Source organism: Sinohyriopsis cumingii, chromosome 9 (genome assembly GCF_028554795.1).
Source record: "Sinohyriopsis cumingii isolate HCF-2022 chromosome 9, ASM2855479v2, whole genome shotgun sequence".
In the NCBI taxonomy this organism is placed as follows: Eukaryota; Metazoa; Mollusca; class Bivalvia; order Unionida; family Unionidae; genus Sinohyriopsis; species Sinohyriopsis cumingii.
Window position 1 is genome coordinate 49,074,625 of NC_142969.1, and position 72,089 is coordinate 49,146,713.

General features: G+C 34.3%; 2 protein-coding genes and 1 non-coding gene across 8 annotated transcripts; 2 read left to right on the forward strand and 1 right to left on the reverse strand.

Moving 5' to 3' along the window:
- The first annotated feature begins 724 nt into the window (after positions 1–724).
- Positions 725–42,174, forward strand: LOC149791777 (uncharacterized). 6 transcript variants are annotated; one of them, XR_016423395.1, is made up of 10 exons: positions 725–857; positions 2,976–3,158; positions 4,452–4,538; positions 5,191–5,367; positions 5,896–6,009; positions 6,655–6,747; positions 7,351–7,495; positions 40,099–40,155; positions 40,820–41,001; positions 41,506–41,623. XR_016423395.1 is itself a non-coding variant. In XM_089970285.1 (9 exons), exons 1-9 carry the CDS (start codon positions 788–790, stop codon positions 42,086–42,088), a joined length of 1,509 nt encoding a protein of 502 aa, XP_089826411.1. In that variant the 5' UTR covers positions 725–787; the 3' UTR covers positions 42,089–42,174. The 6 variants fall into 6 exon arrangements, 4 of the variants coding, with proteins under 4 accessions (XP_089826411.1, XP_089826414.1, XP_089826413.1 ...); XR_016423396.1 differs by having other exon boundaries at positions 40,820–40,986; positions 41,506–41,613; XM_089970285.1 differs by lacking the exon at positions 40,820–41,001 and having other exon boundaries at positions 41,506–42,174.
- On the reverse strand, positions 13,560–13,632 carry Trnap-cgg (transfer RNA proline (anticodon CGG)). The gene has a single exon. It is a non-coding gene; the product is annotated as a tRNA-Pro (tRNA).
- On the forward strand, positions 28,948–34,909 carry LOC149791779 (uncharacterized). The gene is made up of 5 exons (XM_089969260.1): positions 28,948–29,267; positions 31,038–31,124; positions 31,785–31,961; positions 32,777–32,890; positions 33,853–34,909. The coding sequence occupies exons 1-5, from the start codon at positions 29,066–29,068 to the stop codon at positions 33,975–33,977; spliced, it is 705 nt and encodes a 234-aa protein (XP_089825386.1). The 5' UTR covers positions 28,948–29,065; the 3' UTR covers positions 33,978–34,909.
- Positions 42,175–72,089: the final 29,915 nt, after the last annotated feature.

Genomic DNA, 72,089 nt, shown 5'->3' on the forward strand with positions numbered 1-72,089 from the left:
CATTCTGCGTCTCAAAATTACTGTATAACTATTGTTTTAGAGAAATAATCACAGTGTGGGTTTGAAAACGCTTGATGTTAAGTAGTTTCCTTCTGTTTGAAGCCAGTTTTCGAGTTATATGTTAATTTTTCGTCAGATTAGTTGGATTCTAAAGGAATAATTCTTTTTTCCTGGAAACATATGTGTGCTCATGCTAAATTCTTTAACAAAGACATTTCTTCACAAAAATTATTCGGATTGCCAAAACCGGATGATTATTTCTTGAGTTTCTACAAGGAACTGTAGACAACCACACTATAAAAGATATAGCATACGTCATCGCCTTCCATCTTGGATTCTTCGTCGGGAATCGAACTTGAATTCATTAGAACATTTTATTATTAGGACTTCTAAAAAAATTCGTGGATTATTCTTGGATTATTTTTGGATTTGATTCTTAAAACCGTAAGTTCTTATTTTTTTCTCAATTTTACCATATTTTTCCAGGGAAATAAATAATTTTTTAATTTTTTCAAAGTTTGTTGTTTTCGCTCTTTCTTGTGTAACTGTTTATTCGAGGCTAAACACGTAACATAATAATATGTACCGGTATATTTTCATAACTGTATACTAGAAAGTCTGCGCGACTATCTCAAATTAAATTAATGACAAACGCATGAAGTTTTCCGGTTGCAAGGATATCCTTACTTTCACTTTTCCCATTGTTGCATTCTGTATTCGAAGATTTGCTATCAATACATCATTTAAGTCTGCCAAAGTTTACGTTTTAGACATTGTCGATACCACAATGTTGCTTGCAATGTTCACAGTCTTTTTTCAGTTTCAACGGGCAAGCATGATTTTCGAAACAATAACTGGTAAGCGAGATTCACTGGCTGTCTTTCTGTCTGTCCGTCATTTCTTTTGCATGCATGAGTTTCCATCGGATTGTACATATGTATATATGACCACATGTTTGTCTCTTCCTCTGCATGGGTGGATGGATGGATGGATGTATGCACAGATTAATTGATAGATACATGTGAATTTATATTAGCAAAATTAAATCATCGGTTTATTCACCAAACATCACTCATAAAATAACGTATGTGTCAAAGTTTCTTCCTACATACACCATTTGTTATCTAATCACATGGTAATTCTTTACCACTGTGATCGATGAATGGGATGTGAGTGTGTGTATGTTGCTTTCAGCGTTTGGTTTCGAAACGGAAAAATAATAATTTCAGTAGGAATTCATCTACCCGAATAATGCAGTTTTATGTATAATATCATTTTTAAATGGCATTGCTGTAAATTGAACCTTAAATGTTTGAATGAAGGAGAATACGTGCAGTGCTAAGGCTCAGCGTACTGCATACATTAGTTTAGTTTATTATTTGTTATACAAGTACAGGGGCTGTTGATATGGATGCATATCACCTGCACGGTCTTTCGTATACTCTAAGCCGCGGGGAATTCTCGGTATGTGTAAAAACTCATATCACCCGCCTGTTGATTTATATGTCGAATTTGTCACTCTGCAGAACCTTTCTTCTTTTTCAAATCTGAATAAATTTGAAACTCATTATATAAAGCATACAATCCTGACTACTGAAAGAAAACAAGGATAATTTGGTTTTGTGCTCTTCTTAAATGTCTAAGAAAACCCTTTTTCAAGCAAATATTTATTCTGAAAAAAAGAATATACATATATTCTAAAAGTTATAAAGTGAAGAAATGACTTGCAGGAAATTGTTCATGGTATAAATAGTCACAAGGTTACATGCAATGTACTTGCAATTGATCATTACAATACGAGTTACCTTTCTATGTGGTCACCTCACAGATACATCGGTATAGGTTCCGCTCAACAGTTGTAAGGGTAAGTTGTTTACAGTGGCAACATGCATTATAGAGATTATGCTGGCAAACCTGCATGCTAATTGCAGGTACTGTGATTTAATTGGCTGCATGTGGTAATTATGGTAACCATGCACGTAAACAGACAACTGTCAAAATAGCTCCAACTTGTTGTTATTGTTGTGGGGTTGAACGCCATTTTTCAGCACACGATAGGCTATGGATGGCGGCCAGTATTAAAAGGTGGAGGAAGAACCCGGGAAAACCCCTGGAAGAACCACCGACCCACGAGAAGCTATTGGCAAGCTTTCTCACATACCAACATTGACCGAATCATAGACTCGAGCCCACGCAGACAGAGGTGAGATGGCAGTGATCCGTAACGGAGAGCGCTTTACTCCACTCAGCCACTAGGGGCCCTAAATAGCTCCTACAATATGCACGAAAGATCAACCTGGGATAATCCAAAAGAACACTAAATGTAGCAGTTATTAAAATAAGGAAAATGAACAGCCTAGACAATACCAGCCTCGGAAAGTGCAACAGATGAATGATTAACTATTTAAAATGACAAACGTTATTTGCTCGTTTCTTAGAAATTACATTTAAAGTCCATATACAGCGAAAGAGCAAGTGGAGTATTTCATGAGATTACATCGGAAGTAAGGGACACACTACATGAAAATTATATAATACACACACGCACGCGCGCACACACACAATATATATATATATATATATATATATATATATATATATATATATATATATATATATATATATATATATATATATATATATATATATATATATATATATATATATATTACACACTATAACCCAAATTACGCCGTTTGCTCACCAAAAGTAAAGTAAAATATGTTCAACAATAGCTCGAATGATAATGAATGAGCAAATCCTTGGAAATTATTTTCTTGATAAATCAAACAGTACGCAAAGTATAAAACTGTAGAGCAGAACCATACATGAACTCTCGTAGTTACCTTCTCACTGTGGGTGTACATGAGCATGCAAGTTTGCGACTGACTAATCAGACTCATAGGATTTCATTCTGCAGTGTGACATAAAGTTGTAACCTTCTGTTTTGATCACATATTATATCTTTTACGAAGGAAACGAGACATTCTTTACTCGAGGATCTGACCAGTTGTCCTGGATAAGGGCACGAGAAGCTTGTGATAATATGTCATACGCCATGCTTTCTGGAATGCGAGTCAAAAGTGCTTTTGGATTGCTTCATGTTGGAGAATTCGCCTGGATCGATGGAAAGGAATACACTTTCTGCCATACACGGGGTAAACTAACGAGTGTTTCTTTGTTTTTGTCATACCCTGCTTAGAGACATACATATATAGGATTCGTTTGTTTCCCAACTGTCCGTCACATTTTTGCTTCTGGATTATAACCCACAAATATCATTCAACACACGTTGATAAAATTTGCTACAAATGTCCGACTGATGGTTCCTTAAAGCAACCTATGAATGGATGTATGTTAAGTTCGACCCGACATATTGTTGCTTTCTCTGAAAACAAATATTTATATTTGTTGTAAATTAATGGTTGGGTAGGCATATAAATGTGGCCCAAAGTTTACTCAGATACGTGTTATAGCTCATGCTGACAATATTAATGAAAACTGTGCAAACAACCTTATCCAAAAAACGTGTAATACAAGAGGATCTGTCTGATACAAAAACAGTGTTTTCAAATGATGGATGACATACAAAAACCATACTATTTGTATTATAATCAAGATAGTATGTACCTTTTTGTTTAATTTTTTTTTAAATTTCAAGGGACTAAAATTATTTTTTCCACTTTAAATTTAATGGTAGCTAAGAAAGTGAATAAAACTGTGTTCAAGAGATTCCAGGAAATTATGTCAATGTGTAAATCAGAGTATTGTTCTTACTAAAATGAAGCATATATTCAAATTCTGCCAATATAATGCTTATGTGGCACACACACACACATTTTTATAAGCCCCAAACAGTACTTGCTAACCGTATTTAATCTGATTCAGCGCCAAAGTATGAAGTGAGTTTCAGTTTAGTAAGGGAGAATGGTGTTCAGCATAAAATTGAAAGTTGGGATTGAATTGGTTTCAATATATATATATATATATATATATATATATATATATATATATATATATATATATATATATATATATGCAAGTTAAATATTCATATCCATCGTGTGAAATCATTAAAAATAAGTATGAATATCGTGCCAGGATTCCAAAAATTTGTGTATTCCCTGTCGTCACGACTTTGATACTTTTCGAATAAAATGAAATTTAACATTGTAATGTCTGAAAATCTTACTCGAATATAGTAAATCCAACATATTCACCGCATGAATTGTGTCAGAACTAATTTGTATATGCTGTATCTCATCTTATATTTTAAAACCATTATTAATCTCAAGACATAACTTTACTAACCTAATTTCCTAAAAGCAGAGGAAACTGTATGTGCGCTAATACTTTTTGATTTATAGCAGAGTTTATACAATTTCTCTATGCATAATTACTTTCTGCAATATATGTATAGACTGTTCATCACTCTTTTTAATACAAAACAGATGTCAATGAGACAAACAGACAATGCAGATATGTGACAGTAAGGAAAGAGGACACAAGAAATAATCTTACTTATATTTACAACAAAGGTAAAAACTGTGCATACAGCGATATGTTAAACACTCTTTATTTTACTATCGATATGCAACTTCATGGATTGTTAAGCTAAAGTTAAAGAAGGAAAGCTACACTACTCTTATTATTAACTTTTCTGTTTTTGTTAAATTATTAATCTTGTACCTGTATGTATCAATTTAATTACTAGTGACAAGAAACATATATGACTTATACTAGCAACAAAGTAGGCTTTAGCACTGTTAAAGATATTTGTATATTCATGTCAGTTGATCAGAACCTTTATAACTCTGGTCAAAAGATGTTTCATGTAGGTCAGAAAGTTCGGTTTGTTAGACCTTATCCTCGTTTCAATTCCAGAACCGTTAATATTAGTAATTTGCATTTTGTTTTCAAATAAATTTTTCGACAACTTTAGCGCTTCTAGTTATAAAATAAAATGATTAACATGTCTTAACAAATAATAATATTTTAACTCAGTGATAGTATATACGTTCAAATTAATGGTTTATACAACAAGAAATATTGCGCCAGTCACCTAGTCGAAGGAACGAGTATTAGCTTTTGATTGGTTAATATTCGTTATAACGTGAACGATACAAATATGGAGTCTGCATTCCGGTTTGGTCTTCGCAAATGTATCAAACTTGTACTAATTTCAAACAGACGGAAAATTTGAGATGAGTGAGGACATTCTTTCGTACACTGATGTCGTCACAAAATGCCTGAAATCAAGTACATCCCTGCAAGTGGTGGAAAACTTTGCCTTACCAATGATTGTTCCAGTGAACAGTACATACTGGATAAAGGATTACAATGCTACTAGTATCATCAACGGATTGAGTAGGCATTTAGTCAGAATCACTTTGTATAACCTCTTGAATATGTATTAGATGTCTTCTGTAGAATTGGATATAACTGGTATTTTGATTCCTCAATTGTTTATATGGTCATCATCCAGTCTGCATATGGTAATGTCATTTTCAATCGTTTGGACAGTAAAATTAAATTATTTTATACGTTATATATCTAATGTTCACTTTTGTCCTCTAATCAGTCAGACAATAATAAGTAACGTTTGTTGAATAATGTATATAACATTAATATATTTCTTAGAATAAGTAATTTCTAAATTAACGTATGCAAAGTTCCGAGCTAAATAGGAAGAACATCATTTGCTTTTCGCATAGATATGACACAGACAAACTCATATTATAAATTATTGATGATGTCAGCACCCAAAAGTAAAACATGGAAAATAAAACATCATATAATAATATTTTAGGGTCGCAAATAGGTTATTAATTTATTTCACATGTAAAAGTCTTACTATGTCCTCTATGAAATAATTCCTTGTCCAATATTGTACAGGTGCAGCACAAACGGTGACAGAGAAATGCATCGGTATAGTGAGGCTGGACTACGACACATTTGAGTTTGGTACAACCTCATGTGATGAGACTCATCCCGTTATATGTGATGCGAGTAAGACTGTCTTTTAATTAAGGCATATCGTCTTCATTTGATACAAGCAATGGGGAGTATAAGGTAGCAAAAAGTACCGCATAGAACCTCGTCTGAATAAACGTCACAAATTCCCAAACACTAGCGAAGAAAATGTTACAAAGCGCTCATTTGAAATCAAAATAAATAAGAGAATTTATGACTCAAAATGGGGCACGTTCAAGGTTTCTCTTCAAAATTAAATTGCTACCATATGTTTAACAATGCATATATAGTGCTTTCTTGCTTGATTTGTAAGTGCTCAAGTGCTTTTTGTCTGTAATTTGATTTATATTCATTAAAGTTTAATCAACGTCACAACAGAGTGCCAAAAATGCTAATAAGAGCATCTAAGCAGTAGGAACTAATACATATAAGTTTTGGGCCTGTTTAATACTGTCTCAAGAGACGCTGATTTTCTTGACGTTTTAAGGAGAAACAAAACACAGACACAATAAAATATCTTAGATGGATGATGTAATATTGCAAACACTTATCGTCATTTTTCATTTTTCAATGGTACAGACATAAATACTACTAAATACGAGCTTGATTCTTGCAGGAAAAGCGAAAGGAAAATAGGTACACTCACTTTAGCCTAAAATGGTTATATTTTCTTTCTTGCAGGTGGCGTCCATACTGCATTAACATTAACAACCAGAGATGAAAGGATGCCTCAGCTCGCTGATTTAAAGGCTTCTAACCAGCCGCAATCTAATGGTACGTCTAATGACAATTCAATGGGCATGTGTCTTTTGCTAGCAACATTTCGCGTCATTCAGCCACTGGAAAATAAACTCAAATCGAATATAATTCATGTATCGTCATATTGAAGCTATTTGAATCATATCACTTATACATGGATGCGATGCATCTACAGACGGCATATATATCAAGTTGTTGGGGAGAAACGCTAGAGACGTTTCAGCAATTATTGACGAAGGAAACTTCGGCAAATGGACAAATTGAGTTTCGGCAAATGGACAAATTGATAATGTATTAATCCATAGTAATACTTTGAAGGAGGTTCTCCGTTGTCGGAAAGGCTGAGATATTGAGATTTACAGGTTTCCAAATTCTGAAACGAGCTAAACTGGATGTGTGCTGCAAAAATACTGAATAACAACAGCTAACACGTTTGCAAATGATTATATGATTGTTATATAAATGTATGTTACATGTACATGATCGAAGTTATATGAACATAACCGCATGATTGGAGTCAATTACATCTGCAAGTAAAGTAAGGTCTGTGAGATCTGATATTTTGTATTATATGTTGCATGTACTAAATGTTTGTAAACTTCTATTTCTGCATTTCAGATTTGATATTCATCGTATTATACTCGACCTTATGGGTGTTACCCTTTGCCCTATCGATTGTCGCCATCGTGCAGTACCGGAAAAAACGTTTGACTAAAAGCATTGCGAAGAATAGTATATACAAGTCGCGTCGTTCTGATGCAAAGTATGTCTTTCTGTCTCTGTCTCTCTGTCCGCCTGTCTGTCTTATTTCTCTCTCTCTCTCTCTCTCTCTCTCTCTCTCTCTCTCTCTCTCTCTCTCTCTTGAGTGCTGCGGAGCCACAGCTGTTAATGGATTGAACTTGTGACTATATTTGTTTTACATGCCTCGTCATAATATAACCTTCAAAATCAGTACGGTAAAATAGTAAACCACAACCCCACATATCTCTCTCGTGCATTTGGTATCTACCTGACGTTATTGTGGTTACGAATGGAAATGATTAAGCGGTAAAAATACGCAATATATGTCAATAACATGTCGGTTCGTTTATTACAGTGACAATGAAAGAATACATATGCTTATGACAAGCACAACTCACGTTCGGACATATATGGTAAAGACCTAAACACGCTGAACAAGCAATTACTTCGAATGGTTACATAATAGATATACATATTTTAACAAAATTTGTAATAGTACTCCTTCTCATAATAAGAGATGCATAAACATAACAAATAAAACAGATATTCTAAATTATAATTATCATTGCAAATTAGCATAAGAAGCGGCTAATGAAGAAACAAATTACGTAACTTGGTGCTTAAGGACCTATTTTAGTAAAATTACGGAAAATTAAAAAAATTTAGAAATATATTGTAGCGAATTAACATTCGAACAATAAATTGGGGTTTCTTTCTTCTGTAATTCGCATTGGAATACAATGTTAAATTTAACCACCCAATTATATTTTTATATGAAGTCATCAAACACAAAAAAACACCAGTAACACAGTCTCTCGTAATTATTCCAAATTGTTCAAAATATTATTCGATAATTATAGTTTAGATGAGCAATGTATTGATTCAGATGAAAACATCACGAGAAGACTTTAGCAACATATTCCTAATTACAAATTTAGAACATCAATAAAACAGTCTCTTGTAACTATTAAAAGTTGATCCAAATGTTACTTCAAAACTTTAGTTAGGTAAGCAACGTTATGATTTAGATTAAAATATCACGAAAAGATTTCAGCAAAATATTTCTGATAACAAAGTTAGACTAAAAGATGATGATACATTTTCATTGCTGCCTTGTGAAATAGTTATAAAAATAAGTAGTATTGTTCGGTAAAAATTAATTTTATAGATCAAGGCATTGTTTCAAACTATGATTTAACACTGCTATAAACAAATGACGTTGGAAACAAAATATAATTCCAACAAATTATACACTGCCTGTAAGAAGTCGTCAAAGATATGCACAAGACGACGACTTGGATAAAACTGTGTGGACAACAACACCATGGCAACTGCAACTGAACATCATTTTAAAGACACAGATCTCGAACGGAAAATGTTTTATTCATGCTAATACCCACAAAAGCAGATTTTTAAAAAAAATTCTCAAATTTTAGAATATTTTATAAATTACAATTTTATGCATTATGTTTACTTTTCAAATTTCCACATTTTTAATAAATACTGCAGACAACAACTCAACTAATCATTCGAGTAAAATGGCATGACCAACTGTGAAGTTAAAACCTGTCGATTTATAAACAAATCAAGCTGTCCATCGGCTTGCATAGATGAGGATGTAACGCTGCCATGAATTCCAGATAATGCTGATTTTTTGTTTGACTGCTTGAAGCACAAATGATTAGTAATATTATAAATCGTTTTTAATGTTAAAAAAAGATTAGCCTGAAGCAAATGTAGCAGGAATAGAAACACGTGAAGTAAGTGTATGAGCAAAAGACAGCGGAACGGGATTAGATTTAGGAAAAACTACTTTATACTAAATTTGTCACAGACAGAGCAATAGTTCTTGAGTTTTCGGAATCATGCAGATAACTGTAATAATTGCTGCACCTTTCTATTTAAACAACCATTTAAAACTCTTACAAAATCGTAAGTTATCTCTTCCTCATTACGTCACTTGCATCACGTGATTGATTGTAAAGCTACGGTCTGGATCTGCTAAATGTTCAACTATGTAATCTCCTAAACTTTCCACACTTTCCAACAGTTTATGCGATCTAAATTACAGGTGCAAGTTACGACTGTAAACATCTCCATATACAGTTGTTTCCACTACCTTCTGCTGTCATAGGTTTCGGCGTTTCATATGTTTGACTAAACAACCGTTAAATCTTACACAAAGCCTCTTTATTCTCTTTAGTTTCCCCCATAACTCAAGAGATGAAATAGTTTCACCTTGATTCTGTTCGTTGAAATCATATACTAATGTCCCTGTTTCTTGTAGTTCTTGGACACATGATTGCTTTCTACTAATTGTTTGCATCACTATGTCTGAAGGAGTTACTATTGGCTATCTTTGTGCAACGGTAGGTTGAAAAGGGTGGTATGAATATATGTCCAGATTTTTATTATTTGGATGTATGAATTTACTCCTATAGTATGTACAACGTAATACATTAATTAAGATACTTCCACCTTTATTTGGAATGCTCCTTTAATATTCGCATTTGCCTTTTGCTTTGCAATGCAATGTTTCTCTCAATATTTACATGAACAAGAATAATTTCATAACGTCTAAAAGGAAACGAATGACAACAGAAGCCTCATCTCCCAATTGCATTTTCGAATATGACTAGAAATAAAAATTCTACTATAACCAATTGAGCATAAAAATAACTGTTCAAACGTTAACTAACAAGTAGTTGGAAATATACGGATGCTACCAAATCAAGAAAACCTATGACAATGCCCCAGTGCCTATCAACAACAATCTTTTGTCCCATGTCATTATCTTAGAATTAAAAAGAAATTAAAAAGTAAATTTCTATCAGTTGATTATCTGGATAAATTTTAGATAGTGATACAAGAATATCACCTAAGATTTTTCACACCTTATTGGTAGCTTTTCTAATGCAAGTTAACATTGCTTATATCGCACTAAGTGCCCGGTTGATGAGACTTAAACAGAAACATATAATTTAATTACCTGCTAAAAAGAACACATGCAATCGTCATATATGTTTTGTAATCGATCTTTTCTTACTTATAACAATTAATTACAACAAATGCAGTTTAACTGGAGTGTTTGATTATTAATATTTAGGTCATTAAGAGAAAGAAAAGAAGTGGACTATATGATAATGAAAGTTACACAAAAGAACAATAATTATGTCAGTTTCGAATGACCCCAGCTCTTTCCTGTGTTATTTTACACAATCTCCATGGTAATAACATTGACAACTTCAAACAACGCCACCTCTTTCCTGTTTTATTTTACTTGGGTTTTCGCTGGCAGTTTTGCATTTTTTAAACAATATGCTTTCACTATCGCTCAAGCATAGTGTATTATTGCAGGGAAAATATTTCTATCCTGTTCTGTCTCATATATGTCAATCGAAACACAAGGAATAATGCGATCTCCATTTAAATCATTATGGTTCATACCTTCATGTTTTGTAATGCAGTCACAGACAGTACAAATGACGTGGTATTACACAAATCAATATAAATCTTGTTAAATTATTTTATTTTTTTAAAGAATTTAAATTTCTAAATTATTATGTTTCTGGAATTTGTATTCTTGATGTATTATATTGGTGTGAAGATTACCTGAAAGAGAGTGTAGATTATTTCGCGACAACTATTCAAGTCATTTTTACGTTTACCTTATATGCTTGTTGCAAATTAAGGTAGAGAGAACAAATATTGAAGACAAAAATTCAACAATTGAAGACCTTAAAATGTTTGTTAGAACTAATGGTTTTATTACTTGACCGCTGGATTCATTGCTGCATTGGGTCTGGTATTGAATCACAAATATTGGTGTATTTTTAAGCATGCTATACCTAATAAAAACTCATAAGGACAATCAATTAAATTGGCCAATGTGCGAAACCAATTCCAAAACTGTTGTAAATTTGTAATTGGCTGAGTTTTTTTGCAACTGGTGTAATTCCAACTACAACAATATAAATGTACAAAGTCCTTCATGCAGCCTGATTATCCATTTGATCATATTGCTAAAGAACGTGAGAAATGAAGGTAGGGTTATTTTCAAAGTTATAATGGCTAAATGTTTGCATTATTCACAGTAGCTCATGTTGCCCCACAAAGACAAAGAAGCAGAGCTATGGTATATACGTCATGGTGGTGGGATCTAAATAGATTTATTTTCTGGCAAAGTTATATTTTGATAATACAAGCAATCGTTGTATTATCAATTTTAAATAATTGCAGTTGCACCAGTTGATAAATGAAAGGAAGATTTCCATTGGTCGAACATAATCATGTGATCAGACCCAATTGCGGTTATTTATGTATAAGCTGTACGGAGAACTACTTTATACTAACTTCTATAAATGGAGTCACGTGGAAAGTAACTAACGTAAACACTAACCTGGAAGGCATACACACTGCATGCCTTTAAAACGAAATAAAAACGGTGGGGGCGTTATGTGCTGTGTGACTTGGCATCTGCCAGTTTATACCACGATAAACTCAGAAGAACAACGTCACACTCTTAAATATATTCTTGATGACACATTTCCTGGAAACATTTATTATAAGAAAACAAAATTGTTGGATATCATTTCATCTTTCAGTCATTCAACAACTTCCTAGGTTGCACATGTAATGTTGTAAATGTAATATTTCTAATGACATGGAGTGGACTGCTCCATTTTATGTCTATATAAAGTCTTCTCGTTTCAAAATAAATGCATGACAATAATATCTTATTCTAGTATAATTCGTGAACTCTAACATTATAATTCCTTCCTAATTATCTTTGGTAATTTGATTTGTTTCACATTTTCCATACTTGCTATGGTCAAATCGTCATCATTTATTGTCCTCATTTTTCTCATATTTGAATATTTGTAGTACATCTCAATGATTACGGTGTACATCTGTTTTCCAAATGCAGAGAAAATAATACTCATAAAATCATTTTGATAAAATTATTGGTTTTTTTTTGTTCGTTAAAACTCTTTTCAATTGGTTGTCTGGTTTCTATTTTACTTGCCATAGCGCACCAAATGGAAACGAAGAGCAAAGAACGTTGGAATTAAGTGACTTTTAGTATTGGTAAATATACCTGTCTGAGAATTATGGTGAACTGAAAGTTTCACAATTTCCATTCGATGTTATACTCAGAATTTACAACTCAATCCACAGTTTAATTGCATGATCGTGCTTACCTCGATTGACAGAGTGAACAGGTTATGCGTTTAGTAAAGATTAAAATTCCTTATAGTCTGTCATTGTCACAAGCATACATCAGCAGATATCAAGTGTGCTTCACATGTCGCTTTATATAATTATTACATCAGCAGATATCAAGTGTGCTTCACATATCGCTTTATATAATTATTACATCAGCAGATATCAAGTGTGCTTCACATATCGCTTTATATAATAATTTAGAGCGTCATTTTTTCTTATTGATTGGTGTTGGATTTATTGTCTGATTTAAAGAAACAAAATGCTATCAATAATATTAAGACCTCTTCAAATACCCCTAGTGGTACCATGTGCATATAATAATAGCGCTAGCATTTAATTTGACTGCATACGCAATTCGTAAAATATTAACTCAAAGCAATAACAAACATCCATCAACAAATTAGGGATTTACATTTTTATAGATTTCCAATGTGACAAATGTACCCAATAAAGAATGAAGAGGTAAATAGTTATTGTCCTGTTTTATATATATATATATATATATATATATATATATATATATATATATATATATATATATATATATATATATATATATATATATATATATATATATATATATATATATGTGTGTGTGTGTGTGTGTGTGTGTGTGTGTGTGTGTATGATTTGGATTTTTAACTTAGCTTTAACAATTTTTCAGTCATATCGGTACGATGTCTGCAGTGTAGCAGTTTATAATGATGTCTAGCACTGGGGCATCATGCCGAAGACATGTAGCATGATGTCCCACACAGTCACATCATCTTGACACGAGGCCTACCAGTCCTAACACTAACCTCTTAATGCTGAGTGCCTAGCGAGGCAGCTGTTAGTTCCATTTTTGTAAGTCTTTGGGATGATTCGGCCGGGGATCGAACCCACGACCTCCCGCATCCGAGGCGGACGCCCTAACCACTAGGCCACCGGAGCGGTTGTCGTGTCCTGTTATCTATAGTTTGGACTACCTTGCCGCGTTTATATTTCGCGTGTTTAACTATATGTTCCTGGTACTATAACAACCAAAATGATTTAAAAGTTGTATATTTTTGCAAATGACTTTTGACAGCAAAGATTACGCTGGCGGTAATATAGAAAAGAAATACTAAGTAATTAGGTAATTTATGATTTCCCAGAAATCCCATTCTAAAGGTTGGTTTTAGAAATTTAGAAAGGATCGAAAAGTTATAAAGCCTAGATCCTAGGCTGGGCTTAATGCATATTCATAGAATTACGTGATATATGGAGAATAAACCACTGAAAAGTTTTGCCGTAAGTTATCTTTTAAGATCTTTTCAAAAATTGCAATATTTCGGAGCAGAAAATTCATTTTTCTGTTCACTCTTTCAGGCGAAAACAAGATCGAGAAACGCTACCCCGAGACCATTTTATGCGGTGGCATAATGAATCAGAGAGCAAATCGACGCCTTGTAACGACTACAAGATTAAGGACAGCACAGAAGGTCAAGGAAATAATCCAAGAGACGTCATTGATGACGAAGGATACGATAATTTCGATCCGCAACTTGGGTTGTACGAGAATCCCATTACCGCAAACAATCCTACATCTCGCTATCATATTCAAGGACACGCATTTTTGAGAAATCATGCCCCACTTTGTAACGAACGTTACGATCATACCGATCCACAACTTGGGTTGTACGAAAATCCCATTAACACTAACAATTCCACAACACGCTTTCATATCCAAGGAAAGGAGCTATTGGCAAAGCATGCCGCTCTTTGCAAAGAAGCAAAGTCCAGCAAAAATGAGAAAGGATTGTTTCCCGCTAGAGAAACTCTTGACCCTCAGAAATACATGTCGATGCATGCGAATGAAAGAGACAGCACGATTGTTTTGGATACAGAGAACACGAATCTTTACGAGAACTTCAATCGGGTCGATATGCCATTGGAATGTCATTACGATAATATCTGATTTTGAATAGATCCGCCACTTTAAAAATCCTAAGAAACATTATCTGCCCTACTAATTATGTGTACAAAATATTCAGATCTTTTCAATAAAACTATCTGAGAAAGACTGGCATTATGTTATTTCATTATGGAGTGCGTCTGTGTGTGTGTGTCTATATTATATCCCCGACTTCGTTCATTCCTCTGTTGGGTATGTGCGTGTTTTCAAGATGGTTTGTAGATTATTTTCAGTCGGGGACAAATTAAAATCATCTAACATACATAATAATTAAAGATTCTTTCTCTTCCCATACATTTTCTCACTTTATATATATGTTAAAATAAGTAATGGAGAAGAGTGAGAGGGAACAAACTTTGTAAAATTAACAAATAATTTAGTTCCTTAGAATACAATTGAAAAATGTAGAATGATCCTACGGTTTTGCGAATCAAACCACCAAATAGTTTTATATATATATATATATATATATATATATATATATATATATATATATATATATATATATATATATATATATATATATATATATATATATATATATATATATATATATATACGGTGTCGTTAATGTAATGGTTATATATTTAAATTAGCGGAGTCGGATACAGATAAATTCACACACTGTTCTTTCTCAACAGAAAATTTGATAATACCTCTTGTCATTGGCAAGTGAAAAGCAAAAGGAGTGAGGATACAGTATCCTTTTGTTGAACATATTTTATTACATATTTATTTTTTATTTTTGCTAAATAGCTGGACTAAATCATGTAACTTAGTTGTCAAGTACTACTAATACTGCTACTACTACTACTACTAATACATGTGAAATAATCATGATGATAATATTACCAATGATAATGCTAATGATAATGCTGTTCGATTCATAATCCCTAATTTTGTCATAATGAAAATTTGAGAGCAATGACTTCCTTCAGAGGTCACCTGTATACAAAGGCCATTTATGCCTTTTGCATTGCAGCCGAACTTCGTCCTAAAAGGCAAACATTCTGTAACACCACGTATACACACACACACTGTACACACACACACACACACACACACACACACACACACACACACACAGAGTAGGTATGGGTGCAACGTTGTATGTAATGACGCGTGTTTTTTAGGTCAAGATTGCACACAAGTGCATTCACATTGGAGAACATCTGCAATATTCGCCGTTTTCAAACGACAGAATATGTTTGCGGACGTCGTTTTGGAATTACTTACCCCGGGAACTGAACGTTTATCAACAGAAGTGTTCCACTGAGCATTTTCAATTTAATGGTGTGGAAAATTTGTGTTAAAACATTTTTACAATGACGTTTCCTTAGTTCAAATTGCAATGAAGGCATAAAACAGAATTAAAAAAGCAAGTCATCACAGCAGATATAGTAAATGACTCTTCTCTATGGAACTATTTGGTTAGACTTTTAACCTGCAGAGGCTCTCACATAGCGGGTGATGGTGCTGTGTAAGATACACTTAAAATAAAACATTCACTAAAAGTCATCCCACTTGCCACACTTATTGTGGACAAAAATGGATTACTTAACGTATTATGGATTATGACGCTATTCAGATCATCGTTATCATCTCGTGTAAATGTATTTGTATGTAGAAATCTTAACCTTAACCACATATCAGTGCAACAGCTTGACATACTGAATAAATAGCAATTCACAAATGGATATTGCATGACTGTGTTTAATACCCTTGCAGCAGTAAAGGATGTATTTTGTTTATGCCAGATGTTCATAATCCTTTAACCGATTTTGGTGTCAATAATATTGTTTACAATTGTTGCTTTCAGGAACGGGGATGAAAAACATGTACTTGTTTTGATTGTGGAAACTATACAAAGAGGTTTTGCACACACACACACAGACAATTGAACCACTAAACAAGTAATACAGGTGAATGATCTGTGCGATATAGTGATTACTATGCTCCATGCAGGACTACCAAGAGCGTAGTCATAGATGTGTTGTTCCATGGTGGACCATGCAGATCGACTTTAGTTGTGGAAGTTCAGAGTGATGACCCATAACGACATACAATTGTACAATAATGGAAAGCAAAGGGTATGTGTTGCGTTTTATCTCAATATTCCGTTATCATGTCCTCCAATTAATTCTTTGGACTTTGTCTCAAAAAGAAATCGTATGGGCTGATTTCACATACCGCACGAAACTTTCCAATCCTACTTTCGTATACCAATCGATAATTTGTCTGCGAAAAGGTGAAGAACATAGCTTTGAAGTTTCTTGGTGACACGTATTATTTGCACGTTTCTATAGTATCGGACACTGCATGCCCGAGCGATCTGTGTACTCTGGAAGCTTTTGTAAAGTAATGAGCTATATGGCCACAGCCAAACCTCCATATTAAGAGAAAGTATTTGCATTAAGAAATAAGGTGTCTCCAGCCAAATTCGACTGCAGATATGGCCGAAGCTATTCGATATTGACCAGTTTTTATCCATAGATAGGGACTGTACTCGAATCAGAGAGAAATTATAACTGATATGAACTTCAACTCCCGAAAAATGTTGATTCTGTAAAGGTAAAAAACAAACTGCTGAAAATGAATTTGTGAAATATGAATCACATCTAAACCTTATTCAATATCAACTTCTAATCTGAATCATAACAGATGTTGATATCATCACAAATTTCATTAGAATCACTTGAGTACGAATCTGGGTTTATGTGTTTCATATGTCATTGCATTTGGATATGTCTGCCTGTGAAAACATGAGAAATATTTTTCTATGAAAATCTCAGCACATTAAAAATTTCACATCTATGCCCATCGCTTGCGCTAGCGTTCAAACAAGATGAATTAAACACGTACAACAATTACATGTTATTTGATTGACTGGGCTGATTACGTGTAAATTTAACAAATATTATCATTTATTGTTGTCTCAATACGGTGAGCTGTATTAAAGGTCGGGTACATAGAACTTCAATTTGAATATTACTAAGTGCACTGAGAAAGTACATACATACATACACAGATACATACATACATACATACATACATACATACATACATACATACATACATTGATGCATACATACATACATACATACATACATACATACATACATACATACATACATACATACATACATACATACATACATAGACATTTTGCTGTTACATCGTGTATATGACTAATACAGAACTGTATTAAACTTCAATAAAGAATGTGACAGTATGGGCCTAATTTCACAGTTTCGTACATATTGGAGTCCTTAATAGAAAAAGAGGCTAATCAATGACTCAGTTCCTCATCCCCCTCTCTCTTTCACCCTCTTGTGTCCTAGTTTACAAGCATTTTTCGTGTTAAAATTAGGAACAAACTGTTCAATAACCTCTTAGAGTGCTTAAATTTGAGTCACGCTTCAACAACTTTTAGAATGGCAGCAACTGTAGTTGTGACCTAAATGCGTATTTTCGTCTTTTGAAAATGCTTTTAAACATTACGATCAAAATTATAAGTTTGCAATCTCGACCTAATTCAATAAATATTATCAAACTTGCGCTGAGAGCAGAATCTACTTGAATATTGCTTGAGAAACATGCTGTATCATGGAGGCGGTTTTAAATATAGAAATGGAAGGTTTTGTTCTTGTCAATACAGGCATATAAAATGAAACTATCGCATGTAGGATTTGCAAAGAGCAACTGGCAGCATTAATCGTTGTATGGTTTCAAAAGGAAAGATACATAAACAAACACGTTTTCTTTTAACTTTGTCAATATTACACCACTTGTGAACTAGACGATTGCAAGGATGATTATATTTTTATTCTCTAAAATCGATTTGCGTAATTTCTAGGATGATGAGAGGGTATTCATTCATAAGAGGGTTTTGAAGACGAGAGTAGAAATACACTGAAATGTGTAATTACGCTGGAATCAAAGACAACACTATAGAAAGACGGCAAGTGAAAGAGATTTCCTCTTTTTCTTCTCCGTTTAACGTGGCATAAACCGTTTGTTGCCAAATCACACAGCTTGCATAACCATATATGGCATAATTTTTTGACCTAATTTGAATCAACTGTTTTAGCTGTCTTTCGGCAGCTAACAGTTTAACCACGACAAGCACAGAACACGATTCGCCAAGGCTAATCTTTACTTCCTTTTTTTTACTTCTCTTTTCCCAATTTAAAGCGTTATTTACCACGTTTGTTTCAGCGCAAAATAAAATGGATTGTTGTATAATGTCTACAAGACCAATCCAGATTACCTTCTGCAGATATTTGACTATGAGACGGACACACAATAAATGCAACACATTTTCTTGGAAGTTTTCTGAAAAGCACGGTATAGTGAGGTACAAATAAAACTGATTAAACTGAATAAGAAACTTTGCATGTTTTAAGAGAAACACCGCAGAAAAACAAGGAAATCGACCGTCATTTGCGGCGCAAACAATTATGTACATTTTCAAACTATTTCTTTGATTTGTTTTCTTTTTAAGTTTGTTCATTTTTAAATACGCGAATCACCAACTCACGGATTTCAGTACATCACGAATCTTTTGTTTTGATTTATTCATTTGAACATGTATTGTCGGGAATATTGGACAATTCAATATCTGTATTGTTTTCAAGACAGACCAGAAACCCTCGGAAATGAGTAATATTTGTTTCTATTCCATAACGCTTCCATTGAATCATGTCATTGATAATTTATTTTAGCCTATAATACAACATAGAAGTTTTATTTTAATTTGACTCCATAATTCACTTGCATTAGTAGTCGTAGTAGCGGTAATAGTAGTAATGTCCTTTCATGTGAACCGTACAAGATATTGTTACGTTACTCACAGAGATTGTGTGTTGAAAGAAATGTTTTCAGTAATATAACAACCAGTATACGCTCCAAATGTTATGCATTTACGTTGATCATCTTCCAGTCTCAAATTTGTACATTTTTCCGTCTACATGTCCGTCAGTACATATCTCTCTCTCTCTCCTAGCAACTTATAATATTTACTTTATTCAAGCAGATCCTTCATTTAATGCAATTAGGATTTTTAAAAATATTGACAAATAGGTAGTTATACTAACACTGAAAAAAAATCAAGGCTATCTCAAAAATTAAAAAAACTGCCATGAAACCAGTATGTTAGGATGCGCAGATACAATGTGATTTGTCTTCAAACTCTTCAGCAATGTCATACATCATCCGTCAAGACGTGACGTACATGATGACAATGACGTCAGTAATGTCCGGTTTTCGTATCTTTGTATTTTGTTGAGTAATAAAGAGAGCAGTAAAGAAATTAAACAAATATAGAGACGAAACTAAACTAAAATTGAAAATGTTCCAATAGCAAAATGTGACTTAAAAACCCTGTTGTTGTAATTTGTGCCATGCTGAGAAGAAAATGATGAATTATATAGAAAAACTCATAAATCGATATGTGAATCAGACAATGAGTAAGGAAGCTGAATGTATGTGATCGAATAGTCCAATATCTTGGGTATAATAGGCACTTTATGTTACAGAAAATAGAAGTTCAGACGAGAGTCAGATCCACAATGTTTTCGGGGGTTGGGGTGGGGGGTTGGGGTGTAAGAGGTGGATCAGGAGTCTGAGGAGTAGGAACCCTTGGCCCTTGATTGCAAAGCCCCACGCTGCACTTGTATATTGAGCGTTTCAAAGGTATCATTTTAACTATTTCAATAAAAGAAAATACTCTATTAAGTGAGTAGGTTTTTCTTGCAGAATTTTAATGGAGCTTGATGGTTTGAGTTAATGGGGTGGGAACAGACAGAGAGGTATAAGCGTAGATACACACTGGTGAAATTTGAAGACAATCAGCCTTAAGATATTCCAAGACAGAGCATAAAGTACCATTGGTAACACGAAGAACAATTAGTTCAGTTGTTTCTAGTATGTTTATTGACTTGAGGTTAGTTTACACAAATAAGCAATGTCGTAACTATTATCATAATATTTAAACGTTTTAGAAAAGACAAGTTAAATGTGTGAAATTCAATATAAAAAATTAGGTTGTGTCACTGTCAGTTGAAAGAAAATAAGCTAAGGAGAGGCAGAGCTGTATGACAGTATTAATTGCGTGCATATATATATATATATATATATATATATATATATATATATATATATATATATATATATATATATATATATATATATATATATATGTGTGTGTGTGTGTGTGTGTGTGTGCGCGCGCGTGCCAACATTTTAAGCTAATGAAGCTATTCGTAAGGGGAAGAAACAGTTTACCTCCACAAAACAAACATAAAACACAAAAGTAAAGCGATATTTTTCTCTCACATGTTTGAATGTCAAGGAGGAAATCTTCCAACATGATATAAAGAGATGGAAAGAAGAAAAGCGGTCTTTAGACGGGTAATCTAAATGTCTCTTTTAGGCTCCAGTCAGCCCAACAAAGTTGCATAACAGAAATCAAAGAAAGGATTATTGTGCTTATCTCATAGTTAATCTAGGTGTTAGGAGCTAATTCCAGCTTGGGGATAAAGGACAGAAACTATGCGTGCCGAATAATCATCGCCATGTATAAAATTTACAACAGAAAATATATTCTGGTAAAATTATGCAAGGAGGTACTAAAGTAAATGATTTAAGAGAATGGTGCTGCGAGATATACTACTACTACTACTACTACTACTACTACTACTGCTACTACTACTACTACTAATAATAATAATAATAAATCTAAACAGTTATTTGAGTAAATAGTTATGAAAAAATTGTGTACCATTTGATAAAACTGATGCCAGTTAGACTTTATATTTAAGCCGAGCTACCTGTGAGTTTCACTTGTAGCGTCCAATATTGCCTCTTTCGTATGCGTTCTATATCCGTCCACCTGAGTTAGATTCAGTTAGTAGTTTCTTGATGGACTCGCATGAATCCATAGTCGAGTTGTCGCGGTGGACAAGGTTCGCATAAATTTTGTTGCGATTGACGTTCTAGTGGTTATTCATTTTCTTTTTTTAAATCAACAGTTTCCCAAACATCATCATCATCATCAGTCTCATGACCTAGTGTGGTCGTTGAGGCACTGTGCTGCTGAACATCTGACCAGTTCCATCCACTTGTCTCGATCATGTGCCAATACCTGTGTCTCCTCAAAACTTTTCCTGGTCCATTCTGTGATGTTGTCAGTCCACTTTTTTCTCTGTCTACCTCTCCTTCTGACACCCTGGACGCTGCCCTGCAGGACTGTTGTGGAGAGACTGTTGGCTGTAGTGACATGGCCATACCATTTCAGCTTTCTCTTTTTGACGGTGGTGAGGAGGTCCTCATATTGGCCCACTTCGCGCCTGATGGTGTTACGCACTTCTTCATTTGTGATGTGGTCCAAGCAAGAGATGCCAAGGACGGTTCTGTAACATCTCATTTCAAGTGACTGGATTCTTCGTTGTAATTCTGCTTTCAGGGTCCATGCCTCACATGAGTACAAAACGACTGAGATGACTACAGCTCGTAATAGTCTGATTTTAGTTTTCAGACAGATATCCTTGTCTCTCCAGATGGGTCTTAGCTTTGACATAGCTGCCATTGTTTGTGCTGCTCTTGACAAAATTTCTGCTCTTGATCCCTCTTCAGTGATTATGGAACCAAGATATTTGAACTGGCTCACTGTTTCCAATTCATGTCCTCTGACTTCAATCTTGGCTGAGATTTGTTTGCCACTATTTGTCATCCGTTTTGTCTTCTCAGCGCTTATCTCCATGTCAAATCTGGAAGATGTTTCATCCAGGTTCCTCACTAAGGTGGCTAGCTCGTCTTCACTGCCTGCCAGTCCATCAATGTCGTCTGCAAAGCGGAGGTTGGTGATGTTACGCCCTCCAGTGCTGACTGTCCCACAGTGGTTTTCCAGGGCTTCGCCCATGATGCGCTCTAAGTAGATGTTGAAAAGCGTGGGTGACAGGAGAAAGCCTTGACGCACTCCCACTGTTGTCTGGAACCAGTCCCCCACAGCACCTTGGGAAATAAATGCACTGGTAGCCTTGGCGTACAGCTGCTTCATGGTATTGATTCACTTTTGACCCATGTTATACTTCTTTATTGTGGCCCACAATGCCTCATGCCACACTCTGTCAAAGGCCTTTTTGAAATCGACGAACACATGATAGATGTCTTGTTGGTGTTGCGAGTACTTTTCGCACAGAACCCTGAGATTGAATATTTGTTCTGTTGTGCTTCTTCCACTCCGGAACCCGGCCTGTTCTTCAGCGATTATTTTTTCTGCTTGTGGTTTCAGTCTGTTCAAGATGATCTTCAGCATTACCTTACTAGCATGGCTGATCAAACTGATAGTTCTGTAATTTTGGCATAGCTGGAGATTGCCTTTTTTGGGAAGTGTTATAATCAGTGAATGGGTCCATTGTGTTGGCCATTCACCTGTCTGCCAGATCTTGTTGCAGATTTTTGTTAGTAGCTCTTTCACTGATTCTCCCCCATTCTTGATAAGTTTAGCTGGTATGTTGTCTACTCCAGCTGCCTTCCCATTCTTCACTGCTCTTATTGCTGACTCCACCTCTTCTTTGAGAATGGGGAAGTCATCATCATTTGTGGAGTTTGGAACTTCAAGCACCTCTGGGTCTCCTGTGGACTGATGGTTGTAGAGTTCTTTGCAATACTCACTCCATCTTTCTGCAATGTCACTCGCTTCTGTGAGGCATTTTCCATTTTTGTCTTGAATGGTACTGACTCTTGGTTTTTTCTGTCTGGTGAGGTCTTTCACAATTTGGAATGCCTTTTTGCTGTTATTCTTTATCAGACTGTTCTCCATTTCTGTGCACTTTTGTCCAATCCAATTTTCTTTTGCTTTGCTCAAGTTTTTTTTCTGATATTCTTGTTTATTTCTTGGTACTTCAATGCCCCTGTTGTGTGTCTGGTGGTTTTTAGTTCACTTCGGGCATCACACAACTTCAGAATTTCTTCTGTAACCCAGGGTTTTTTTGTCGGTCGATGAAGGCCAAAGATGTCCTTGGCAGTTGCTGTCATGACTGTGTTGAAGGTGTCTGTCATCTCATTGACATCACCATCCATCACAAGGAGTGGAGCAAATTTTCCTCCAATTGTGGTTTTAAATGACTTGCAGATGTTAGGGTCCTTCAGTTGTTCAAGGTTGAATTTGAGCCTGATGTTCTTTGGCTTGTTAATTTTCTTCAGCTTCACTCGGAAGTTCATAATCACGAGGTCGTGATCACTCCCAACATCAGCACCTGGGAATGTCCTTGTTTTTGCTCTATTGATGCCAGATCGGTAACGGTTTTGAACCAGTATGTAGTGGATCTGGTTGTGATGGGTTCCATTTGGTGAGTGCCATGTCCAGCATCGTGAAGCTTTATGTTGTCCCAGGGTGCTGGCTAGTACCAAGTTGTTGTAACTTGCGAACTCGAGCAGCCGTCTCCCTCTTTCATTGATAAGCTCATTGCAAGAAGGTCTACAATATACTCCCCAGTCTTTTAGAGCATCTTAGCCAACTTTGGCATTTAATTCTCCTTGGACAATGAGGATATCTTTCTTACTGACCATGTTTGAAATACCCTGTAGTTTGTTGTAAAACTCCTCTATTTCTTCATCATCATGATCGGTAGTTGGAGCATAGACTTGGATAATTGTGATGTTAAAGGGAGATGCTTTCAATCGAATGGAAATGATTCTGCTAGATATGGGGCAGCATTCAAGCACAGATCCCTTGATGTCTTTGTTTACAAGGAAGCCTACTCCATTTATGGATTTGTCACACTCTCCACTATAGTATAATATATGCCTATCTTCGGTTTGGTGTTCTCCTAGGGATTTCCATCTAACTTCACAGAGTCCCAGAATGTGCCATGTGTAGTGTTCCAGCTCATGTGTCAACTCTTGGAGTCTTCCTATTTGCGCCAGAGTTCTAATGTTCCAGGTGGCGATGGCAATGTTGTCTCTCGCTCTGATTGTATGTATAGTACCAGTAGCACACTTGTCACCTCCGTCCTGGTGAACAACGGGCGCGGTCCTTGTTGACCCGGGCGACGACCGATCCGGTATTGTAAACTCAGATTTGTCCAGCATTATCAGTGTGTCTTGGGCAAAAGTCGTCTGGTGGAGCCGATCCCTCTCCAGACCAAGAAGTTGCCAGAAGAGGATGTAGTACATCGTCCAGCTGCCTTAGGGTCTCCACTCCGGATTTTCTTTTAGGGTTTACTCCCTTAGCCTTTGGCTAACCAAAGCCGACCTTCAAGGCAGCATGAAGAGTTGCAAAGGTTTTACATGTTAGAAGACTGATTACCTTTCTAGTTTGACACGCTAACTTCTGATTGTTCATGAAGCTAACCCTTGTCGTCGAATTTCTGAACGATTTAGTTTCTGGGTTTTTGTGCACATTAGAAAGACTTGATTTTACAGCGGTATATGCCTGAGTCTGTGCTCTTGTTGGATGCTACTATGGCACGCACTAGATGGTCCTTCAGAGCTTTAAGTCCACCGTACGCAACCATAGGAACTTATTGATATATCTCTTCTGACGTTCGGAGGATTCGATATATTGCCAGTGCGTTGGAGTGATTTGTTGTAAATTTGGGTTTAGGTGGGGGCAGTAACACTTTTTTGGTTTTCTTGGTTTTATATTTCTTAAGGAATCTTCTTTCGAAGGGTTGTAGTTTTGTTAAAACTCTCCTCACTGTAACCCCGTATTTATGTTCTCCTTCAGCGGAACCCCTTGATCTCTTGGTGACGCTTTCCAAAGGCAGCTGATTTACAGAATATGCGTTTAGTTCCAGTTCACATACCATAAAGAAAATTTTATATACACACGTATACATACAAACATATATATACATATGCAAACACGCACACATATTGTTTCACCTTTCACGCCGAAGCATCCAAGAAACATTGTCGGAATTCGCCCTTTTGATATGCAAGTATGAATTTCTCTACGATACTATGTCACAGGTAGACACTTGCCAAACGATATGTATTATATTACATATTCTTTTATACTAGTTTATGGAATGACCGACGTTCTGAATGGAGAGTAAATAAATCATTATATGAAGCTTTTAAATGCTTGAACAACAACTATCTACTGTTCCAAATGAATAGATTATAGAGTAGAAAGTTGCCTTTAATTCATGAAGAAGTGTTTCTCTCAGATATATATTTCTTGATAAAACTACATGTGGAGCAAATGTTTAAATGAGTAGAAAGGAATAAGTGTTCGTCGTTGTGGCTTTTTTCCCCGTTTGTGCTGTAGAAGGTATTTATTTGAAAGCTAACAACATCCATTTCTTACAAGACCTACGATGCCGTAATTCTGGTTCATTGGGCATCGGGACGTATTTATGACAAATAAAGGCTTTTTTACTCTGCATTTGCTAAGTTGCTAATATATACTGACACCTGGCCGACCGGTCTTAACACTATCCTCTTAATGCTGCGCACCAATCGAGGCAGCTACTAATGCCATTTTTTAAAAAAAGTCTTTGGTATGACTCAGCCGGGATTCGAACCCGCGACCTCTTGCGTTCGAGGCGGACGTTTTAACCACTTAGGCCACCGGAGAGGTCTGTGTGCGTTTGGCATTGTATCTTTATGGTATCCTTATCAGCAAGACAAACAGAAAGACGTTTGGAGCAGTTAGTTCGATTTTTGAGGTGAAATGAATGTGGTCCAACATGAGCTGTAGCACTAAACAGACGAAGGGCTGTGAGGATTATAATGTCTAACTTCAAGAAATGGCTATGAGGATTACAGTTTCTAACCTCAAAAAATGGCCGTGAGGATTACAGTGTCTAACCTCAAGATATGGAGGAAGAGAAAGATGTTACATTTTTTTCATAGTATAGGTATAACGATTAATAATGACTTTGGTGTCTTTGCCACAGTAAGTCTGTTTTAATATTTAGCATCAAAAGCCTATGCATATTTTCTATTACAACAACAACAACAACAGCACCAGCAACTACTACTACTACACTTCTACTACTACTACTACTACTAATAATAATAATAATTGCATAAACAGGTATTAAATATATAATACGTTTTTTCTTCAATTGGACGAGCATAAAAACAAAAGAAATAATGCAATAATGCGATGACTGAAATGGGAGAGGGTCATCCTTACAGCAACAATAACGAAATTGATAAACATATGTAGGCTTTGAAGAAATATATCTCGGCGATACTTAATAACTTAGATTTCCTTCTTGCATGCATAATAAATATGATTCGGTTTCTTGTTTGCATGGTGAACAAGTAAACGACAACACTGATGAACATTACGCCGCTATATGAATTATATTTCATGAATTCAAAATATTAGAATAGCAGAAAAGTAAATTGCAGCTTAGTCTAAGACTCTGCTGACTAAATCACTCTTGGCGAAAGATAATTCCAAAGAATGAAAGTAACAGCAAAAATTGTCTATTTCGAAAATTTAAGAATATATATATTGGGGGTCGTCTGTGTGAATTCCTTTTTTATTGGAATGAGAAATTTGTGCTAAAGCCAATGAAGGCCCCTTGTTGTACCTATGCGCAACTTCCGGTCACCCCGACAGGCCTAATGTTTAATGGGTCATAAATTTAAATCAGATTTGTTCTGTAGTGGTGTATTACAATCCCCATTTCCTAAGTGACTTCGTGATAAATGTTAGAGATCTTTTATGTACGTTTGCAGAGGAACCCTATGAGGAAATCACAGCTTACAAATAACCAATTGTAATCTCACTCATAAAGGTTGTTGTCTAAACGAATCCTTGCTCTAAAGGTGATACAAAGCTTACAGATTTTTTACTGAGTTTGTTGCCAAGTACAAGAGGTTTAGAAGTGATAAAGAAAAACAAATTAAGTTATCGACAGAGCAGCGAGCATTTTTACTATTACATTCCACTTTTAGAAGTACATAATTTCAAGATTTCATCATTTACAATATAATTTCCTGTCAAACTGCAGTTGTCCGTATTTGATCCCTAATGAGTTATGCTGAATATGTATCAAACATTCACAATGATAGAGAACATTAATACAATCTACCGACCACAGCACAATTAACTAATCGGCAAATGTAGAAAGGTTTCGGGTTGAAAGGATATCATGACATTTGTTTCTTGCATTGTCATATCTGTCATGTCATCTTATCATGTTTTTTGTTTTAAACATATGCTAAAAAGTATTGTCAGGTTTCTTATGTACCATATCCACTTTATATGTCAGGGAGTTTGATAAGTTGTTGAAGCTGCAATGTTGATTGCAGTATTCACAGTTTTCCTTCAGTTTCAACTGGCTAGATCTCTATGTATGTATGTATGTATGTATGTATGTATATATGTATGTATGTATATATGTTATTTCCGTACTTATGTATTATAAAATAAAAGTTAAATCTTCGATTTATTCATAAAATATCACCATTAAAAGAAGCTTGTGTTTCATTGGCATTTCTTACATAGTCCAATTTTTAACAATATAATACCAGCGTGATGTGAGTGGAGTGGGGATGGATAGTGTTTTAGAAAGGAAGAATATAAATAATCGCAGTAAAAATTCATATACCATAATATTATTTGTATTTCATAATGTCTTTAAATAAGAGTTGCAAACTCTGTTTTAAATATTTCAATTAAGTGTAAGCTGTGCAGTACTAAAATAACCTTAATACATTGCATATATTAGTATACCATTAGTTATAGACCACTTTGGCGGCATATGTGGTTACAGCGTCCGCCTCGGGTACCGGAGGAATCGAGTTCGAACCCCGGCTGAGACATACTAAAGACATAAAAATGATTTTCACAGCTGCTTCGCTTGGCGCTCAGCATTAAGAGGTTAGTGTTAGGATTGGTCAGGCTGGTGTGAAGATTATGTGACTGGGTGGGACATCATGCTACATGTCTGCGGCATGATACCCCAGTGCTAGAGATCACTATAAACTGTCACACTGCAGACGTCGTAGCGACATGACTTAAAACATGTTAAAGCTACGATAAAAATCCAAATCCACACATAATTAGTTATACAAATTAACAGACCATTGATATAGGTGCATATATTATGCATTTTTTAAAATACTCAGAGCTGCAGGGAATGACGGGTATGTGCACCCAATCTTATCACCCACCAATTAATTTATAATTGGAATTTGTCACCCTGAAGTACCTATCTCCTTTGTCAAATCTCAGCAAACTATTTACCTTTTTTAGTGCATTCAATAAGCCATATTAGAAAAGCTTGTTGCATTAATACGGATTATCTTTCTTTTGTGTTCACTTCACGTACATCAGACGGTACATACGAACTCTCGCATGAGTGCACAGCGTAATATGAACTTTCGAATGCCTAATCAAATCTAACGGATTTTATTCTATATTATGACATACGTTTTTTAACTTCTGATTGGATCTTAATGTACCTCTTTTACGAAGGAAACGAAACAGTGTTCACCCGATTATCTAACCAACTATCATGGATAACAGCACGAGAAACTTGTAACAACATGTCATACGCCATTCTTCCCGGCATGCGAGCTGCACGCGCTCTTGGAAAGATGCATGTTGGAGAATTCGCCTGGATTGATGGAAAGGAATACACTTTCTGCTATGGAAAAGGTAAGCTAAACATTGTTGTTGTTTGTTTGTTTTGTTTTTTTTTTGTTTGTTTGATTTCTTTTTTTTTTTTTTTTTTGTGCATACCCTACCTAGGAAAAGTTGGTGGGATTTGTATACACTTGTACCGTTTGTTTCCTCGTCTGTCCGTCACACTGTATTCCCAAGGTATAGATCCAAGATCATTCAACATCTATTCATGGAACAAGCTGAAAATCTCCAAATTGTAGTTACTGAAGCTAACTGAAAATAATGTGGCAGAATACATACAGTGCTCTCTTTGTACTCGATAAGGTTGTATGTTAAATCAACATGTTTGTAATCTGTATGTACCTTCACATTTACATTTGTTCAAAATTAATGGTTGTAAGGCATACAAATTAAGCGAAACACAATCCACATATTTGCTATAACATACGCCGATGGCATTTCTCAAAACCGCTGACAGTAGAATAACCTCTGAACAAAATAATTAAATTTCATGAAAACTAAAATTGCGGAATAAAAGGAGATCTGAATCAAGCATAAATAATGGTTTAAGACAAAGGAGCACATAAGAAACGATGAAATGTTATGCTACAATAAAGACATTACTGAATTTATTTTAATATGTAGATATATTTTTCAACCACATTAAAAAAGTCAGAAATTAATTTTATCTAAACTAGCAAAGGAAATAAAACTGCACTGCTGAAACATGTGCGGGCAATATGTAAATGTTTTGATTTTGAAATATTGCTTTTTGTTTTTGACCGTATGTTCATAAATCAACATTACTTAAATGCATTTGAAATAATGGATGTGAGTATATTCATTACATTAAATACTTTAAATGTATACAAATATTTTATTGTATAAATATATTTTTAAACAAACATGTTTCAAACTTCCTCTCTTTGGTCAGTGATTTATACGATCATGTGGACCATGTTTCATACGATCATTTATACCAAGTTTTGTTTGTAAACTTGGATGTTCCTTTAAAGCCAAATGTATGATATCAACTGCTGAGATCATCTGGTGAATATGGGTAGGATGGCTTTGCGGTGTTTACAGGGTGTAATAGCCATGTAATCACCTACACCTTGATGTAACTAGACATCATAACATCCCAGTCTGACATCACCTACTCGCTGATGTACAAGACCTTACCAATTCCTAGTCTGAGTAGAAGATCCTTCATATGAGTAGGCAAAGCTATCCTACCACAGTTCATTCTCAAGGTATATAAAGCGGGATGATGAAAAAAAAGGCTTTCGGTGAAAGACGAGGACAAAGATAAGAAAAATTTTTAAAAGAGAAATTGTCAGTTAAATTGTGTTAGACATTGTGTAGAATGCTAAGAATATTTTGGGAGTAGAGACAGGGGAGGTACAAAAATCAATAAATAAATGAAACAGAACAAGAAAAACCCTGTAGAATTAAAGTGAATTGTACTTCTTTCTAGAATGATTCGTTGTTCTAGGTCGAGCAATTATTAATTTGAAATTTTCGTTTACACCCTCCCCCCATAAACGTGCATGGGGTCATAAGTGTCACGAGTACTTAGTATGCTTCTGAAGTTGTTAATGGAGTCGGTTTGATGAGTCTCAATAGGTAATGTATGCCATTATGGAACGGACGAAGGAAAAAAAACGAGATTAATACAGACTTGTTCTAAACTGTACTAACCGAAAATTGTTTATATGTCATTGTAAATATACTACCATACTTTTTTTGTTGCACCAGTCACAGTTCTGGCTGCCTCATTTCGTATTTTTTAATACAAAACAGACGCTAATGAGACGAAAAAAATATGCAGATATGTCACAGTGAGGAGAGAGGACACAAACGAAAACCTTACTTACATTTGCAACAAAGGTAACAACCTTGAATTCAGCGATAATAATACTTGAAACAATGCTTTCTTTATTGTATTGTCGTTTAAACCTAATGGATTAAGAACTACAGTAAAAGGAGACATCAATAACTCGTCATTATGTAAGTTTTCGTGAATCATCAGTAAATTTGTCACACAGAAGTTAACAAATGGAGCAAGGATTTGAAGAAGAAAAAAAATCTTTTTGATTCTTTGAATTGTTAACCTTGTAACTTTATGTAACAATATAACTACACATGAGAAGAAAAATACTTCATCCGGAACCTTTAATATGGATCACATCCGGTTTGTGTCGGTGAAAACATTAGGTATGTTAAATCTTTTCAGGGGTTCGTCGCCACGATCCTAAATTTTAGTAATTTACATTTGATTTGAAATAAATATACGAAACATTTAGGAACGATCCTTTTGCACTATGAAATGATTAATTTTCGAAACCAGTGACAGCGTAATTTAATGGTTGCATATACTCTCAAAGTAATATGATGTGCAAGAGCAAATACCGAGTCATTCACGAAGTGGAATGAACGAATAGAAGTAACTGATTGGCTAATACTCGAGATGACATAAATGATAAAATTATGATCTGGATCCTGTTTTTATCGTTGGAAATGTATCAACATTTTATCAATTTCCATCAGCTAGACAGTTCGAGAACAATAGGGAAATGCTACCGTACGCTGATGCCGAAAATAAATGTCTCAAGTCCAGTGCGGCCATTCAGGGAGTGGAAACCTTTATAATACCAATGACTATTCCAGTAAACAGGACACACTGGGTCAAGGATTTCAATGATACCAGTATCATCAGGAGTTTGAGTAGGCTTTTAGTCCAAATGATGTATAAATTTGAACCGCGTATATATATATATATATATATATATATATATATATATATATATATATATATATATATATATATTTATATATATATATTCAGTCTTCATATGGTAGTATTATTCTCATAACACTGTATCTGTCTTAGATCAATATTAATTTTATGCGTAATTTTTTATGTTTTAAATATTCACTCGTGGGTGATTTTTGTAGACGATAAGGTGCATGATCAATACAATTATAGCCAGTGTCATATGAATAACGTGCTTCATACAGTTATTTCCAGTATCAAATGAATAACGTGATTCATGCAGTTATATCAAGTGTCCAATGAATACCATGCTTCATACAGTTATATCAAGTGTCCAGTGAAAAACCATGCTTCATACAGTTATATCAAGTGTTCAATGAATAACGTGATTCATTGAGCTGTATCCAGTATCCACTGATTTATGTGATTCATTCAGTTGTAGCCAGTATCCACTGCATAACGTGCCTCATACAACTATTACCATTGTCAGCTGAGTCATGTATAATAAGTCATGTATAATAAGTCATGTATAATAGGATGAACATGTTTTTAGAAGTTATCTGATTGTGTCCAGGGTTACGATGCGTTTACTAAGTACACAATTCAGTCCTCGCATTTATTTCAATGGACGAATTCATATTATACACTACTGAGCATGCCAGTATACAGTATATAAAAAACAGATCGCATAGATAATATTAAGTGTCTTAGGATCTAGAAAGTCATGTCAGATATTATACAAACATTTTTGCCGTATCATGTGCAGGTCATGGACAGACGGTGACACAGATTTGTATCGGTATAGTGAAGATGGACCATGACAGTTTTGATTTCGGTACCACGTCATGTGATGAAAGTCATACAGTTATATGTTATAAGAGTGAGTTTAATATTTTAAATAAGATTTAATGTTTTCAAAATAATGTTTGATTTAGGAATTATAAGGGAGTACCGTGGAAATACTGAATACTGGTGGCATAATGCTATAACTAGCGAGAATGAGTATTACACATGTTTCCTCATCCAAGGTTCCAAAGTAGTATGTGTACTTACTGGAAACCAAAATGAATAAGTGAAAACATAAATCACAAAGGCGCACGTTCAGGAGATGATAATATAGTATTCTCTTCAAAGATGAATTGCTAGATAGAGTTTGCCACTACATATGTAATACTTTCTTGACAAGTGACAATTTACATTCATTACCTTCTTGTGAGCATGCCAGCAAAACGCCGAAATTACCAACAAAGGTATGTATGCAGCAGTAACCAATAACATCTATTGCGTTTTTTCTAATACTCCCTTCAGAGACTGGTTAATATTCTTGCGGCTTCAATCTGAAGATAAACACGCACACACACACATATACACATACACACAGACACATATACACATACAACTTTGGAACCTTGGATGAGGAAACATGGCACAGACATCCATACCACCTAATATGAGTTGGATTCTTACATCAAATTTAAAATAAAAAAATACATTAACTCATTTGTGTCAAACACAGGTTATATTTTCCACCTTTGCATCCGATATCAATACCTCATTAACATTGGCAACCAGAGATGAAATGGTGCCTAGACTAGGTGACTCGAAGTCTGGAATAGCTTCTAACCACGTTTTTTCATGACGTTTTAAGGAGAAACAAAACACAAGCACACACATATCTAGGATGGATGATGTCATATTGTAAACACCTAACGTCGTTTTTCATTTTTCATAGGTACAGATATAAATACTACTAAATACGAGTTGGATTCTTGCAGGAAAAGCGAAAAGGAAAATAGGTTAACTCAATTTAGCCTAAAACGGTTATATTTTCTTCCCTTGCAGGTGGCGTCCATACCGCATTAACATTAACAACCAGAGATGAAATGATGCAACGGCTCGCTGATTTAAAGGCTTCTAACCAGCCACAACGTGATGGTACATATAATGACACTTCAATGGGCAGTTAAAATGCATACAACATAAAATATTCCGTTTACATCATGTCCGTGAATTTATTTCACCTTAGAATTTTCAAGTTCTGGTGAACGAAAACAACAACTATTACAAATCCATTTAGTTCATGTACATTCTCGACTCACTTGGCTCACGTTTACTGTTCTGAAGAAAAGCATATGTGTAAGATAAAACACTGCTATTTTGCATTATTTCATAAATATACATCATTTAACTGTCGAAATATAAATGAGAGTTCTAAAATACATTTGCCATGCTATAACAATGTACTAAATGTACGTGTGGCTTTTTTTTGTTGTCAAAGGACAATAGCCTGAATCGTCACATGCAGATATGCGTACATAAAGAGATTATGCGATATGCATAAAATGTACTACATTGTTAAGATTATTGAATATGATTACAGTCATACCTCTGTGCTACGTGGAGATTCAGCAGGCATACGTCACGGGACACGCTCTTTTGAACTTCAGTTGGCCACACATGTGTCTTTCGCTAGCAACATTTCACGTCATTCAGCCACTGGAAAATAAACTCAAATCGAATATAATTCATGTATCGTCATATTGAAGCTATTTGAATCATATAACTTACACATGGATGCGATGCATCTACAGACGGCATATATATCAAGTTGTTGGGGAGAAATGCTAGAAATGTTTCAGTTATTATTGGCGAAGGAAACTTCGGCAAATGGACAAATTGGGTTTTGGCAAATGGACAAATTGATAATATATTAATCCATAGTAATACTTTGAAGGAGGTTCTCCGTTGTCGGAAAGGCTGAGATATTGAGATTTGCAGGTGTTCAAATTCTGAAACGAGCTAAACTGGATGTGTACAACAAAAATACTGAATAACAACAGCTAACACGTTTGCAAATGATTATATGATTGTTATATAAATGTATGTTACATGTACATGATCGAAGTTATATGAACATAACCGCATGATTGGAGTCAATTACATCTGCAATTAAAGTAAGGTCTGTGAGATCTGATATTTTGTGTTATATGTTACATGTACTAAATGTTTGTAAACTTCTATTTCTGCATTTCAGATTTGATATTCATCGTATTATACTCGACCTTATGGGTCTTACCCTTTTCTCTATCGATTGTCGCCATCGTGCAGTACCGGAAAAAACGTATGACTAAAAGCATTGAGAAGAATAGTATATACAAGTTCTGATGCAAAGTATGTCTTTCTGTCTCTGCCTCTCTGTCCGTCTCTCTCTCTCTCCCTCTCTTTCTTAAGTACTGAGGAGGCACAGTTGTTAATGGATTGAACTTGTGACTATATTTGTTTTACATGCCTCGTCATAATATAACCTTCAAAATCAGTAAGGTAAAATAGTAAACCACAACCCCACATATCTCTCTCGTGCATTTGGTATCTAACTGACGTCATTGTGGTTACGAATGGAAATGATTAAGAGTTAAAAATACGCATATATGTCAATAACATGTCGGTTCATTTATTACAGTGACAATGAAAGAATACATATGCTTATAATAAGCACCACTCACTCTCGGACATATATGGTAAAGACCTAATCACGCTGAACAAGCAATTACTTCGAATGGTTAGATAATAGATATAGATATTTTAACATAATTTGTAATAGTATTTCTCCTCCTCATAACTGGAGATGCATAAATGTAACAAATAAAACAGATATTTTTAATAATAATCATTGCAAATTAGCATCAGATGCGGCTTATGAGGAAACAAATTACGTAAATTGACGATTAAGGACCTGTTTTAGTAAAATGACGGAAAATTACAAATTTTTAGAAATATATTGTAGCGAATTAACATTCGAAGCAATAAACTGGGGTTTCTTTCTTCTGCAATTCGCACTGTAACACAATGTTAAATTTAACCACCCAATCATATTTTTATATGAAGTCATCAAACACAAAAAACACCCGTAACACAGTCTCTCGTAATTATTCAAAAATATTCATAATTGTTCAAAATGTTATAGTTTAGGTAAGCAACGTATTGATTCGTATGAAAACATCACGAGAAGACTTTAGCAACATATTCCTAATTACAAATTTAGAACATCAATAAAACAGTCTCTTGTAACTATTAAAAGTTGATCCAAATGTTACTCCAAAACTTTAGTTAGGTAAGCAACGTTATGATTTAGATTAAAATATCACGAAACGATTTCAGCGAAATATTTCTGATTCCAAAGTTAGACTAAACGATGATGATACATTTTCATTGCTGCATTGTGAAATAGTTATAAAAATGAGCAGTATTGTTCGGTAAAAAATAATTTTATAAATCAACGGACTGTTTCAAACTGTGATTTAACACTGCTATAAACGAAGGACGTTGGAAACAAAATATAATTCCAACAAATTATACACTGCCTGTAAGAAGTCGTCAAAGACATACACAAGACGAGGACTTCGGTAAAACTGTGTGGACAATAACACCATGGCAACTGCAACTGAACATCATTTTAAAGACAAAGATCTTGAACGGAAAATGTTTTATTCATGCTAATACCCACAAAAGCAGATTTAAAAATAAACATTTCAAATTTTATCATATTTTATAAATTACAATTTTATGCATTATGTTTTTTTCTTCAAATTTCCACATTTTTAATGACAACTGCAAACAATAACTCAACTAATCATTTAAGTAAATTGGCATGACCAACTGAAAAGAAAAGACGTGTCGATTTATAAGCAAATCAAGCTGTCCATCGGCTTTCAAAGATGAGGATGTAACGCTGCCATGAATTCCAGATAATGCCGACTTTTTGTTTGACTGCTTGAAGCACAAATGATTAGCAATATTTTAAATCGTTTTTAATGTTAAAAAAGATTAGCCTGAAGCAAATGTAGCAGGAATAGAAACACGTGAAGCAAGTGTATGAGCAAAAGACAGAGGAACGGGATTAGGTTTAGGAAAAACTACTTTATACTAAATTTGTCACAGACAGAGCAATAGTTCTTGAGTTTTCGGAATCATGCAGATAACTGTAATAACTGTCATAATTTTTGCACCTTTCTATTTAACCACTATTTAAAACTCTTACATAATCGTAGGGTATCGCTTCCTCATTACGTCACTTGCATCACGTGATTGATTGTAAAGCTACGGTCTGGATCTGCTAAATGTTCATCTATGTAATCTCCTGAACTTTCTACACTTTCCAACAGTTTATGCGATCTAACTTACAGTTGCAAGTTACGACTGTAAATATACTCCATATACAGTTGTTTCCACTACCTTCTGCTGTCATAGGTTTCGGTGTTTCATATGTTTGACTAAACAACCGTTAAATCCTACCCAAAGCCTTTTAATTCTCTTTAGTTTCCCCTTAACTCAACAGATGAAATAGTTTCACCTTGAATATGTTCGTTGAAATCATATACTAATGTCTCTGTTTCTTGTAGTTCTTGGACACATGATTGCTTTGTATTAATTGTTTGCATCACTATGTCTGAAGGAGTTACTATTGGCTATCTTTGTGCAACGGTAGGTTGAAAAGGATGCTATGAATATATGCCCAAATTTTTATTTTATTTTTATGTATGAATTTATTCCCATAGTATGTACAGCGTAATGCATTAACTAAGCCACTTCCACCTTTATTTGGAATACTCCTTTAATATTCGCATTTGCCTTTTGCTTGGCAACACAATGTTTCTCTCAATATTTACATAAACCAGAATAATTTCACAACGTCTAAAAGGACAAGAATGATATGAGAAGCCTCATCTCCCAATGGAATTTTAGAATATGACTAGAAATAAAAATTCTACTACAACCAATTGAGCATAAAAATGACTGTTCAAACGTTAACTAACAAGTTGTTGGAAACAACGGATGCTACCAAATCAAGAAAACCTATTACAATACCCCAGTCCAGTATGAACAACAATCTTTTGTCCCATGCCATGATCTTAGAATTAAAAAGAAATTAAAAAGTAAATTTCTATCAGTTTATGATATGGATAAATACTAGGTAGTGAAACAAGAATAGCACCTAAATGTTAAAGGTTATTCACACCTTATTGGTAGCTTTTCTAATGCAAGTTAACATTGCTTATATCGCACTAAGTGCCCTGTTGATGAGACTTAAACAGAAACATCTCATTTAATCACCTGCTAAAAAGAACACATACAATCGTCATGTATGTTTTGTAATCGATCTTTTCTTACTTATAACAATTAATTACAACAAATGCAGTTTAACTGGAGTGTTTGATTATTAATATTTAGGTCATTAAGAGAAAGAAAAGAAGTGGACTATATGATAATGAAAGTTACACAAAAGAACAATAATTATGTCAGTTTTGAATGTCCCCAGCTCTTTCCTGTGTTATTTTACACAATCTCCTTGGTAATAACATTGACAATTTCAAACAAAGCCACATCTTTCCTGTTTTATTTTACTTGGGTTTTCGCTGGCAGTTTTGCATTTTTTAAACAATATGCTTTCACTTTCGCTCAAGCATAGTTTATTCTTGGAGGGAAAATATTTATATCCTTTTCTGTCTCATATATGTCAATCGAAACACAAGGAATAATGCGATCTCCATTTAAATCATTATGGATCATACCTTCATGTTTTGTAATTCAGTCACATACAGTACAAATGACGTGGCATTACACAAATCATTATAAATCTTGTTAAATGATTTTAATTTTTTTAAAGATTTCAATTTTCTAAATTATTATGTTTCGGGGATTTGTTTTCTTGATGTATTTTATTGGTGTAAAGATTACCTGAAAGAGAGTGTAGATTATTTCGCGACCACTATGCAAGTCATTTTTACCTTTACCTTTATGCTTGTTGCAAATTAAGGTAGAGAGAAGAAATAAAGAAGACGAAAATTCAACAATTGAAGACCTAAAAATGTTTGTTGAAACTAATAGTTTTATTATTTGACCGCTGGTATATTTTTAAGCATGCTATACCAAATAAAACCTCCTAAGGACAATCAATTAAATCGGCTAATGTGCGAAACCAATTCCAAAACTGTTGTAAATTTGTAATTGGCTGAGTTTTTGCAACTGGTGTGATTGCAACTAAACAATATAAATGTACAAAGTCCTTCATGCAGCCTGATTACCCATTTGATCATATTGCTAAAGAAAGTAAGAAATGAAGGTAGGGTTATTTTCAAAGTTATAATGCATTATTCACAGTATCTCATGTTGCCCCACAAAGACAAAGAAGTAGAGCTAATGTATATACATCATGGTGGTGTGATCTAAATAGATTTATTTTCTGGCAAAGTTATATTTTGATTATACAGGCAATCGTTGTATTATCAATTTTAAATAATTGCAGTTGCACCAGTTGATAAATGCAAGAAAGATTTCCATTGGTCGAACATGATCATGTGATCAGACCCAATTGCGTTTATTTATGTATAAACTGTACGGAGAACTACTTTATATTAACTTCTATAAGTGGAGTCACGTGGAAAGTAACTAGCGTAAACACTAACCTCGAAGGCATACACACTGCACGAAATAAAAACGGTGGGGGCGTTATGTGGTGTGTGACTTCGCATCTGCCAGTTTATACCACGATAAACTCAGAAGAACAACGTCACACTCTTAAATATATTCTTGATCACACATTTCCTGGAAACATTTATTATAATAAAAAACAGCATTGTTGGATATCATTTCATCTTTCAGTCATTCAACAACTTCCTAGGTTACACATGTTATTTTGTAAATGTAATAGTTCGAATGTCATGGAGTGGACTGCTCCATTTTATGTCTATATAAAGTCTTCTCGTTTCAAATTAAATGCATAACAATAACATAACAATAATATCTTATTCTAGCAGAATTCGTGAACTCTAACATTATAATTATCTTTGCCAATTTGATTTGTTTCACATTTTCCATACTTGCTATGGTCAAATCATCATCATGTATTATCCTCATTTTTCTCATATTTGAATATTTGTAGTACATCTCAATGATTACGGTGTACATCTGTTTTCCAAATACAGAGACAATTAATACTCATAAAATCATTTTAATAAAATTATTGGGGTTTTTTCTGTTCGTTAAAACTGTTTTCAATTGGTTGTCTGGTTTCTATTTTACTTGCCATAGCGCACGAAATGGAGCCGAAGAGCAAAGAACGTTGGAATTAAGTGACTTTCAGTATTGGTAAATATACCTGTCTGAGAATTATGGTGAGCTGAAAGTTTCACAATTTCCATTCGATGTTATACTCAGAATATACAACTCAATCCACAGTTTAATTGCATGATAGTGCTTACATCGATTGACAGAGTGAACAGTCACATCAGCAGATATCAAGTGTGCTTCACATATCGCTTTATGTAATTATTACATCATCAGATATCAAGTGTGCTTTACATATCGCTTTATATAATTATTATATCAGCAGATATCAAGTGTGCTTTACATATCGCTTTATATAATTATTTAGAGCGTCATTTTTCCTTATTGATTGGTGTTGCATTTATTTACTGACCTAAAGAAACAAAATGCTTTCAATAATATTAAGACCTTTTCAAATACCCCTTGTGGAACCATATCCATATAATAATAGCGCTAACATCTAATTCGACTGCATACGCAATTCGTAAAATATTAACTCAAGGCAATAACAAATATCCATCAACAAAAATAACAAACATCCATCAACAAAGTAGGGATTTACATTTTTATAGATTTCCAATGTGATAAATGTACCCAATAAAGAATGAAGAAGTAAATAGTTATTGTCCTGTTAGATATATGTATGTATGTGTGTGTGTGCGTGTGCGTGATTTGGATTTTTAACGTAGCTTTAACAATTTTTCAGTCATATCGCTACGATGTCTGCGGTGTAGCAGTTTATAATGATGTCTAGCACTGGGGCATCATGCCGCATACATGTAGCATGATGTCCCACCCAGTCACATCATCCTGACATGAGGCCTACCAGTCCTAACACTAACCTCTTAATGCTGAGTGCCTAGCGAGGCAGCTGTTAGTACCATTTTTGTAAGTCTTTGGTATGATTCAGCCGGTTATCGAACCCACGACCTCCCGCATCCGATTCGGAAGCTCTAACCACTAGGCCACCGGAGCGGTTGTCGTGTCATGTTATATATAGTTTGGACTACCTTGCCGTGTTTATATTTCGCGTGTTCAACTATATGTTCCTGGTACTATAACAACCAAAATGCTTTAAAAGTTGTATATTTTTGCAAATGACTTTTGACAGCAAAGATTACGCTGGCGGTAATATAGAAAAGAAATACTAAGTAATTAGGTAATTTATGATTTCCCAGAAATCACTTTTTGAAGTTTGGTTTTAGAAATTTAGAAAGGATCGAAAAGTTATAAAGCCTAGATCCTAGGCTGGGCTTAATGCACAATCATAGAATTAAATGATATATGGAAAATAAACCACTGAAACGTTTTGCCGTAGTTATCTTTTAAGATCTTTTCAAAAATTGCAATATTTCGGAGCAGCAAAATTCATTTCTCTGTTCACTCTTTCAGGCGAAAACAAGATCGAGAAACTCTGCCCCGAGACCATTTTATGCATAATGAATCAGAGAGCAAATCGACGCCTTGTAACGACTACAAGATCGAGGAGTGTACAGAAGGCCAAGGAAATGATCCAAGAGACGTCCGTGACGACGAAGGTTACGATAATTTCGTTCCGCAACTTGGGTTGTACGAGAATCCCACTACCGCAAAAAATCCTACATCTCGCTATCATATTCAAGGACACGCATTTCTGAGAAAGCATGCCCTTCTTTGTAACGAGCGTTACGATCATATCGATCCGCAACTTGGGTTGTACGAAAATCCCATTAACACTAACAATTCCACAACACGCTTTCATATCCAAGGAAAGGAGCTATTGACAAAGCATGCCGCTCTTTGCAAAGAAGCAAAGTCCAGCAAAAATGAGAAAGGATTGTTTCCCGCTAGAGAAACTCTTGACCCTCAAAAATACATGTCGATTCATGCGAATGAAAGAGACAGCACGATTGTTTTGGACACAGAGAACACGAATCTTTACGAGAACTTCAATCGGGTCGATATGCCATTGGAATGTCATTACGATAATATCTGATTTTGAATAGATCCGACACTTTAAAAATCCTAAGAAACATTATCTGCCCTACTTATTATGTGTACAAAATATTCTGATCTTTTCAATAAAACTATCCGAGAAAGACCGGCATTATGTTATTTTATTATGGAGTGCGTCTGTGTGTGTGTCTATATTATATCCCCGACTTCGTTCATTCCTCTGTTGGGTATGTGCGTGTTTTCAAGATGGTTTGTAGATTATTTTCAGTCGGGGACAAATTAAAATCATCTAACATACATAATAATTAAAAATTCTCTCTCTTCCCATACATTTTCTCACTTTATATATATCTTAAAATAAGTAATGGAAAAGAGTGAGAGGCAACAAACTTTGTAAAATTAACAAATAATTTAGTTCCTTAGAATACAGTTGAAAAATGTAAAAGGAACTTACGGTTTTGCAAATTAAACCACCAAATAGTCATATGTATATATATATATATATATATATATATATATATATATATATATATATATATATATATATATATATATATATATATATATATATACGGTGCGTTGTCGTTAATATAATCGTTATATATTTAAATTAGTGGAGTCGGATACAGATAGATTCACACACTGTTATTTCTCAACAGAAAATTTGATAATACCTCTTGTCATTGGCAAGTAAAACGCAAAAGGATTGAGGATACAGTATCCTTTTGTGGAACTTATTTTATTAAATTTTTTATTTTTATTTTTGCTAAATAGGTGGACTAAATCATGTAACTTGGTTGTCAACTACTACTACTACTACTACTACTACTACTACTACTAATAATACTAATAATGATACATGTGAAATAATGATGATGATAATACCACTAATGATAATGCTAATGATAATGCTGTTCGGTTCATAATCCCTAATTTTGTCATAACGGAAATTTGAGAGCGATAACTTCCTCCAGACGTCACCTGTATACAAAAGCCATTTAGGAATTTTGCATTGCAGCCGAACTTAGTCGTAAAAGGCAAACATTTTGTAACAGCACGTGTACACACACACACACACACACACACACACACACACACACACACACACACACACACAGAGTAGGTATGGGTGAAACGTTGTATGTAATGACGCATGTTTTTTAGGTCAAGATTGCACACAAGTGCATTCACATTGGAGAACATCTGCAATATTCGCCGTTTTCAAACGACATAATATGTTTACGGACGTCGTTTGGAATTACTTACCTCGGGAACTAAAGGTGTATCAACAGAAGTGTTCCAATGAGGATTTTCAATTTAATGGTGTGCAAAATTTATGTTAAAACATTTTTACAATGACGTTTCCTTAATTCAAATTGCAATTAAGGCATAAAACAATTAAACGAGCAAGTCATCGCAGCAGATATAGTAAATGATTCTTCTCTGTGGAACTATTTGGTTAGACTTTTAGCCTGCAGAGGCGCTCACATAGCGGGTGATAGTGCTGTGTAAGATACACTTAAAATAAAACATTTTCTAAAAGTCATCCCACTTGCCACACTTATTGTGGACAAAAATGGATTACTTAACGTATTATGGATTATGACGCTATTCAGATCATCGTTTTCATCTCGTGTAAATGTATTTGTATGTAGAAATCTTAACCTTAACCACATATCAGTGCAACAGCTTGACATACTGAATAAATAGCAATTCACAAATGGATATTGCATGACTGTGTTTAATACCCTTGCAGCAGTAAAGGATGTATTTTGTTTATGCCAGATGTTCATAATCCTTTAACCGATTTTGGTGTCAATAATATTGTTTACAATTGTTGCTTTCAGGAACGGGGATGAAAAACATGTACTAGTTTTAACTGTGGAAACTATACAATCAGGTTTTGCACACACACAAACATAAATTGAACCACTAAACAAGTAATATAGGTGAATGATCTGTGCGATAGTGTGATTACTATGCTCCATGCGGGACTACCAAGAGCGTAGGCATAGATATGTTGTTCCATGGTGGACCATGCAGATCGACTGTAGTTGTGGATGTTCAGAGTTATGACCCATAACGACATACAATTGTACAATAACGGAAAGCAAAGTGTATGTATTGCGTTTTATCTCAATATTCCATTATCATGTCCTCCAATTAATTCTTTGGACTTTGTCTCAAAAAGAAGTCGTAAGGACTGATTTCACATACAGTACGAAACTTTCCAATCTTACTGGCGTATACCAATCGATAATTTGTCTGCGACAAGGTGAAGAACATAGCTTTGAAGTTTCTTGGTGACACGTACTATTTGCACGTTTCTATATTATCGGACACTGCATGCCTGAGCGATATGTGTACTCTGGAAGCTTTTGTAAAGTAATGAGCTCTATAGCCACAGCCAAACCTCCATATTACGAGATGAAAGATTTGCATTAAGAAGTAAGGTGTCTCCAGCCAAATTCGACTGCAGATATGGGCCGAAGCTGCTCAATGCTGACTAGTTTTTATCCCTGGATAGGGACTGTACTCGAATCAGAGAGAAATTATAACTGATATGAACTTCAACTCCCGAAAAATGTTGATTCTGTAAAGGTAAAAAACAAACTGCTGAAAATGAATTTGTGACATATGAATCACATTTAAACCTTATTCAATATCAACTTCTAATCTGAATCATAACAGATTTTGATATCAACACAAATTTCATTAGAATCACTTTAGTACGAATCTGGGTTTATGGGTTTCGTATGTCATTGCATTTGGATATGTCTGCCAGTGAAAACATTAGAAACATTTTCCTATGAAAATCTCTGCACATTAAAGATTTTCACATCTATGCCCATCGCTTATGCACGCGTTAAAACAAGATGAATTAAACACGTACAACAAGTACATGTTATTTGATTGACTGGGCTGATTACGTGTAAATTTAACAAATATTATCATTTGTTTTTGTCTCAATTACAGTACATCCTGCGAATGTGATGATCTGTATGAAAGGTCAGGTACATAGAACTTCAATTTGAATATTACTAAGTGCGCTGAGAAAGTACATACATACATACATCCATACACATTTTGCTGTTACATCGTGTATATGACTATTCCAGGACTATATTAAACTTCAGTAAAGATTGTGACAGTATGGGCCTACTTTTACAGTTTCGTACATATTGGAGTCCTTAATAGAATAGAGGCTAAGCAAAGATTCAGTTCCCCAACGCGCTCTCTCTTTCACCCTCTTATATCGTAATTTACAAGCATTTTTCGTGTTAAAATTAGGAACAAACTGTTCAATAACTATCATGGTGCTTAAATTTGAGTCACGCTTTAACAACTTGTAGAACGGCAGCAACTGTGGTTGTGAGCTAAACGCGTATTGTCGTCGTTTTGAAAATACTTTAAAACATTACGATCAAAATTATAAGTCTGCAATCTCGACCTAAATCATTAAATATTATCAAACTTGCTCTGAGGGCAGAATCTACTTTACTATTGCTTGAGAAACATGCTGTACTATGGACGCGGTTTTAACTATAGAAATGGAAGGCTCTGTTTTTGTCAATAAAGGCATACAAAAAGAAACTATCGCATGCAAAATTTACAAAGAGCAACTGGCAGCGTTAATCGTTTTATGGTTTCATAAGGAAAGATACATAAACAAACATGTTTTCTTTTAACTTTGTCAATATTACAGCACTTATGAACTAGACGATTGCAAGGATGATTATATTTTTATTCTCTAAAATCGATTTGCGTAATTTCTAGGATGCTGAGAAGGTATTCTTTCATAAGAGGGTTTTGAAGACGAGAGCAGAAATACACTGAAATGTGTAATTACACTGGAATCAAAGGCAACACTATACAAAGACGGCAAGTGAAAGAGATTTCCTCTTTTTCTTCTCCGTTTAACGTGGTATAAACTGTTTCTTGCCAAATCACACAGTTTGCATAACCCTATCTGGCCTAATTTGAATCAACTGTTTTAGCTGACATTCGGCAGCTAACAGTTTAACCACCACAAGCACAGTACACGATTCGTCAAGGTTAGTCTTTACTTCCTTTTTTACGTTCTCTTTTCCCAATTTAAAGCGTTTCTTACCACGTTTGTTTCAGCGCAAAAAAGTGGATTGCTGTATAATGTCTACACGACCAATCCAGATTACCTTCTGCAGATTTTTGACTATGAGACGGACACACAGTAAATGCAATACATTTTCTTAGACGTTTTCTGAAAAGCACGGTATAGTGACATACAAATAAAATTGCTTAAAATGAATAAGAAACTTTGCATGTTTTAAGAGAAATATCGCAGAAAAACAAGGAAATCGACCGTCATTTGCGACGGAAACAAATATCTCCCATTAGATCGAATCATAATTATGTAAATTTTCAAATTATTTCCGTGATTTGTTTTCTTTTTAAGTTTGTTCCTTTTTAAATGTACGAATCACCAACTCAAGGATTTCCGTAAATCACGAATCTTTTGTTTTGATTTATTCATTTTAACATGTATTGTCGGGAATATTTGACAATTCTATATCTCTATTGTTTTCAATACAGACCAAATACCTTCGGAAATGAATATTATTTGTTTCTATTCCATAACGCTTACATTGAATCATGCCATTGATAATTTATCTGAGCCTATAATACAAAGTAGAAATTTTATTTTAATTTGACTCCACAACTCATTTGTATCAGTAGTAGTAGTAGTAGTAGTAGTAGTAGTAGTGTCCTTTCAAGTGAACAGGCAAGATATTGTTATGTTAGTCACAGAAATTGTGTGTTGAAAGAAATGTTTTCAGTAATATAACAAGCATTATAAGCTCCAAATTTTATGCATTTACGTTGATCATCTTCCAGTCTCAGATTTGTACATTTGTCCGTCTACATGTCCGTCAGTACCTATCTCTCTCCTAGCAGCTTAGAATATTTATTTTATTCAAGCAGATCCTTTATTTAATGCAATTAGGGTAAAAAAAATATTGACAAATAGGTAGTTATACAAACACTAAAAAATAATCAAGGCTATGGCAAAGATTTAAAAAAGTGCCATGAAACCAGTATGTTAGGATGCGCAGATACAATGTGATTTGTCTTTAAACTCTTCAGCAATGTCATACATCATCCGTCAAGACGTGACGTACATGATGAGAATGACGTCAGTAATGTCCGTTTTTCGTATCTTCGTATTTTGTTGCGTAATAAAGAGAGCAGTAAAGAATTAAACAAATATAGAGATGAAACTAAACAAAAGTTGAAAATGTTCCAATAGCAAAATGTGACTCAAAAACCCTTTTGTTGTAATTTGTGCCATGCTGAGAAGAAAATGACGAATTATATAGAAAAACTCATAAATCCATATGTGAATCAGACAATGAGTAAGGAAGCTGAATGTATATGATCGAATAGTCCAGTATCTTGGGTATAATAGGCACTTTATATTACAGAAGATCGAAGTTCAGACCAGACTCAGATCCACATTTTTTTCGGGGAGTAGGTGGGTTTGTCAGTAAGAGGTGGATCAGAAATCTGCGGAGTAGGAACCCTTGGCATGGGGCCCTTGATTGCAAAGCCCCAAGATGCACCTGTATATTGAGCGTTTCAAACGTATCATTTTAACTATTTCAATAAAAGAAAATACTCTATTAAATGAGTAGTTTTTCTCGCAAAATTTTTTAATGGAGCTTGATGGTTTGGGTTAATGGGGTTGGAACAGGCAGAGAGGTATATCCGTAGATACGCACTCGTGAAATTTGAAGACAATCAGCATAAAGATATTCCAAAACAGAGCATAAAGTACCATTCGTATCACGGAGAACAATTAGTTCGGTTGTTTTTAGTATGTTTATTGACTTCAGGTTAGTTTAACTATTATTATAATATTTAAACGTGTTTGAAAAGACAAATTAAATGTGTGAATTCTGTAAAAACAACTAGGTTGTGTCACTGTCAGCTGAAAGAAAATAAGCTAAGGAGACAGAGAGAGAGAGAGAGAGAGAGATAGAGCTGTATGACAGTATTATTTGCGTGCATATATATATATATATATATATATATATATATATATATATATATATATATATATATATATATATATATATATATATATATATATGTGTGTGTGTGTGTGTGTGTGTGTGTCAACATTTTAAGCTAATGAAGCTCTTTGTAAGGGAAAGAAACAGTTTACATCCACAAAACAAACATAAAGCACAAAAGTAAAGGGATATTTTTGTCTCTCACATGTTTGGATGACAAGGAGGAAATCTTCCAACATGATATAAACAGATGGAAGGAAGAAAAGCGGTCTTTAAACGGGTAATCTAAATGTCTATTTTAGACTGTCGTCATCCCAACAAAGTTGCATAACAGAAATCAAAGAAAGGATTATAGTGCTTATCTCACAGTTAAGCTAAGTGTTAGGAGCTAATTTCAGCTTGGGGATAAAGGACAGAAACCATGCGTGCCGAATTATCATCGCCATGTATAAAATTTACAACAGAAATTATATTCTGGTAAAATTATGCATGGAGGTACTAAAGTAAATGATTTAAGAGAATGGTGCTGCGAGATATACTACTACTACTACCACTAATAATAATAATAATAATAATAATAATAATAATAATAATAGTAATAATAATAATGATAATAATAATAATAAATCTAAGCAGTTATTTGAGGAAATATTATTGAAAAAATGTGTACCATTTGATAAAACTGATGCCAGTTAGACTTTTTATTTAAGCCGAGCTACCTGTTAATTTTCCGTTGTAGCGTCCAATATTGCCTCTTTCGTATGCGTTCTATATCCGTCCACTTGAGCTTAGATTTAATTAGTAGTTTCTCGATGGACTGGAATGAATCCATTGTCGAGTTGTCGCGGTGGATGAGTTTCGCATAGATTTTGTTGCGAATGACGTTCTAGTGGTTATTCATTTGCTTTTTTTTGAATCAACAGTTTCCCAAACATGAAGAGTTGCAAAGATTTTACTTGTTAGAAGACTGATTACCTTTCTAGTTTGACTCGCTAGTTTCTGATTGATCATGATGCTAACCGCTGTCGTCGAATTTCTGAACGATTTAGTTTCTGAGTTTTTGTGCACATTAGGAAGATTTGATTTTGCAGCGGTTTGTGTCTGAATCTGTGCTTTTGTTGGATGCTACTTTGGCACGCACCAGATGGTCCTTCAGAGCTTTAAGTCCACCGTACGCAACCATAGGAACTTCTTGATATATCTCTTGAGATGTTCGGAGGATTCGATATATTGCCAGTGCTTTGGGGTGATCTGTTGTAAATTGGGGTTTAGGTGGGGAGGGGAGTAAGACGTTTTATGGTTTTCGTGGTTTTATATTTCTTAAGGAATCTTCTTTCGAAGAGTTGTAGTTTTGTTAAAATTCTCCTCACTGTAACTCCTTCTCTATGTTCTCCGTCAGAGCAACCCCTTAACCTCTTGGTGACGCTTTCCAAAGGTAGCTGATTTACAGAATATGTGTTTAGTTCGAGTTCACATACCATAAAGAAAATTTTATATACACACGTATACATGCAAACATATATATACATATGCAAACGCGCACACATATTGTTTCACCTTTCACGCCGAAGCATCCAAGAAATATTGTCACAATTCTCCATTTCGATATGCTAGTATTAATTTCTCTAAGATACTATGTCACAGGTAGACACTTGCCAAACGATATGTATTAGATTACATATTTTTTAATAGTTTATGGAATGACAGACGTTCTGAATGGAGAGTAAATAAAGCATTCTATGAAGCTTTTAAATGTTTCAACAATAGCCATCTACTGTTCCACATGAATAGATTATAGAGTATGGACTTGCCTTTAATTCATTATGAAGTGTTTCTCTCAGATATATATTTCTTGATAAAACTACATGTGGAACAAATGTTTAAATGAGGAGAACTGAATGATTATTCGTCGTTGTGGCTTTTTTCCGTTTGTGCTATAGAAGGTATTTATTTGAAAGCTAACAACACCCATATCTTACAAGAAATACAAGGCCGTAATTCTGGTTCATTGCGCATCGTTATTCTATATTTATGACGAATAAAGACTTTTCTACGCCGCATTTACTAAGTTTCAAATCACCTGTTGCTTTTGATTCATTCCAACGAGTACAACTTTCTCGATCTTGTTCAGTATAAATTGTGTTCTCTCTCTCTCTCTCTCTCTCTCTCTCTCTCTCTCTCTCTCTCTGCGTGGACTTTCAGCAACAGTTACTCCGTCTTAGGCGTCATTATTACAAAAGTGGCTGCAGTTGTTGCTTCATTACATGCATGAGAATTTTGCATATAATCTGGATCGATGGACAGTTCTAAAGCAAGTTATTTCATTGCCAGCAGTTCATTGGTTCACACTGATATTAACAGAACCTCTTGTCAGCATCCCATAATGTATGTATGGTGTGTGTGTGATTTTGACTTGTAATGTACCTTTAACAATTTCTCAGTCATATCACTACAATGTCTGCAGTGTGGCAGTTGATAGTGCTGTCTAGCACTGAGGAATCCTGCCGCAGACGTCTGGCATCATGTCCCACACAGTCATAATATATACTGACACCTGGCCGACCAGTCTTAACACTAACCTCTTAATGCTGAGCGCCAATCGAGGGAGCTACTAATACCATTTTTTAATAAGTCTTTGGTATGACTCGGCGGGGATTCGAACCCGCGACCTCTTGCATCCGAGGCGGACGCTTTAACCACTTGGGCTACCGGAGATGTCTTTGTGCATTTAGCATTGTATATTGATGGTATCCTTATCAGCAAGACATACCGAAAGACATGTTGAGCAGTTAGTTTGATTTTTGAGGTGAAATGAATGTGGTCCAACATGGGCCGTAGGACTAAACAGACCAAGGGCCGTGAGGATTAGTGTCTAACCTCAAGAAATAACCGTGAGGATTGCAGTGTCTGACCTCAAGAAATGGCCTTGAGGATTACAGTGTCTAACCTCAAGAAATGGCTGTGAGGATTACAATGTCCAACCTCACGAAATGGCCGTGAGGATTACAGTCTAACCTAAAGAAATGGCCATGAGGATTACAATGTGGCCGTGAGGATTACAATGTCCAACCTCAAGAAATGGCCGTGAGGATTACAGTGTCTAACCTTAGGAAATGGAGGAAGACCAAGATGTTACCATTTTTCCATAGGATAGGTATAACGATTAATAATGACTTTGGCGTCTTTGCCAAAATAAACCTGTTTTAATATTTAGCATCAGAAGCCTATGCATATTTTCTGTTACAACAACAACAACAACAACAGCTACTACTACTACTACTTCTAATGGCAATAATAATAATAATAATAATAATAATAATAATAATAATAATAATAATAATAATTGCATAAATAGGTATTAAATATATAATACGTTTTTTATTTCAATTGGACGAGCATATAAACAAAACAAATAATGTGATGACTGAAATAGGAGAGGGACATCCTTACAGCAACATAACATAAACATATGTGGGCTTTGAAGAAATATATCTCGGTGAAACTAAATAACTTGGATTTCCATCTTGCATGCATAATAAATATGTGATTCGGTTTCCTGTTGGCATGGTGATAAGAACAAATACATGACAACACTGATGAATATTACGCCTCTATATGAATTATATTTCATGAATTCAAAATATTAGAATAGCAGAAAAGAAAATTGCAGCTTAGTCTAAGACTCTGCTGACTAAATCACTCTCGGCGAAACATAATTCCAAAGAATGAAAGTAACAGCAAACAAGTCTATGTCGAAAATTTAAGAATATATATATATATATATATATATATATATATATATATATATATATATATATATATATATATATATATATATATATATATATATATATATATATGGGGGGCGTCTGTGTGACCTCCTTTATTATTGAAATGAGAAATTTGTGCTACAGCCAATGAAGGGGCCTTTGTTGCACCTACGCGCAAATTCTGGTCAGCCCGACAGGCCTAATTTTTACACCGAATGTATAATGGATCATAAAATGAAATCAAATTTGTTCTGTAGTGGTGTATTAGAATTCCCATTTCCTAAGTGCCCTCGTGATAACTGTTATTGATCTTTTATGTACGTTTGCAGAGGAACCCTATGAGGAAATAACAGCTTACAAACAACCAATTGTAATCTCACTCAGAAAGTTTTTTTTCTAAAAGAAACCTTGCTCTAAAGGTGGTGCACAGCTTATAGACTTTTTTTTACTGAGTTTGTTGCCTAGTACAAGAGGTTTAGAAGTGATAAAGGAAAATAATTAAGTTGTCGACAGAGCAGCGAACATTTTTACTTTTAGATTCCACTTTTAGAAGTACATAATTTCAAGATTTCATCATTTACAATATAATTTCCTATCAAAATGCAGCTGTCCGTATTTGATCCATAATGAATTGTGCTGAATATGTACCAAACATTCCCAGTGATAGAGAAATATGTATCAAACATTCCCAGTGATAGAGAACATTAATACAATCTACCGACCACATCACAATCATTTAAAATGCTTGAAAAGTATTGTCAGATTTCTTATGTAATATATCCACTTTATATGTCTGGGAGTTTGATATGCTGTTGAAGCTACAATGCTGATTTTAGTATTCACAGTTTTCCTTCAGTTTCAACTGGCTAGTGTGTATTCCGAAACAACAACTGGTAAGCAAGATCTCTATGTATGTATGTATGTATGTATGTATGTATGTATGTATGTACGTACGTATGTATGTATGGATGGATGTATGTATGTATGTATGTATGTATGTATGTATGTATGTATGTATGTATGTATGTTATTTACATAATTATGTATTATAAAATAAAAGTTGAATCTTCGGTTTATTCACAAAATATCACTATTAAAAGAAACTTGTTTCATTGGCATTTCCTACATAGTCCAATTTTTAACAATATAATACCAGCGTGATATGAGTGGGTTGGGGGTGGATAGTGTTTTAGAAAGGAAGAATATAAATAATCGCAGTAAAAATTCATACACCATGGTGTTATTTGTGTTTCATAATGCTGAATATGTAACAAACACTCCAAGTGATAGAGAACATTAATACAGTCTACCGACCACATCACAATCATTTAATGGGCAAATGTAGACAGGTTTCAGGTTGAAAGGATATCATGACATTTGTTTCTTGCATTGTCATATCTGTCATGTCATCTTATCATGATTTTTGTTTTAAACATATGCTAAAAAGTATTGTCAGGTTTCTTATGTACCATATCCACTTTATATGTCTGGGAGTTTGATAAGCTGTTGAAGCTACAATGTTGATTTCAGTATTCACAGTTTTCCTTCAGTTTCAACTGGCTAGTGTGTATTCCGAAACAACAACTGGTAAGCAAGATCTCTATGTATGTATGTATGTATGTATGTATGTATGTATGTTATTTACATAATTATGTATTATAAAATAAAAGTTAAATCTTCGGTTTATTCACAAAATATCACTTTTAAAAGAAACTTGTTTCATTGGCATTTCCTACATAGTCCAATTTTTAACAATATAATACCAGCGTGATATGAGTGGGGTGGGGGTGGATAGTGTTTTAGAAAGGAAGAATATAAATAATCGCAGTAAAATTCATATACCATGGTATTATTTGTGTTTCATATTGATTTTAAATAAGAGAGTTACAAACTCTCTTTTAAATATTTCAAATAAGTGCAAGCTGCGCAGTACTAAAATAACCTTAATGCAATGCATATATTAGTATACCGTTAGTTAGTTACCGACCACTTTGGTGGCACGAAACTGGCTGGTTTTAACAGCTGCCTCGCTTGGCGCTCAGCAGTAAGAGGTTAGTGTTAGGATTGGTCGGCCTGGTGTGAAGATTATGTGACTGGGTGGGACATCATGCTATATGTCTGCGGCATGATACCCCAGTGCTAGACATCACTATAAACTGTCATACTGCAGACATCGTAGCGATATGACTTAAAAATTGTTAAAGCTACGTTAAAAATCCAAATCCACAAACCATTGGTTATACAAATTAACAGACCATTGATATAGGTGCATATATTACGCATTGTTTTTAAAACAACTCAGAGCCGCAGGGAATGACTGGTATGTGCACCCAATCTTATCACCCACCAATTAATTTATAATGGGAATTTGTCGAGCTGCAGTACCTATCTTCTTTTTCAAATCTTAGCAACTTTTTACCTTTTTTTAAGCCAAATCAGAAACGTCTGTAACATTAATACGGATTACCTTTCCTGTGTGTGAACTTCACGTGCATCAGACGGTACATACGAATTCTAGCATGAGTAAACAGCGTAATATGAACTTTCGAATGTCTAATCAAATCTAACGGATTTTATTCTGTATTATGACATACGATTTTTAACTTCTGATTGGATCTTAATGTACCTCTTTTACGAAGGAAACGAAACTTTGTTCACCCGATTATCTGACCAACTGTCATGGATAACAGCACGAGAAACTTGTACCAACATGTCATACGCCATTCTTCCCGGCATGCGAGCTGCACGCGCTCTTGGAAAGATGCGTGTTGGAGAATTCGCCTGGATTGATGGAAAGGAATACACTTTCTGCTATGAAAAAAGTAACCTAAGCATTGTTTTTGTATTTTTGTCATACCCTACCTAGCAAAAGTTGGTGGGATTTGTATACACTTGTTCCGTTTGTTTCCTCGTCTGTCCGTCACACTGTATTCCCAAGGTATAGATCCTAGATCATTCAACATCTATTCATGGATCAAGCTAAACATCGCAAAATTGTAGTTACTGAAGCTAAAGGAGAATAATGTGGCAGAATACATACAGTGCTCTCTTAGTACTCGATAAGGTTGTATGTTAAATCAACATATTTGTAATCTCTTTGTACCTTCACATTTATATTTGTTCAAAATTAATAGTTGTAAGGCATACAAATTAAGCCAAACACAATCCACATATTTGTTATAACGTAGGCCGATGGCATTTCTCAGAACTGCTGACAGTAAAATAACCTCTGAACAAAATAATCAAATTTCATGAAAACTAAAATTGCGGCATAAAAGGAAATCTGACTCAAACATAAATAATAGTTTAAGACAACGGAGCACATAAAAAATGATGAACTGTTATGCTACAGTAAGGACATTGCTGAATTTATTTTAATATGTAGTTATTATTTTCAACCACATTAAAATAGAAATTAATTTTTTCTAACCTATCAAAGGGAATAAAACTGCACTGCTGAAGCATGTGCAGGCAATATGTAAATGTTCTGATTTTAAAATATTGCTGTTTGTTTTTAACCGTACGTTTGTAAATCAGCATTATTTAAATAATTTGAAATAATGGATATGAGTATATTCATTACATTAAAACTTTAAATTGTATACAAATATTTTATTGTATAAATATAGCTTTTAAACAAACATTTTTCAAACGTTCCTCTCTTTGGTCAGTGAATTATACGATCACGTATACCATGTTTTATAAGATCGTGTTTACCGTGTTTCATACGATCACGTATACCATGTTTTATACAATCATTTATACCAAGTTTTTCCGCTCCGTTGCCTAGGGGTGGGAGCGTACGCGTCGGATGCGGGAGGTCGTGGGTTCGATCCCCGGCCGAGTCATACCAAAGACTTACACAAATAGTACTAACAGCTACCTCGCTTGGCTCTCAGCATTAAGAAGTTTGTGTTAGGACTGGTCGGCCCAGTGTCAGGATAATGTGACTGGGTGGGGCATCATGCTACATGTCTGCGGCATGATGCCCCAGTGCTGATCATCACTATAAACTGTCACACTGCAGACATATTAGCGATATGACTGAAAAATTGATAAAGCTACTTTAAAAATCCAAATCACACACACACACATACCAAATTTTTGTTGTAAACATGGATTGTCCTTTAAAGCCAAATGCATTATATCCACTGCTGACAGCACCTGATGAATATGGGTAGGCTGGCTTTGCCAAATCATATAAATAATCATCTACTTAGACTACGAATTGGTAAGGTCTTGTACATCAGCGAGTATGTGATGTCAGACTGGGATGTTATGATGTCTAGTTACATCAAGGTGTAGGTGATCACATGGTTTTTACACCCTGTAAACACCGCATAGCTTTTACAACTTAGCACTGAAAAATGAATTTAAAAAATCGTTAGCTGTAAAAAAAGTTTCAAAAGAGATTTAATTTTTTAAATATATTTGGTATCCAATATGTTCTTTATATATAAAGTTACTCTATCATAAACGACATGTCTGAGGAGTACATTAACTATAGGATGAAATTGTGGAAAAAAGAGATTTGGTAGATTATGCGTTCGTGATATTATTAATTTACTCAAAATGAATTTTACTTTATTTTTAAAATATCCACGATATACATAATTTAGAACTAAACTGGAAAGGTGTATAAAACATTTGTATGCAATTCAGAATGATGTTAAAATAATTATCTACCATATTGAAAGCCCTTGCATCATCCGTATGTCATGTAATGTATTATAAGACTGAACTGTGGTATGTCTGTAGTGTGTATCTTGACATTCTATTTTTTTATTTCTGCATAATTATTCATATAAATTTTATTGTTTTATTTTTAAACTGAACATTTACTTGGATAAATGAATTGAATTGACAGATTAATAGGGAAAACGTGCTCCTCGGAGACCTTTGATTATGTTTATATTACATAGTAACGCAATTAACAATGTATTATTGACATTTTCAAGAAACATTTTTCCATTGTCAATGTATTCATAGCGACATGGAAACAATCGGCAAATCTGACACATTAGATGTGTGTAGCGTAACGCCATAAGCTTGTTACAGAAAAACACCCAAGAATAAAGCCTTTGTCGCCTTTTCCAATCTATTGTTTTTCATGCGCAGCTTTTAATGTCATACAAACTTCAAGTTCACCAGACTGAATCTTTTTCATGGACATATTAAACAATCATTCGGAATGTGCACACGTATCAGATTAGTGACTTATAGGTTCCGTCTACTACGAAAAGTTTTTCACTGTCCATATTTTCATAATTTTTTTTTTTGCTTAGGGGGATTATAGATGATACTGTCTTTTTCACAAAACAAAACTGGATAAACTTGATTCTGGTGCAAATATACAAATCACAGATCTCGTAAAACGTTTTGTTTCATGAAGTAAAAAGTACACAACATTTCAACTGCCCTTTATCGCACTTTGCATTTGTAGGCCAACCACCTGAAATACCGAAAATGGTTAAAATAAAAGAACAATAAACAAATGAAGCAATTATTCATATTATCTCCTTTTACCTACCCCAAAAACATGTTTGCACTGAATATTTTTTTATGATGAAAATCTAACAGATAAATAATTTAGCATCACGGTATCGTACCGACCTTGGAGGATTACAAGTGTAAATACTGTCACGTCTGAAATATTTTTTTTCAATAACAATATAAGTGTTTTAAATTAAAAATTTAAATTTTCTACGCAAAGTGATTAGCAATATATTTTATTGTCGTACCAGATTTCCGGACGTTGTTTTTCTGTCATTACGACTTTGATGCCTTTTTTAAAAAGAAGGGTAATATTGTAAATTATGGAAATCTTGGCAAATCCACCATATTGATTGCATGTAATTTTCCAGAATCATTTCTTTATGATGTGCGTATATTTAAGAGGGATTAACAGTTTCAAAGACAGAACATTCTAAATCAAGTTTTCTTAACACAACTTGTTTGCTAATAATGTGTTTGTTTCTGATAGATTTTAGTTTAAACATATTTTATTTCATAATTGTGTAGCTCTAAATTAGAATATTTTGGGAGTAGAGACAGGGGAGGTACAAAAATAAATAAATAAATGGAACAGAACAAAAAAACGTAGAATTAAAGTGAATTGTACTTCTTTCTAGAATGTTGCACCAGTCGCAGTTCTGGCTGCCTCATTTCGTATTTTTTTAATACAAAACAGACGCTAACGAGACGAAAAAAATATGCAGATATGTCACAGTGAGGAGAGAGGACGCAAACGAAAACCTTACTTACATTCGCAACAAAGGTAACAACCTTGAATTCAGCGATAATAATACTTGAAACAGTGTTTTCTTTATTGCATTGTCGATTTAAACCTAATTGATTATGAACTACAGTAAAATGATACATGAATAACTCATTATTATGCAATTTTTCGTGAATCATGAGTGCATTTGTCATCACAAAAGTTAACAAATGATTTGAAGAAAAAAATCTTTCTGATTCTTTGAATTGTTAACCTTGTAACTTTATGCAACAATATAACTACAAATGAGAAGAAAAATACTTGATCAGGAACCTTTAATATGGATCACATCCGGTTTGTGACGGTGAAAACATTAGGTATGTTAAATCTTTTCAGGCGTTCATCGCCACGATCCTAAATTCTAGTAATTTACATTTGATTTGAAATAAATATACGAAACATTTAGGAACGATCCTTTTGCACTATGAAATGATTAATGTTTCGAAACCAATGACAGCGTAATTTAATGGTTGCATATACTCTCAAAGTAATATGACGTGCAAAGGCAAATACTGAGTCAATCACAAAGTCGAATGAACGAATAGAAGCAACTGATTGGCTACTATTCGGGATGACACAAATGGTAAAATTATGATCTGGATCCTGTTTTTATCGTCGGAAATGTATCAACATTTTATTAATTTCGACCAGATGAACAGTTCGAGAACAATGAGGATACGCTACCATACGCTGATGCCGAAAATGAATGTCTCAAGTCCAGTGCGTCCATGCAGGGAGTGGAAACCTTTATAATACCAATGATTACTCCAGTAAACAGGACACACTGGATCAAGGATTTCAATGATACCAGTATCATCAACAGTTTGAGTAGGCTTTTAGTCCAAATGACATATACATGAATATATATATATATATATATATATATATATATATATATATATATATATATATATATATATATATATATATATACAGATAGATAGATATTCAGTCTTCATATCGTAGTATTATTCTCATAACACTTTATCTGTCTCAGATCAATATTAATTTTATGAGTAATATTTCATGTTTTAAATATTCACTCTTGGGTGATTTTTGTAGACGATAAGGTGCATGATCAATACAATTATAGCCAGTGTCCAATGAATACCGTGCTTCATACAGTTATTTTCAGTATCAAATGCAGTTATATCAAGTGTCCAATGAATAACGTGGTTCATTGAGCTGTATCCAGTATCCACTGATTTATGTGATTCATTCAGCTGTAGCCAGTATCCACTGCATAACGTGGCTCATACAACTATTATCATTGTCAGTTGAATCATGTATAATAAGTCATGTATAACAAGATGAACATGTTTTTAGAAGTTATCTCATTGTATGCAGAGTTCCGATGCGTTTACTAAATACACAATTAGGTCCTCCCATTTATTTCAATAGACGAATTCACATTATACATTACTGAGAATGCCAGCATACAGTATATAAAAATAAAGAAGAATAAAAAAATATTTCTCTGTCGCATAGATGATATTAAGTGTCTTAGGACCTAGAAAGTCATGTCAGATATTCTACAAACATTTTTGCCGTATCTTGTGCAGGTCATGGACAGACGGTGACACAGATTTGTATCGGTATAGTGAAGATGGACCATGACGGTTTTGAATTCGGTACCACGTCATGTGATGAAAGTCATACAGTTATATGTGATAAGAGTAAGTTTAATATTTTAAATAAGATTTAATGTTTTCAAAATATTGTTTGATTTAGGAATTATAGGGGAGTACCGTGGAAATACTGAAAACTAGTGACATAATTCTATAACTAGCGAGAATGAGTATTACACAGAGCTTACTGGAAACCGAAATGAATAATTCAAAACATAAATCACAAAGGCGCACGTTCAAGAGATGATACTACAGTATTCTCTTCAAAGATGAATTGCTAGATAGAGTTTGCCACTACATATGTAATACTTTCTTGACAAGTGACAATTTACATTCATTACCTTCTTGTGAGCATGCCAACAAAAAGCCGAAATTCCCAACAAAGGTATGTATGCGGCAGTAACCAATAACATCTATTGCGTTTTTTCTAATACTCCCTTCAGAGAGTGGTTAATATTCTTGGGTCTTCAATCTGAAGATAAACACGCACACACACACATATACACATACACACAGACACATATACACATACAACTTTGGAACCTTGGATGAGGAAACATGGCACAGACATCCATACCACCTAATATGAGTTGGATTCTTACATCAAATTTAAGATAAAAAAATACATTAACTCATTTGTGTTAAACACAGGTTATATTTTCCACCTTTGCAGCCGGTATCAATACCTCATTAACATTGGCAACCAGAGGTGAAATGGTGCCGAGACTTGGTGACTCCAAGTCTGGAATAGCTTCTAACCTCGTTTTTTCTTGACGTTTTAAGGAGAAACAAAACACAGACACACACATAGCTAGGATGGATAATGTAATATTGCAAACACCTAACGGATTTTTTAATTTTTCATAGTTACAGACATAAATACTACTAAATACGAGTTGGATTCTTGCAGGAAAAGCGAAAAGGAAAATAGGTTAACTCACTTTAGCCTAAAACGGTTATATTTTCGTCCCTTGCAGGTGGCGTCCATACTGCATTTACATTAACAACCAGAGATGAAATGATGCATCGCCTCGCTGATTTGAAGGCTTCTAAACAGCCGCAACCTGATCGTACGTATAATGACACTTCAATGGGCAGTTAAAATTCGTACAACATAAAATATTCCGTTTACATCATGTCCGTGAATTTATTTCACCTTAGATTTTACAAGTTCTTGTGAACGAAAACAACAACTATTACAAATCCATTTAGTTCATGTACATTCTCGACTCACTTGGCTCACGTTTACTGTTCTGAAGAAAAGCATATGTATAAGAGAAAACACTGCTATTTTGCATTATTTCATAAATATACATCATTTAACTGTCGAAATATAAATGAGAGTTCTAAAATACATTTACCATGCTATAACAATTTACTAAATGTACGTGTGGCCTTTTTTTGTTGTTGTCAAAGGACAATAGCCTGAACCGTCACATGCAGATATGCGTACATAAAGAAATTGTAAGATATGCATAAAATATACTACATTGTTAAGATTATTGAAGATGATTACAGTCATACATCTGTGTTACGTGGAGATCCAGCAGGCATACGTCACGGGACATGCTCTTTTGAACTTAAGTTGGCCACACATGTGTCTTTCGCTAGCAACATTTCACGTCATTCAGCCACTGGAAATAAACTCAAATCGAATATAATTCATGTATCGTCATATTGAAGCTATTTGAATCATATCACTTACACATGAATGCGATGCATGTACAGACGGCATATATTTCAAGTTGTTGGGGAGAAACGCTAGAGATGTTTCAGTTATTATTGGCGAAGGAAACTCTGGCAAATGGACAAACTGAGTTTCGGCAAATGGACAAATTGATAATATATTAATCCATAGGAATACTTTGAAGGAGGTTCTCCGTTGTGTGAAAGGCTGTGATACTGAGATTTACAGGTTTTCAAATTCTGAAACGAGCTAAACTGGATGTGTGCTGCAAAAATACTGAAGAACAACAGCTAACACGTTTGCAAATGATTATATGATTGTTATATAAATGTATGTTGCACGTACATGATCGAAGTTATATGAATATAACCGCATGATTGGAGTCAATTACATCTGCAAGTAAAGTAAGGTCTGTGAGATCTGATATTTTGTATTATATGTTACATGTACTAAATGTTTGTAAACTTCTATTTCTGCATTTCAGATTTGATATTCATCGTATTATACTCGACCTTATGGGTGTTACCCTTTGCTCTATCGATTGTCGCCATCGTGAAGTACCGGAAAAAACGTTTGACTAAAAGCATTGAGAAGAATAGTATATACAAGTCGCGTCGTTCTGATGCAAAGTAGGTCTTTCTGTCACTGTCTCTCTGTGCGTCTGTCTGTCTTAACTCTCTCTCTCTCTCTCTCTCTCTCTCTCTCTTAAGTGCTGGGGAGGCTCAGCTGTTAATGGGTTGATCTTGTGACTATATTTGTTTTACATGCCTCGTCATAATATAACCTTCAAAATCAGTACGGTAAAATAGTAAACCACAACCCCACATGTCTCTCTTGTGTATTTGGTATCTAACTAACGTCATTGTGGTTACGAATAGAAATGATTAAGAGGCAAAAATAGACACATATGTCAATAACGTGTCGGTTCGTTTATTACAGTGACAATGAAAGAATACATATGCTTATAATAAGCACCACTCACGCTCTGACATATATGGTAAAGACCTAATCACGCTGAACAAGCAATTACTTCGAATGGTTAGATAATAGATATAGATATTTTAACATAATTTGTAATAGTATTTCTCCTCCTCATAACTGGAGATGCAGAAACGTAACAAATAAAACAGATATTTTTAATAATAATCATTTCAAATTAGCATCAGATGCGGCTAATGAGGAAACAAATTACGTAAGTTGGTGATTAACGACCTGTTTTAGTAAAATGACGAGAAATTACAAATTTTTAGAAATATATTGTAGCGAATTAACATTCGAAGCAATAAATTGGGGTTTCTTTCTTCTGCAATTCGCATTGGAATACAATGTTAAATTTAACCACCCAAACATATTTTTATATGAAGTCATCAAACACAAAAAAATACCAGTAACACAGTCTCTCGTAATTATTCAAAATTGTTCAAAATTGTTCAACATGTTATTCGAAAATTATAGTTTAAGTGAGCAACGTATTGATTCGGATGAAAACATCACGAGAAGACTTAAGCAACATATTCCTGATTACAAATTTAGAACATCAATGAAAGTCTCTTGTAACTATTAAAAGTTGATCCAAATGTTACTCGAAAACTTTAATTAGGTAAGAAACGTTATGATTTAGATTAAAATATCACGAAAAGATTTCAGCAAAATATTTCTGATTCCAAAGTTAGACTAAACGATGATGATACATTTTCATTGCTGCCTTGTGAAATAGTTATAAAAATAAGTAGTATTGTTCGGTAAAACATAATTTTATAAATCAATGGATTGTTTCAAACTATGATTTAACACTGCTATAAACAAAGGACGTTGGAAACAAAATATAATTCCAACAAATTTTACACTGCCTGTAAGAAGTCGTCAAAGACATACACGAGACGATAACTTGGGAAAAACTGTGTGGACAACAACACCATGGCAACTGCAACTGAACATCATTTTAAAGACAATGATCTCGAACGGAAAATGTTTTATTCATGCTAATACCCACAAAAGCAGATTTAAAAATAAACATTTCAAATTATAAAATATTTTATAAATTACAATTTTATGGATTATGTTTATTTTTCAAATTTCCACATTTTTAATAAATACTGCAAACAACAACTGAACTAATCATTGAAGGAAAATGGCATGACCAACTGTGAAGAAAAGACCTGTCGATTTATAAATAAATCAAGCTGTCCATCGGCTTTCAAAGATGAGGATGTAACGCTGCCATGAATTCCAGATAATGCTGACTTTTTGTTTGACTGCTCGAAGCACAAATGATTAGTAATATTTTTAATCGTTTTTAATCTTAAAAAAAGATTAGCCTAAAGCAAATGTAGCAGGAATAGAAACACGTATGCAAGTGCATGAGCAAAAGACAGAGGAACGGGATTAGATTTAGGAAAAACTACTTTATACTAAATTTGTCACAGACAGATCAATAGTTCTTGAGTTTTCGGAATCATGCAGATAACTGTAATAACTGTCATAATTTTTGCATCTCTCTGTGTAAACAACCATTTAAACTCTTACATAATCGTAAGTTATCTCTTACTCATTACGTCACTTGCATCACGTTGTAAAGCTACTCTCTGGATCTGCTAAATCTTCAACTATGCAATCTCCTAAACATTCTACACTTTCCAACAGTTTATGCGATCTAAATTACAGTTGCAAGTTACGACTGTAAATATACTCCATATACAGTTGTTTCCACTACCTTCTGCTGTCATAAGTTTCGGCGTTTCATATGTTTGACTAAACAACCATTAAATCTTACACAAAGCATCTTAATTCTCCTTTTTTCCCATAACTCAACAAGCTTTGCGCCGCAGATGAAATATTTTCACCTTGAATCTGTTCGTTGAAATCATATACTAATGTCCCTGTTTCTTGTAGTTCTTGAACACATGATTGCTTTGTATTAATTGCTTTCATCACTATGTGAGAAGGAGTTACTATTGGTTATCTTTGTGCAATGGTAGGTTGAAAAGGGTGCTATGAATATATGCCCAGATTTTTATCATTTGGATGTAGGAATTTACTCCCATAGTTTGTACAGCATAATACATTAATTAAGCTACTTCCACCTTTATTTGGAATGTTCCTTTCATATTCGCATTTGTCGTTTGCTTTGCAATGCAATGTTTCTCTCAATACTTACATGAACAAGAATAATTTCATAACGTCTAAAAGGACAAGAATGATAACAGAAGCCTCATCTCCCAATTGAATTTTAGAATATGACTAGAAATAAAAATTATACTAGAACCAATTGAGAATAAAAATAACTGTTCAAACGTTAACTAACAAGTAGTTGGAAATATACGGATCCTACCAAATCAAGAAAACCTATAACAATGCTCCAGTACAGTATCAACAACAATCTTTTGTCCCATGCCATGATCTTAGAATTAAAAAGAAATTAAAAAGTAAATTTCTATCAGTTGATGATATGGATAAGTTTTAGATAGTGATACAAAAATATCACCTAACCTTTAAAGGTTTTTCACACCTTATTGGTAGCTTTTCTAATGCAAGTTAACATTGCTTATATCGCACTAAGTGCCCTGTTGATGAGACTTAAACAGAAACATCTCATTTAATTACCTCCTAAAAAGTACACATACAATCGTCATGTATGTTTTGTAATCGATTTTTTCTTACTTATAACAATTAATTACAACAAATGCAGTTTAACTGGAGTGTTTGATTATTTAATATTTAGGTCATTAAGAGAAAGAAAAGAAGTGGACTATATGATAATGAAAGTTACACAAAAAAACAATAATGATGGCAGTTTCGAATGGCCCCAGCTCTTTCCTGTGTTATTTTACACAATCTCCATGGTAACAACATTGATAATTTCAAACAACGCCACCTCTTTCCTGTTTTATTTTACTTGGGTTTTCGCTCGCAGTTTTGCATTTTTTAAACAATATGCTTTCACTATCCTTGTTCTGTCTCATATATGTCAATCGAAACACAAGGAATAATGCTACCTCTATTTAAATCATTATGGTTCATACCTTCATGTTTTGTATTTCAGTCACATACAGTACAAATGACGTGGCTTTACACAAATCATTATAAATCTTGTTAAATGATTTTAATTTTTTTAAAGATTTTAATTTTCTAAATTATTATGTTTCGGGAATTTGTATTCTTGATGTATTATATTGGAGTAAAGATTACCTGAAATAGAGTGTAGACTATTTCGCGACAATTATGCAAGTCATTTTTACGTTTACCTTATATGCCTGTTGCAAATTAAGGTAGAGAGAACAAATATAGAAGACGAAAATTCAACAACTGAAGACTTAAAAATGTTTGTTGAAACTAATGGTTTTGTTACTTGACCGCTGGTTTCATTGTTGCTTTGGGTCTGGTATTGAATCACAAATCTTGGTATATTTTTAAACATGTTATACCTAATAAATACTTCTTATTGATTGGTGTTACATTTATTGACTGATTTAAAGAAACAAAATGCTATCAATAACATTAGGACCTTTTCAAATACCCCTAGTGGTACCATGTACATATAATAATAGCGCTAGCATCTAATTCGACTGCATACGCAATTCGTAAAATATTAACTTGAGGCAATAACAAACATCCATCAACAAAGTAGGGATTTACATTTTTGTAGATTTCCAATGTGATGAACGTACCCAATAAAGAATGAAGAAGTAAATAGCTATTGTCCTGTTATATGTGTGTGTGTGTGTGTGTGTGTGTGATTTGGATTTTTAACGTTGCTTTAACAATTTCTCGGTCATATCGCTACGATGTCTGCAGTGTAGCACTTTATAATGATGTCTAGCTCTGGGGCATCATGCCACAGACATGTAGCATGATGTCCCACCCAGTCACATCATCCTGACTCGAGGCCTACCAGTCCTAACACTAACCTCTTAATGCTGAGCGCCAAGCGAGCTGTTAGTAATAATTTTGTAAGTCTTTGGTATGATTCGGCCGGGGATCAAACCCACGACCTACCGCATCCGAGGCGGAAGCTCTAACCACTAGGCCACCGGAGCGGCTGTCGTGTCCTGTTATATGTAGTTTGGACTACCTTGCCGTTTTTATATTTAAGTGTTCAACTATATGTTCCTGGTACTATAACAACCAATGTTTTAAAAGTTGTATATTTTTGCAAATGACTTTTGACAGCAAAGATTACGCTTACGGTAGTATAGAAAAGAAATACTAAGTAATTAGATGATTTATGATTTCCCAGAAATCACTTTTGAAAGTTTGGTTTTAGAAATTTAGAAAGGATCGAAAAGTTATAAAGCCTAGAACCTAGGCTGGGCTTAATGTACATTCATAACATTACATGATATATGGAGAATAAACCACTGAAACGTTTCGCCGTAGTTATCTTTTAAGATCTTTTCAAAAATTGCAATATTTTGGAGCAGCAAATTTATTTCTCTGTTCACTCTTTCAGGCGAAAACAAGATCGAGAAACGCTACCCCGAGACCATTTTATGCGGTGGAATAATGAATCAGAGAGCAAATCGACGCCTTGTAACGGCTACAAGATCGAGGACAGCACAGAAGGTCAAGGAAATAATCCAAGAGACGTCAGTGATGACGACGGTTACGATAATTTCGATCCGCAACTTGGGTTGTATGAGAATCCTATTGCCGCTAACAATTCTACATCTCGCTATCATATTCAAGGACACGCACTATTGAGAAAGCATGCCCCTCTTTGTAACGAGCGTTACGATTATATCGATCCGCAACTTGGCTTGTACGAAAATCCCATTAACACTAACAATTCCACAACACGCTTTCATATCCAAGGACACGAGCTATTGGCAAAGCATGCCGCTCTTTGCAATGAAGCAAAGTCCAGCAAAAATGAGAAAAGCTTGTTTCCCGCTAGAGAAACTCTTGACCCTCAAAAATACATGTCGATGCATAATAATGAAAGAGACGGCACGATTGTTTTGGACACAGAGAACACAAATCTTTACGACAACTTCGATCGGGTCGATATTGGAATGTCAATACGATAATATCTGATTCTGAGTATATCCGCAACTTTAAAAATCCCAAGAAACATTATCTGCCCTAGTAATTATGTGTACAAAATATTCAGATCTTTTCAATAAAACTATCTGAGAAAGACTGGCATTATATTATTTTATTATGGAGTGCGTCTGTGTGTGTCTATATTATATCCCCGACTTGGTTCCTTCCTCTGTTGGGTATGTGAGTGTTGTCAAGATGGTTTGTAGATTATTTTCAGTCGGGGACAAATTAAAATCACCTAACATACATAATAATAAAAAATTCTCTCTATAAAATTAACAAATAATTTAGTTCCTTAGAATACAGTTGTAAAATGTAAAAGAAACTTACGGTTTTGCGAATCAAACCCCAAAATAGTCATATATATATATATATATATATATATATATATATATATATATATATATATATATATATATATATATATATATATATATATATATATATATATATATATACCGTGTCGTTAATGTAATCGTTATATATTTAAATTAGCAGAGTCAGATACAAGTAAATTAACACACTGTTATTTCTCTACAGAAAATGTGACAATACCTCTTGTCATTGGCAAGTAAAAAGCAAAAGGAGTGAGAATACAGTATCCTTTTGTGGAACTTATTTTATTCAATTTTTTATTTTTCCTTTTGCTAAATAGCTGGACTAAATCATGTAACTTGGTTGTCAAGTACTACTACTACTACAAAATAATAATAATAATAATAATAATAATGATAATAATAATAATAATAATAATACATGTGAAATAACCATGATGATAATACTACCAATGATAATGCTAATGATAATGCTGTTCGGTTCATAATCCCTAATTTTGTCATAATAGAAATTTGAGAGCAATGACTTCCTTCAGAGGTCAGCTGAATACAAAGGCCATTTATGCCTTTTGCATTGCAGCCGAACTTTGTCCTAAAAGGCAAACATTTTGTAACACCACGTACACACACACACACAGGGTAGGTATGGGTGCAACGTTGTATGCAATGACGCATGTTTTTTTGGTCAAGATTGCACACAAGTGCATTCACATTGGAGAACATCTGCAATATTCGCCGTTTTCAAACGACATAGTATGTTTGCGGACGTCGTGTAGGAATTACTTACCTCGGGAACTGAAGGTTTATGAACAGAAGTGTTCCAATGAGCATTTTCAATTTAATGGTGTGCAAAGTTTATGCTAAAACATTTTTACAATGACGTTTCCTTAGTTCAAATTGCAATTAAGGCATAAAACAGAATTAAAAGAGCAAGTCATCACAGCAGATATAGTAAATGACTCTTCTCTATGGAACTATTTGGTTAGACTTTTAGCCTGCAGAAGCGTTCACATAGCGGGTGATGGTGCTGTGTAAGATACACTTAAAATAAAACCTTTACTAAAAGTCATCCCACTTACCACGCTTATTGTCGACACAAATGGATTACTTAACGTATTATGGATTATGACGCTATTCAGATCATCGTTATCATCTCGTGTAAATGTATTTGTATGTAGAAATCTTAACCTTAACCACATATCAGTGCAACAGCTTGACATACTGAATAAATAGCAATTCACAAATGGATATTGCATGACTGTGTTTAATACCCTTGCAGCAGTAAAGGATATATTTTGTTTATGCCAGATGTTCATAATCCTTTAACCGATTTTGGTGTCAATAATATTGTTTACAATTGTTGCTTTCAGGAACGGGGATGAAAAACATGTACTAGTTTTAACTGTGGAAACTATACAATCAGGTTTTGCACACACACACACACATATAATTGAACCACTAAACAAGTAATATAGGTGAATGATCTGTGCGATATAGCGATTACTATGCTCCATGCGGGACTACCAAGAGAGTAGGCATAGATATGTTGTTCCATGGTGGACCATGCAGATCGACTGTAGTTGTGGATGTTCAGAGTTATGAACCATAACGACATACAATTGTACAATAACGGAACGCAAAGTGTATGTGTTACGTTTTATCTCAATATTCCATTATCATGTCCTCCAATTAATTCTTTGGACTTTGTCTCAAAAAGAAGTCGTAAGGGCTGATTTCACATACCGTACGAAACTTTCCAATCCTACTGGCGTATACCAATCGATACTTTGTCTGCGACAAGGTGAAGAACATAGCTTCTTGGTGACACGTACTATCTGCACGTTTCTATATTATCGGACACTGCATGCCTGAGCGATCTGTGTACTCTGGAAGCTTTTGTAAAGTAATGAGCTCTATGGCCACAGCCAAACCTCCATATTACGAGATGAAATATTTGCATTAAGAAGTAAGGTGTCTCCAGCCAAATTCGACTGCAGATATGGGCCGATGCTGCTCAATGCTGACTAGTTTTTATCCACGGATAGGGACTGTACTCGAATCAGAAAGAAATTATAACTGATATGAACTTCAACTCTCGAAAAATGTTGATTCTGTAAAGGTAAAAAACAAACTGCTGACAATGAATTTGTGACATATGAAATAAAATTTAACCTTATTCAATATCAACTTCTAATCTGAATCATAACAGATGTTGATATCAACACAAATTTCATTAGAATCACTTGAGCACGAATCTGGGTTTATGGGTTTCGTATGTCATTGCATTTGGATATGTCTGCCTGTGAAAACATTAGAAACTTTTTCCTATGAAAATCTCTGCACATTAAAATTTTACACATCTATGCTCATCGCTTATGCACGCGTTAGAACAAGATGAAATAAACACGTACAACAAGTACATGTTATTTGATTGACTGGGCTGATTACGTGTAAATTTAACAAATATTATCATTTGTTGTTGTCTCAATTACAGTACATCCTGCGAAAGCGATGATCTGTATTAAAGGTCAGGTACATAGAACTTCAATTTGAATATTACTAAGTGCACTGAGAAAGTACATACATACATACATACATATTTTGCTGTTATATCGTGTATATGACTATTCCAGGACTATATTAAACTTCAATAAAGATTGTGATAGTATGGGCCTACTTTTATAGTTTCGTACATATTGGAGTCCTTAATAGAATAGAGGCTAATCAGTGAGTCAGTTCCTCAAACCCCTCTCTCTTTCACCCTCTTATATCGTAATTTACAAGCATTTTTCGTGTTAAAATTAGGAACAAACTGTTCAATAACTATCATGGTGCTTAAATTTGAGTCACGCTTTAACAACTTTTAGAACGGCAGCAACTGTGGTTGTGATCTAAACGCGTATTGTCGTCGTTTTGAAAATACTTTAAAACATTACGATCAAAATTATAAGTCTGCAATCTCGACCTAAATAATTAAATATTATCAAACTTGCTCTGAGGGCAGAATCTACTTTACTATCGCTTGAGAAACATGCTGTGCAATGGACGCGGGTTTAAATATAGAAATGGAAGGCTCTGTTTTTGTCAATAAAGGCATACAAAAAGAAACTATCGCATGCAAAATTTGCAAAGAGCAACTGGCAGCGTTAATCGTTTTATGGTTTCATAAGGAAAGATACATAAACAAACATGTTTTCTTTATTTGTCAATATTACAGCACTTGGGAACTAGACGATTGCAAGGATGATTATATTTTTATTCTCTAAAATAGATTTGCGTAATTTCTAGGATGCTTAGAGGGTATTCTTTCATAAGAGGGTTTTGAAGACGAGAGTAGAAATACACTGAAAAGTGTAATTACACATTGTATCAAAGGCAACACTATATAAAGACGGCAAGTGAAAAAGATTTCCTCTTTTTCTTCTCCGTTTAACGTGGTATTAACGGTTTCTTGCCAAATCACACAGTTTGCATAACCCTATCTGGCCTAATTTGAATCAACTGTTTTAGCTGTTATTCGGCAGCTAACAGTTTAACCACGACAAGCACAGAACACGATTCGCCAAGGCTAATCTTTACTTCATTTTTTTTACGTTCTCTTTTCCCAATTTAGAGCTTTTCTAACCACGTTTGTTTTAGCGCAAAAAATGGATTGTTGTATAATGTCTACACGACCAATCCAGATTACCTTCTGCAGATTTTTGACTATGAGACGGACACACAGTAAATGCAATACATTTTCTTGGAAGTTTTCTGAAAAGCACGGTATAGTGACATACAAATAAAATTGATTAAAATGAATAAGAAATTTTGCATGTTTTAAGAGAAATATCGCAGAAAAACAAGGAAATCGACCGTCATTTGCGACGCAAACAAATATCTCCCATTAGATAGAATCATAATTATGTAAATTTTCAAATTATTTCCGTGATTTGTTTTCTGTTTAAGTTTGTTCCTTTTTAAATATGCGAATCACCAACTCACGGATTTCCGTAAATCACGAATCTTTTGTTTTGATTTATTCATTTTAACATGTATTGTCGGGAATATTTGACAATTCTATATCTGTTGTTTTCAATACATACCAAATACCTTCGGAAATGAATATTATTTGTTTCTATTCCATAATGCTTACATTGAATCATGTCATTGATAATTTATCTGAGCCTATAATACAAAGTAGAAATTTTATTTTAATTTGACTCCACAACTCAATTGCATCAGTAATGGTAGTAGTAGTAGTGTCCTT

Coding starts and splice junctions, on each gene's coding strand:
- LOC149791777 (XM_089970285.1), top strand. CDS start 788: ATGTTGCTTGCAATGTTCACAGTCTTTTTTCAGTTTCAACGGGCAAGC. Junction 6,748..7,350: donor TAACCAGCCGCAATCTAATG/GTACGTCTAATG, acceptor TCTGCATTTCAG/ATTTGATATTCATCGTATTA. Junction 40,156..41,505: donor TTAAGTGACTTTCAGTATTG/GTAAATATACCT, acceptor TCACTCTTTCAG/GCGAAAACAAGATCGAGAAA.
- LOC149791779 (XM_089969260.1), top strand. CDS start 29,066: ATGTACCTCTTTTACGAAGGAAACGAAACAGTGTTCACCCGATTATCT. Junction 31,125..31,784: donor TACTTACATTTGCAACAAAG/GTAACAACCTTG, acceptor AATTTCCATCAG/CTAGACAGTTCGAGAACAAT. Junction 31,962..32,776: donor CAGTATCATCAGGAGTTTGA/GTAGGCTTTTAG, acceptor TATCATGTGCAG/GTCATGGACAGACGGTGACA.